General features: G+C 33.0%; 6 protein-coding genes across 13 annotated transcripts in view; 2 read left to right on the forward strand and 4 right to left on the reverse strand.

Annotated features, from left to right (window-relative positions):
• Positions 1-14,822: 14,822 nt before the first annotated feature.
• Positions 14,823-20,160, reverse strand: LOC139503692 (uncharacterized). Of its 4 annotated transcripts, none has more exons than XM_071293537.1 (2): positions 20,047-20,160; positions 14,823-16,774 (listed from the first exon to the last, which is right to left on the reverse strand). In XM_071293537.1, the coding sequence occupies exon 2, from the start codon at positions 16,770-16,772 to the stop codon at positions 15,510-15,512; it is 1,263 nt and encodes a 420-aa protein (XP_071149638.1). In that variant the 5' UTR covers positions 16,773-16,774; positions 20,047-20,160; the 3' UTR covers positions 14,823-15,509. The 4 variants fall into 4 exon arrangements, with proteins under 4 accessions (XP_071149638.1, XP_071149628.1, XP_071149652.1 ...); XM_071293527.1 differs by lacking the exon at positions 20,047-20,160 and adding an exon at positions 17,492-17,664; XM_071293551.1 differs by lacking the exon at positions 20,047-20,160 and adding an exon at positions 17,355-17,431.
• A 56-nt stretch (positions 20,161-20,216) lies between these two features.
• Positions 20,217-22,246, forward strand: LOC139503726 (uncharacterized). The gene is made up of 2 exons (XM_071293575.1): positions 20,217-20,315; positions 20,439-22,246. The coding sequence occupies exon 2, from the start codon at positions 20,441-20,443 to the stop codon at positions 21,689-21,691; it is 1,251 nt and encodes a 416-aa protein (XP_071149676.1). The 5' UTR covers positions 20,217-20,315; positions 20,439-20,440; the 3' UTR covers positions 21,692-22,246.
• A 3,512-nt stretch (positions 22,247-25,758) lies between these two features.
• Positions 25,759-36,099, reverse strand: LOC139503736 (N-glycosidase YbiA-like). Its single transcript, XM_071293584.1, has 4 exons — positions 35,950-36,099; positions 29,708-30,053; positions 29,037-29,188; positions 25,759-26,116 (listed from the first exon to the last, which is right to left on the reverse strand). The coding sequence occupies exons 2-4, from the start codon at positions 30,051-30,053 to the stop codon at positions 25,892-25,894; spliced, it is 723 nt and encodes a 240-aa protein (XP_071149685.1). The 5' UTR covers positions 35,950-36,099; the 3' UTR covers positions 25,759-25,891.
• Positions 36,100-39,948: 3,849 nt separating this feature from the next.
• On the reverse strand, positions 39,949-51,347 carry LOC139503709 (uncharacterized). 2 transcript variants are annotated; one of them, XM_071293566.1, is made up of 4 exons: positions 51,078-51,347; positions 47,753-48,498; positions 44,129-44,283; positions 39,949-41,141 (listed from the first exon to the last, which is right to left on the reverse strand). In XM_071293566.1, the coding sequence occupies exons 2-4, from the start codon at positions 48,411-48,413 to the stop codon at positions 40,923-40,925; spliced, it is 1,035 nt and encodes a 344-aa protein (XP_071149667.1). In that variant the 5' UTR covers positions 48,414-48,498; positions 51,078-51,347; the 3' UTR covers positions 39,949-40,922. The 2 variants fall into 2 exon arrangements, with proteins under 2 accessions (XP_071149667.1, XP_071149662.1); XM_071293561.1 differs by having other exon boundaries at positions 47,753-48,430; positions 51,082-51,221.
• Positions 51,098-60,721, forward strand: LOC139503685 (uncharacterized protein DDB_G0286299-like). The gene is made up of 4 exons (XM_071293513.1): positions 51,098-51,193; positions 54,517-56,304; positions 58,704-58,855; positions 59,941-60,721. The coding sequence occupies exons 1-4, from the start codon at positions 51,172-51,174 to the stop codon at positions 60,154-60,156; spliced, it is 2,178 nt and encodes a 725-aa protein (XP_071149614.1). The 5' UTR covers positions 51,098-51,171; the 3' UTR covers positions 60,157-60,721.
• Positions 60,722-62,829: 2,108 nt separating this feature from the next.
• Positions 62,830-65,551, reverse strand: part of LOC139503746 (myb-like protein X) — an 8,648-nt gene continuing 5,926 nt past the window's right edge. For all 4 annotated transcript variants that reach the window (XM_071293595.1, XM_071293612.1, XM_071293604.1 and 1 more), the window contains exon 4: positions 62,830-63,809. In XM_071293595.1, coding sequence (XP_071149696.1) covers positions 63,369-63,809 — 441 coding nt within the window. In that variant the 3' untranslated portion in view covers positions 62,830-63,368. The remainder of the gene's footprint in view (positions 63,810-65,551) is intronic.

The following is a 65,551-nucleotide window of genomic DNA, read 5'->3' on the forward strand; positions in this document are numbered from 1 at the left end:
TTAAAACATGTACACCTTTCCTGAAATGGTGTCCAATTTTTAAGATAGATAAAATATATATAAAAGATCATGTATTTATTATATGTATAGTTATTATTATCATGTTAAATATACTGTTGTTCTTAATATATATATATATTTTCTTTACTATGCATGTTATTGTTGTTGTATACATGTATGTTTGTCAAATGTATTTAGTTTTAAAATACTCGCTTTAAGCTACAAAAAATATAAGAATAATGAATAAAACTTTACATATCTGTTCCTTAAATTGTCAAGGACTAGGCCAAAAAGAAAAAAGAAATAGGCTTTATACATGGTTAAAATATCAAAAAACAGATATACTTTTTATCCAAGAAACTCATTTTGTTAAAGAAATAGAAAATAAAGTAAGTAATGAATATGACGCAGATATTTTTCACAGTTTTGGCACAACACAATCAAAAGGAGTAGCTATATTTATTAAAAAAACAATAAACCCAAAGATAATTGATACTTTTACTGATCAAGAAGGTCGCATAATTCTTGTAAATGTTGAAATAAACAACAACATATTTTCTTTAATAAATTTATATGCACCTAATGAGAAAAAAAAGCGAAACATCTTCTTTAAAAATGTAAATAAAATAATTGAAGAACATAGTCTCGGAATTTTAGTAGTAGGGGGAGATATGAATGAAACATTGAGTAGTACAGATAGAAAGAATAATAATAAAAAAAGAGAACAAAAAATTACAAATAGTTTGAAAACTTTAATAAAAACAAACAAACTAGAAGATATTTGGAGACAATTACATCCGAAACTATATCAATATACATGGAAACGTAAAAATAAAGACGATGAGGCAAGTAGAATAGATTATTTTCTAACGGGTAAGGAATTGAGAACTATGATAAAGTCTACAGATATAAGACCAGCCCTAATTTCTAGTACAGACCATCAGGCAATTTCATTGAAAATTAACATGTCCAATGATAATAAGGGTAAAGGGTTCTTTAAAATAAACAACAGCATACTAACTGACAAATCTTATAAAGATAAAATAGAAAAAGTTATAGACTATTTTATACTTAAAAGCAATTACACTGAAAATTTATCACAACTATGGGACCTGTTTAAAATTGAAGTAAGAGAATCAACGATACAGTTTTGCAAAAATAAATCTAGGCAAAGGAAAAATGAAATTCAAAATTTGGAAAAAAAACTTCAAACATTACAGAAAAGAAAGGATAATAATAAACCAAGTGAAGTAGAAAAGAACGAAATCAATTTATTAGAAAGTGAGATAGAATCTCTTTATAGTTATAAAGCAAAAGGTGCACAAATACGTTCAAGAATAAAATGGATAGAAGAAGGGGAAAAGAATTCTAAATTTTTTCTAGGATTAGAGAAAAGTAGACAAACAAGAAAAAATATAATAAATTTAAAAAACGATAAAGGGGAGATAATTACAAAACAATCAGAAATACTAAATTTAGAAAAGAAATATTATGAAAAGCTTTACACAAGCACTAAACCAGATAAAAATTTTATAAACACATATATTAAGGATACAAATATTAAACAATCATTAAGTAAAGAAGAAAGCAATTCTCTAAATGGACTTCTATCAACAGAAGAATGTACAAAATCAATTTTTCAAATGAAATTAAATAAATCCCCAGGCCTAGATGGACTCTCAGTAGAGTTTTATAGAGAATTTTGGGACAAATTAAAGAATTATGCAATTCAAAGCTTTAATTATTGCTATAAAAAAGGAATGTTATCTGAATCACAAAAAATAGGCCTAATTTCTCTAATATTTAAAAAAGGAGACCCCACTGAATTAGGTAATTACAGACCAATTACACTATTAAATGTTGATGTTAAAATTATTGCATATACATTAGCCCAAAGATTAAAACCTGTGATGTCAAAAATTATCCACAGTGACCAAAATGGATACATTAAAAACCGTTATATAGGTTTTAATATACGTCAGATACAAGACATTATAGATCATGCAGAAAAGTTAAAAATAGATGGAGCTATACTTTTTCTAGACTTTTCCAAAGCCTTTGATTCCCTAGAGTGGGAATTCATGTATCAATCACTAACAAAATTTGGTATAGAAAATTCTATGTTAAGATGGGTCAAAACCTTGTATGCAGATATCAAGGCATGTATTTCTAATAATGGATGGATTTCAAGCCCACTGAATATTTTTAGAGGAATTCGACAAGGATGTCCTTTAAGCGCCATTTTATTCGTCTTTGCAGTCGAAATATTAGCCTGTAGAATAAGAAACGACAATAATCTTAAGGGAATAAATATAAAGTTAGATGGAAAAACGCACAGCCTTATAATAAGCCAGTTAGCTGATGATACTACATTGTTTCTCTGCTCTAAAGATGAAATCTCTCAGTCATTTAATATAATTGAAGTATTTGGTTCTCTATCAGGACTTATTTTAAATCGAAGTAAAACTGAAGGATTAGGTTTTGGAAAATTAAAACATATTCAAGACAATTTTGAGAATATTAACTGGAGCAAAGAGACTGTTAAAAGCCTTGGCATTCACTTTGGATATAATAAATCTCAATGTATGAATTTAAACATAGAAAAACAACTTCAAAAATCTGAAAAAATTCTTAACTCATGGAAAAAAAGAAAGCTAACAATGATCGGAAAAGTAACTGTCGTGAAATCTCTAGTTATACCAATATAACATATTTAGCTTCTGTAACTGATATCGACAAAAATTCACTATTTAAGTTTAAAAAAATGATTTATGAATTCATTTGGGACCATAAAAAAGAAAAAAATTAAAAGAAAAACAATTAACATGAAAAAAACTGAGGGAGGACTTGGAATGATAGATATTGACAAGTTTATTAATGCAATAAAAATTAAATGGGTAAAAAGATTAATAGAAGGTGAACAGTCAAATTGGAAAATTATTCCCACATTATACTTTAATCAATATGGATCAAATTTTTTAATATTTCACATGAATCTGGATAATTTAAAATCAATAAATATAAAAAACAACAAAATCCCTAATTTTTACTTTGAAATACTTAAAACCTGGGTAAAATATGGCGGTGGTCAAACTAATAAACCAGAAAACTTTAGAACCATTAGACAACAAATTATATGGGGTAACAAATACATAAAGTTAAATGGGCACAGTTTAGTTTTTAATCATTGGATAAAAGACAACATAATCTATGTAAATGACATAATTGATGACAGAGGAAGAATATCAAAAGAAAAAATACTCAATAAGTTAAAATGTAAAAGAAATTGGATTGCAGAAATAATACAAATAAGAAAGAGCATACCAAATCATTGGAAAGATATATTACAAAAACAAAACTCATTAAAAACTATTGTTAATTGTAAAAAACAACTATGTTTAAAACAAGGCGCAATTATATATGATTTACAAAAAATTAATAATAAAGATATTTATGTCATCTTATCTAATGTAAATAAAGATATTCATATAGGGTTTACAAAATGGCGGAAAGAACTAAATATAGATAAAATTCAACCAAAAATTAAATACACATTAAATTTTATTTTTAATTATTTAGAAGACAATAAATTAAAAATGGTTCGATGGAAATTATTACATTATATACTACCTGTAGGTACACATCTTTTCACATGGAAAATTAAAAACGCCAATCTGTGTTCAGTGTGTGGGATACCAGATACTTATCAACACAATTTCATGGAATGTACTTATTTTAAAGTTTTTTGGAATAAAATTTGTATTTTATTAAATAAGCTTCATATTGGTGAGCATATAGTTACTTTAAAACACTTAGTAGTAGGATATAAAATAGAAGAGGACTCATTAAATGATATTAATTATCTCCTGACAGTCATCCTATTCACTCTACACAAATGCAATTGTATTTCAAATAATAAAATAAATCAAGTTAATGTTTATGAAATATTTAAACAAGAATTTAAATACAGATATCATCTGATGGAGTATAGAAATAAAACAATAAGTAAGATGCTTAAAAATATTCAAAATTATATGTAATTGAAATGTATACAATTGTGTGGTGTGATAATCAATAGCTACATGTATGCTAGATTTTATATTGTACATGTATGTTGTAGTTGTTGGTTTTTCATTTTTTGTATGTAAAAACAAACCAAACAAGACACTTTATTTAATGTAATATATAAAACTAAAATGATTATAATTCAACACTGATTTGTTAAATTTACACCGAATATCATCAAGTAATATATTGTGTGTATGTTCACTTTGTTGGTATCAAATCACATGTTAAAATCCTTATTCTTTCTATTATATTTCCAGAAACATCTAATCTTTTTCACTTTAGATACATTTATTTTGTTTCTATGACAAAATCGTTAACGAATAACACTTACCAAACAAGTTTTATCTAATCCAAAAATTTATTTTCACAACAAACATGTGCTTCCTTTTGCACTAGCTTTCGGACAATGATTTGTAACTAATCCAGCACAAAAGGTCAAAGATGTAAACACGGGACGATGAACACAAATTCGGAAGGCAAAATGATGTTCCGTAAACACGTGATTTATACTATGAAATTTTATTGTTAAATATGTATATACACTGTATTTAAAAGAATGTGTATGTGATATATATAATTAACACTTTAATACTTAAGTATACTTTACTGAACTTTTCCCTGGAAATTCAGTAACTAATTACAGGGATACTCGGGCTAACGCTGTAATCCGAGTAAATTGTTAAAGCAGCAGATATATAATAAAAGATATTTACTTTGAAAAAAAAAAAAAAAAAAAAAAAAACAATTATTAATTAAATTTTATTTAAATAAGAAAGATAATTATTTTGTTAATCAATATGTATATTGTGGGATAATGCCAACAGTTCTCTGGTCATTTAAAGATTATTTATTACCAAAGTCAAAGTGAAAATATTTGTTTTACCTTATTGTTGTTTGTAACTGTTTTGTATTATTTTGTTTTTATTTATTTTATTAAAAAGTTTGAACTACGCCCGGCCTGCCTATACAGCGGCAGCAATGCCATACACCATCGAAGGCAATGTTCCCAGCTTGTTTCCCCCAGCATGTAACAACAAAATACCAACTCTCACAGAGTCCTTCTTCTGTTGAGAGAAAATGGGTCTGCAAAGAACAACTAACTCTGCAGACCAACATACTACTACATAACATCGACAATACGAAGATCAACAACTTCTTGATATAATAATAGTATGACTTAATCTTTGCATTTGATATGTAAACATGAACACTTGGGGACTTTAAAATGGACGAAAGATACCAGAGGGACAGTCTAATTCATAAATCAAAAATGAACTGACAATGCCATGGCTAAAACTGAAAAGGACAAACAATAGTACACATGACACAACATAGAAAACTAAAGAATAAGCATGACTAACCTCATTCCATGCATGCATGGACGAAGGCAACTAACGTTAACTAAGGCCAGACTAGCATGGATTAAGTCTGCTTGAATAATTGAATAATTTCTAATGTCTAACGAAATTGTCGTAACTTATTTTTGAATGTGTACGGAATGACGTTTATCAAATCAATCGATAACATAAGTTTGGAATCAAAACGCATTAAGTGCATAAAAATCTTACTACATATTAACATTCAAAATCGTGTGTAGTTAATATTCATGAAGTCGTTATAACCTGTTTTAAGTATATCCCTCGTGTTCAATTAAAGCAGAAAGAAATGTATATATATAATGATTTGCAATTGGAAACTTGGTCGACTTTAAAGTTACAGTATCTTCAGTTTGACGAGTCTTTGGTTTTTATTACCAAAAGAAATTGACTAAATACCAACTGATTGCAGTGAAAGTGCGCATTAGCTCAACGTCAATGTAATTCATGTCTTCTTAGTATCAAAAATATAATTATATTTTTTTTCAAAATAACTATTTTAAGGTTTTTGAATCCAAATTCAATACTCAATTGATGCATGTTACAGGCTAAAGCTATCTACTGATTATTCAAACGATACCAATTTTTAGTTGTTTTTCAGTAATTTAATCTTTGTATATTCACTTGCATTTTATTCATAACTTGTCTATAATCAATCAGGATTAAATGGAGTATACTTTTAAAATAGTCAAGACTTTCGGCTATTGCTGAAATCCTTGAAATTTGATTTCCTGATTAGTATCGTTTTATCAGGTTTACATATGAGGTAAAAGCAAAGGTCAATATCTAGAACGTCAGATTTACCTATAACCTTGAGCTCAATTTCAAGGTCATAATCTAAGGACCTCAAATCAAAAGAGCCTAGATCTTAATTATATATGATTAAGTTATATCTTTATATGCGTATATTTAAAAACAAGTGGGGAGGAAACTCTAGTTTAATATAAGCTTCCTTTTTAAACCAAAGTTAATGTGTTACAACATGTCGTAACTAACAAATTAGTAAAATTTGTTGTCAATATCTTATGTGGTTTTTGAAAGGAAGTGGTAATAATCCAAAATCCAAAATTTACAATATGACCTTGACCTTAAACCTAGACCGTTAAACTTTTTAACCAAGTACCTCAAATCAAAATAATCTAGGTCTCTATCACTTATGGTTTACCAGTTACAAATACATTTTCTTATTATAATTACAGAACGGGAAATAACTCTCATATGGAGTCAAAATTATTCTTAAGATCCGAAGGATATATCGAGCAAATTGGAGAACTAATTTTGTCGTAATCTTTTACGGTTGCAAAGAAGATGCACACACATGAAAATCCATGTTACAAAAGTCTTACAATAAAAAGTGTTCTGTTAAACAGAGTTAGTTAGAAATTTGCAGTAACTGTTTGATATCATATTTACTTTAATTTCATCAGTTTAATACTTCATATATAATAGAGAGTAACAATCTATGATAAAAACTAGAGGCTCTTAAGAGCCTGTGTCGCTCACCTTGGTCTATGTGCATATTAAACAAAGGACACAGATGATTTCTTGACAAAATTTTGTTTTGGTGATGGTGATGTGTTTGAAGTTCTTACTTTTCTGAACGTTCTTGCTACTTACAATTATCTCTATCTATAATAAACTTTGCCCATTAGTAACAGAGGAACTTATTTGTAAACATTTATAAAAATTTACCAAATTAATGAAAATTGTTAAAAAAATGACTATAAAGGGCAATAACTCCTTAAGAGGTCAACTGACCATTTTGGTCATATTGACTTATTTGTAGATCTTACTTTGTTGAACATAATTGCTGTTTACAGTTTATCTCTATCTATAATAATATTTAGGATAATAAACAAAAGCTGCAAAATATTCTTAAAATTACTAATTGAGGTGCAGCAACCCAACAACAGGTTGCCTGATTGGTCTGAAAAAGCAGATAGATCTTGACCTAATGAACAATTTTATCTCTATCTATAATAGTATTCAAGATAATTACCAAAAACGGCAAAAATTCTTTAAAAATTAGCAATGGGGAGGGCAGCAATTCAAGAACCGGTTGTCCAATTCATCTGAAAATTTCAGGGCAGATAGATATTGACTTGATAAACAATTCAACTCCTTGTCGGATTTGCTCTAAATGCTTTGGTTTCAAAAGTTATAAACCAAAATCTACATTTTACCCCTATGTTTCATTTTTAGCCATGGCGGCCATCTTGTATGGTTGGCTGGGTCACCGGACACATTTTTTAAACTAAATACCCTAATGATGATTGTGGCCAAGTTCGGTTAAATTTGGCCCAGTAGTTTCAGAGAAAAAGATTTTTGCAAAAGTTAACGACGACGGACGACGAACGCCAAATGATGAGAGTAGCTCACTTAGCCCTTTGGGCCAGGTGAGCTAAAAAATGAATCTGTCTACAATTAGTACACAAAATTACAATACTTTATTGCAATATTTTAATATAAAGAATGGATGTTGCTTTTCATATATAAGAATTCAGTGAGAGTTAATATAGGTGAAGGTGCACACTTCAAAAGTTATAAATAGAATGTTGACTTTGCATGCTTCCTGGAATTATACTGTTTTCGTATCGTGTAGCTAATCAAATATGTAGAATGCTGCTGCCTAGTATTGATCGCAACACAAAAACGAAACAGTCACAGTGCCAAATTCTTTTGACGTTGAATTATTCTTAGAGAGTTTTTGATTGATTTAGCAAATTGTTTTCCTAAACAAGCAACGTACTTTAAATTTGTAGAAGTAAGTGAACATATTATAATTGTTGATGTTGCACAACTCATACTGAATACTTGTATGTAGATTAACGACACATTTTCGGTTTTGGACGTAAGAGAGGAATGTAAACTTAACTCATAATGCTTCTGTATTTGTGAAATTAACGTGTTAATATTAGTAGACAATTATCTTACTTTAATCAGGTAAGTTTTTTCTCATTATCTCATTAGTAAACCTTTGGAATGACATTAGGTAAATGTTTGTTTAAGAATAATTAATCCTAAAAGTTAGAAAAAGTAAATATAATTTGATAGATTCTTTTTTGTGCTTCTTTGTTAAATAGTTGTTTGTTTTTGTTCTAATTGAGATTATGACACGGTGATGACTGCTGTACCCATATTTTGACTATTTTATTTATTATGTCTGTTTTGTTCACGCATCGTTGTAAATGTAAAGGAATTTGATGCGAGTGTCATACATGTGAGAGGTTAAGCGCTATAAAACAAGGCTCAATCCACCATTTTCTACATTTAAAAATGCCTGTTCCTAGTCGAAAATATGACAGTTGTTGTCCATTCGTTTGATGAGTTTTATCATTTGATTTTGCCATTTGATTAAGTACTTTCCGTTTTAAATTTTCCTCGGAGTTCAGTATTTTTGTTATTTTACTCTTTTTTTTAATATCAATTATTTAATTTTTTGATTTTACAAGATGTATTGTAGACAGAAATTTAAGACCAAAGTGTTTTAAGTAGTAAATGAAAGGCAGTTATATATAATCATTTATTCTTCACGCGTGCAAAAAGCGGGCGTTTTTCTAAGTAATTTTTTGATATTGCAATGATTGATGAAATGGGGTGGACTGAGTATTCACAAGCTATTTAATCAAGAAAACAATTCACCTTGCCTTCACATATACAGGAACAAGGTCATAATTTGTCTGTGTTTAAATGATACAGCTGTTTGGTACAATAATGAATTTTATGTTCAAAGAACATTTTGGTCATTGTTTTGCTACATTTATTTTCAAATTGTCTGTTTTCTCGATCGCTTGCTATTTGAAAACGTATGATTTTGAATTTCCACATCTAACTAACGTAAAGATCTCCGTATAATTGGCACCTCTTCTTCGTGATACTTGAAGATAAATAAGTCACTAGTTTGCTTTTATGTGTGTATATAAACCAAATCAATACTACTGAAAAACTGAATACAAAGAAATTATGTTTCCATTTCGGATAATGAAAGTGAATCCTAAATCAATGTCAAACCCTGTTAGCGATTTTTCTCTATTTATTTGATATTCCAGAGTATATTAAACATGTTTAATTCTGTCATTTTATATTCTTAACGTTTAATGATAAATCAGAACACTAGTAGTGCTCGTTATACTCCGGAAAAGGCTGTCTAATTGGAAAAAGTTCAAGTTGTAAGTTAAAAAGTATCGACATAGAGAGTAAGCTATAAACATTTGACATATGTTTAAAGTTGATACTAATAATCTATTCAGACAAAAATGTCATTCTGGAAAATGTATTATAGGACAAATCTGAATATTCTGCGTATTAATAATTGACGATGTATTGATTAAAGTGAATTCTTTTTTTATTTTGTTTTCGTTGACTAGTATATAAAGAAATTATCTTTAATAAGGTTTTACACATTTAAAACAGTCCTAGTTTACTATGAATATGTGAAATAGACAGTATTAACCTCAAACAAGAAAATATGCAGGGACGCTAGTAAAAGGATAAAACCGTTGTCGGTATACATGTAACAAAATTTCGAAATTTTGTTAAATTTTGTAGGACATTAGTTAATCTCTAATCGCTACTAAGTGGATGAAAGATAATGAGATGTTAGGTGACAGTCAAAAACACAAGTAGAAATCTACTGATTTTTGCCACATTGCAAATTCAGAAACAATAGCGTAAGGACAACTCCACAAGTTTGACTATCATGATGCAACCACTTAACCTCAATCATTTTTCTGAAAGAAAGCATTTCTGACTCCAGCTTGTGTATGCATATATATTAACATGCATCATGACTTGATAACACTCATAATTGTATATCAGGATTAACACATTCCATTTTGTATGGTTGTACTCTGTTGAGCACAGACATGTCGGCATTCACCTCGTAAATTAACCAAAACATTAAACTGCGGTCAAGTTATTCAAGATGGCATTTTTTGGGACTTACATTGATTTTTTCATAGTGTCTTTGCATCGAAAATAAACACATTGATTCTAAAAACCAGTTGTTTGCATGATACATGTATAATATATAAAGCATTATACTTAACCCCTAACGGGAGTGATTGTGGTTTGAACTTTATGTGATGAAATGATTTTTGGTTCTGATTAGTTGAGATCTGGAGCTGGCATGTCTATATCTACTAATAGTCCTTTGTTAATTTATGTTGATCTGGAGCTAGCATGTCTATATCTACTAATAGTCCTTTGTTAATTTATGTTGATCTGGAGCTGGCATGTCTATATCTACTAATAGTCCTTTGTTAATTTATGTTGATCTGGAGCTGGCATGTCTATATCTCCTAATAGTCCTTTGTTAATTTATGTTGATCTGGAGCTGGCATGCCTATATCTACTAATAGTCCTTTGTTAATTTATGTTGATCTGGAGCTGGCATGTCTATATCTACTAATATTCCTTTTTAATTTATGTTGATCTGGAGCTGGCATGTCTATATCTACTAATAGTCCTTTGTTAATTTATGTTGATCTGGAGCTGGCATGTCTATATCTACTAATAGTCCTTTGTTAATTTATGTTGATCTGGAGCTGGCATGTCTATATCTACTAATATTCCTTTTTAATTTATGTTGATCTGGAGCTGGCATGTCTATATTTACTAATAGTCCTTTGTAAATTTATGTTAATCATTGTTATTTTACTTAGTTTCTTCGATTACTTATTTTAACATCTGACTTGAAATTTTTTAAACGGATTTTTACTGTGCAAATTGCTGTTTGTTTGTTTATTTCACATTTGCTAGAGGTAAAGGGGTTTAAATTTCCCAAAACAGGTTAAACACCGCTGCATCTTTGCGCCTGTCCTAATTTTTGATTCAATTTTTGATTCTTTATCCTTTGTAAGTCCTACGAATTTTTTTGATTTTTTTTTTTTCATTTGTTTGTTTTGGGGTTTAGTGTGGCATTCATTCCGCAAATATCTCGACCTTTTAGTTGGAACACATTTGTTCATCTTTGAATATATTTTCAAATGCGACTAATCTTTGAGACATGTGTTTTTATAAGTCATTCGTGTCTTTCAACTAGCAAGAAAGCAATAAAACACATAATAATTTAAATGACGGGACCATTTCTTCTGAAAAGTATTGTGGTTTTTAACGGCATGTTTGTCATATATCATATAATCATGTTAGGTAAACTTTTTAAAGTTTAATCCATCTATTCTTTCATTTTTTGCTTATGTGTCTTGTCTATATGTCAAATTGTTTTTATTTGTTAACATATTAGTTTGTTGTTATAGTGATAAAGATTATAACACAGTGTTGACGATTTTGTCTCTATTTTTGACATTTTTACATATCATGTCTGTTTGTTATGTTCAAACAGTGTTGTCAATATAATGGTACTTCATCCGACTGACATACAAGTTGGAGGTTTAAATAGCTGTAAAACCAGGTTTCATCTGATATTTCTTACATAAGGAAATGTCTGAACGAAGTCAATTTTGTCATGTGGTAAGGACATTGCGTTTTCATTTTTCCTTTGAGTTCGTTTTTTGTTGTTGTCATTTTACTTTCTTCTATTGTATGTTGTAAAATAATGATATTTACTTATCACTATTATAAAAAAAAACATTGATAATTTACAAGTATACGAGTACGTTACAACACTGTATCGTTCACCGCACTATATGATTATGTAAATTAAATATAACTTAGTTTTAAATACAGCATGGAGAATTTAACAAGCAAGACTATCACTGTATACAGATGTATATTGCAATTAATATATGAACCAAACACAATCCTATATACCTTACTAAAAAAAGCAACAGTAGTACACCGGTGTTTGAATTTCATAAATTGAGAGAAAACAAATCCGGGTTACAAACTAAAACCGAGAGAAACATAAGATTGGCAGAAATTACGTAAATAAAGGGCTGTTGGGTTCTACTTTCGGTTTAGGAAACGGACATATTTCATTTAAGCATCACTTCTTCTGATATTGTAAAATGTCTTGAAAGCTAAATACACATATATTACATATTTACCCTGTGTTAACATTACTGTTCACAAAGGTAAACAAGTGTTGTCTTAATATTTATCTTTCGGCATTTGTCAGTGCTATCGAAGAATGATAATTGACTCATAAACTTCTAGCATGGCTAAATTTCTCATAATAATATTTATATGATAACTTTCTTCATCATCCAAAGTAGTTGTATATGATCCGATAACTACAACCCTTCCCATCAGTAGAATATTAGAGCAAGTAGTATTCTCGAATACACATGATACATTTCGGAGAATAACCGATTTTCGAGAAATTATCATTGTTATATGCACTTGCAACAATTTCTTATTCCTACAACGAGTTAACACTAATTCAGTCTATTTTACACAGTTAGCTCAAATTGTAAAATTCATATAAATGATTTATTTTAAAGATAAGGATAATGTATTGACAGGACTGAACCACCTTGATGATATTTACGATGTTATACAATCATTTATAGATCATTAATATTCATGTCATACACAGAAACATCTATTTGTATCACATCTATGTGATGTATAAAATGTAACGTTATATTATTTATATATAATGTTCACCATTAGCAACATCCAAACAAACACACAAGTTTAGCCAGTTTAAATCTTTCATAAACATATTTCAGTTAAGATATACGATATGTCTACAATCAATCAATAACAATAACAATCCTTAACTAAATCCCTGAACCAGTGTATTACACAATTGAATTGTTTCGATACTTTTGACTTACTATAATTAATTAAATATTTATTTATATCTTAAAGCTATAAAGCTAAAATATGTTTAATTTGTCACATATTAATGTGTCCAAGTCAGGAAGAACTCTAGTCCTGTAGATGTGTTTTTTTTTAACTGTTTTGATAAACGATGTTTATTTAATGTTAAAGCATAAAGCAGGCTGTTATTTATCTCTATTGAGCTTTTTATCATTTGATTATTCTATGACCTTTTACAGACTTGAAATAATCAGTCGTAGGTACAGTGCATATTAAAAAGATATAGGTAAATGTGGTATGGGTGCCAATGAGACAACTCTCCATCCAAGATACATTTTTTTTTAAAGTATACCATTGTAGGTCAAGGTACGGTCATCAACAGAGAGCCTTGGCTAACAACGAACACCAATCCTATTATTAAGGATTTTTAAAGTCTTGAGCATTATTTTGACCTCAAATATTCCACGATAGTGTTAATGGTTATAAACATTAGGTATCTATTAGAACAGTGCAACCGATTTGTTCATGAAGGAACTTATCAGAGATTATATTAACACTAAATGTAGCATTCATAAACTTTTATATTCTCTCATAAGTTGTTTGTTTTCTCCATTTTTCTAAAAACCTTTACTTCGGAAGGTGAATGGAAACGCATTTGATAAAAGTAAGTCAATACAATGTGACCAGGTAGCTATAAAATTAACAAAATATATTCATCGTGCTCAATAAAAGCAGAAATTAATATAATGATTTGTAATTGGAAGCTTGGTCGACTTTTAAGTCGCAGTATCTTCAGTTTAACGAGTCTTTGGTTTTTATTACCAAAAACAGTTATCAAAATTGACTATAAACCAACTGCAATGTTTGGATGAAACTGCCAAATAGCTCAATGGCAATGTTGTTCATTATTTAATTCATATGTTCTTAGTATTAATAATACCTTTGTCTTCTTTATTTAAAAAAACCTGGTTTAAGGTTTTTGAATCTATTTATAATATTCAATTGATGTATGTTGCCGGTTAAAGCCTTTCTCTAATTACTGATGATTCTAACGATACAACTTTCGTTTCAGCAATTTAATCTTTGTATAATCACTATCATGTTATTTATAACTTGTCTATAATCAGGACTATATGAATGATTACTTCGATAGTCACGACGTTCGTCTATTTTTGAAAATCGAATTTAATTCTTCAAATTTGTTTTCCGCTTTGTAACGTTTTTATGACTGGCTTTGTATTTATAGTAAAATATAAAGAAGCATATACAAGATTTTCCGCGTAAAAGAAGCCATCTAAAAGATTCACCACAATAACTGATTGTCGCAATATGCAGGAATAACGAAAAGTGAACAAAACGAGCAAAGTCAAATTTGTTGTTGTAAAAAAAAACAATAACCATAAGGTAGCGACTGCATCTTATGTATCAAAGCAATAAAGTATATTCCGATACTATTCAATTTGAAAAAAAAATGTCTTTTGTTCTTTTTCTGGTATTCAAGCATCATATAAAGAAGCAAAAAAAAAGATTTACACAGCTTCGGATTCTCGAAAACAATTCAGCGAATAGTTTGATGTTAAGTGAAACGAACAAGCCACATAAACCAAATGTACCTACCTTCATTAAGACAGCAATTATTAGGATGCAACATATTTGGATTAATTTTTAATCAAAAGTAATATATAAATACTCCATTTTCTATAATGAATCGTAAAATGTACAGAAAAAGGACCTCAATACATTTTTAATACAATATTTGGTTGATACACACATTGAATAAATAAAAACAAAATAGACAATACAAAAAAACTAAACAAATAATTAATAATAATAATCATAATGGTAATAAAAATAACAGAGATAATATATAAACAAATGAAAGACTTTGGAAGTGTAATAGGACTGACTTTTTTATTTATCACTCTCAATTTAAATGTGGAAATCCTATTTCAATTAAGCAGAGTGTGAAATTGAGATCGAAGTATGGACAAAAGTGTTATAGGGAAGATGGCATAAATATTTCATATAAATATGATATGTTAATTGATCATTTACACACAAGAGTGTGATATAGCAATTCCATTCATTTGTCAATTTCAAATTTCTTTAAAATTGTACTAATCTGTACTTGTGTACCTTGAAATAATCTATATTAATTCCCATATTTTATAGACGATTATCGTTTGTATGACAGACGTTGTGATATGATATAGTCATATATTATATTTGCATATGTTATATTTACTTTACTGCTTAATTTCTATAAATGACAACCTAAGCAATTTAAAATAAGTTAATTTTAGAATCGCTGTAACAATATTCAAAAATATTTTTTGGTTATTTCGTACCTAACTTTTCGATGTTATAAAGTTTAACATGGTTGCCATCGATTTCCGCTGCAAGAATTTTCAACTCTGGTTGGTAGGCAATATATCTCGGTCTTTTAACTCTGCTGTCCTCGTCAAGGAGATGGTAAATCAATCCATCAGTTGTATTCATCTGATATATTCTGTTGACTTCACTGCTTGCCACGAACAGAATATTATTGAACATAACGATGCCCCGTGGACTCCTGACCTTCACTGACCAACATAAATTCCCCTTAAAATCAACACTGTGAATGGATTCATTTACAATATCTACAACGAATACGGTCTTTTTCACAAAGTCTAGTGCGAGACGTATAGTATTGCCAGTGAATTGCCCAAAGCTTCTTGTATTTCCGGGTATGACAAACAACTCCTTTCCACCCAATTCATAAATACGAATGGCACCATCTTCCCCTTCTCCACTCTCTACGGCAAAATGTTCCTTATGATATGCAATACTGTATGGTTTTTCTTTTACTTTGAATGTTTTATAAGTACGTATCTTATTATCAATTCTAAAAATTCTTATCTCCTTTTTATCAGCAATAGTAACCGCTATTAGATCATTTGGTGTGCTTGCAATACCTCTAGGATCGTCTTTCAGTTCTCTTGCCATTTCAAATTTTAGATCACGTTTGAATAGCTTCAAACTTCGATTTTTGTAATCAGCAACGACAATTTTACCGTCAGACAGAATTGCTATTCCTCGGACTCGTGTAACTTCTTTATCAGCCGGAGCAGAGCTCATTAATTCATTCGCAAATTGTCCCCTAAATGGCCCGTTATCTTGTACTTGTGCTTGAAATGAGTCATCACGATGTTGAGTAAATGCCAGTGACCTGCGATTGTCGCTAACACTTTGACGATCGGAAACTACTGATATGGTTTCATCTATTGGTAGTTGTTTAGCCGCGATTGCGATATGATGTTTCGTTGCTTTAAGTGACGAATGTTTGTTCGTACAGTTGGTACAAAGTAACTGTTTGCAGTCGATACACAGACTTACTGCTGGTTCACCACAGTCATTACCACAATTGGCATTCACTGAGCTTAGATTTAAGTCGGTTATGTCGTGTGATGCATCTACCAGGATATGTATGCGAGTAGACTTCAGTTTTCTGTGGTACAACGTGCAATCGTGACAAAATGCTTGGTCACAATTTGCACAATATACTTCTAAGGTTTCCGTAACTTCATCACATCCATCGCAGACTTTTGAAACTGTTGCCATATCTAAATGATAAACAAAAACCACACTAGAATGGTTTAGATAACTTACTATTTCTATTGGACGATTTGCAGCTTTTTTAAAGCAGCATGTTTATCAGAGTCATAATGACGCTGATCGTCAACATTGTAAATAAAAAACAAAACGACGAAACTCAAAGCTAACTAACGATATCAAAATCTAAGAGAAATAATGGAGACATATCATCAAAATGGGGAAATTAAACATTACTTCCAAATATATTTGAATTGAATGGAGAAACATGGCCTTTTCACAGTTCTATCGTTCAAAGCCTCGTATGTCTAACGTGATTTGAACTAACTTTTGCATACCATTAGGTATTAGCAATAAAAAAAAATGATATAAGGTACCATTAAATTATATCTGAATATCACAATTGAATAATAGATCGACTCAATTATTCTATGTAACAGCAATAATAGCGTCTGGTGTATATACAAGGTTTAGTAGTGGTATCTATGATATATGTTTAAATAAAAATTAATAAATCGAAACATCTCACTGGCTGCATCCGTTATTTTAAATAATATATTAAATAAAAGAGAAGTGTACCTATCTGCTTACCTTTTTAAATCAGTTATAACATACCATTTGTGTTTGGTTAGATTTTAAATGTATATGTATCAATAAATATATTATATGCATTCATCTATTTAAAAATACATAGGGTTAGAAGAGAAAACGATATTTTAAAAGTTTACCTTTCTCAGAATCTGAGGTTTACCAAATCAAAAACATTCCAGTAATGGATGAAAATATTGTCAGTTTAAAATATGATGAACCTCCCACTAACAATTTTAACCTAACAATCATCCTTTACAAATAGTGTATGCATTTTGGTGCTTGATCGCACATGAATGATCTTCTTAGAGCATGGATCGTGTAACCTGATATAACAGTTGTTTGCATTAATCTTCACTAAGAACATGCAAACCCCATGCAATATTTAAAACCAAAGTGTGTAATAATATTGAAGGCCCGACGACCTATATGACCGTACAGACCTACAAATAATAGACGGGTCCATCTAAAGTCTAAAACTTTCAGTAAATATCAGGTTTTTCTTTTTCAAAAGTCAATATAACCATATATGGTTGCTGCTCATAATTAAGCTATGGTGTTTGTGTTGTTTAAATTTGTGTTATCTTGTGTTTGTTTGTTTGTGTTTTTAGGATTTTTATATTTTGTATAGCTTTTTATGCCCCACCTACGATAGTAGAGGGGCATTATGTTTTCTGGTGTGTGCGTCCGTTCGTCCGTCCGTTCGTCCGTCCGTTCGTTCGTCCGTTCGTTCGTCCGTCCGTCTGTTCGTTCGTCCGTCTGTCCCGCTTCAGGTTAAAGTTTTTGGTCAAGGTAGTTTTTGATGAAGTTGAAGTCCAATCAACTTGAAACTTAGTACACATGTTCCTTATGATATGATCTTTCTAATTTTAAAGCCAAATTAAACTTTTGACCCCAATTTCACGGTCCACTGAACATAGAAAATGAAAGTGCATGTTTCAGGTTTTGGTCAAGGTAGTTTTTGATGAAGTTGAAGTCCAATCAACTTGAAACTTAGTACACATGTTCCTTATGATATGATCTTTCTAATGTTAATGCCTAATGATATTTTTTATCCAATTTTGCGGTCCATTGAACATGGAAAATGATAGTGCGAGTGGGGCATCCGTGTACTTTGGACACATTCTTGTTCCTTTTTTTTGATCATTTTTTTGCTTGTTTTCTCTGGGTTTTTTTATAACCTTTTTGTATCGCATTCTTTCTTTTTATAAAGTGGTCTTTTTTATGTGTTTTTTTTACAATATAAAATGTCTATATTTTTTTGTATTCTATATATTGAGTTTTGATGTAGCTTATCGAGGTTTCATATTAACTAAACCAGCTCAACTGAATCAATTTTTTTTCATGTTTATTTTAATTTTGGTAATGCGGTCGAGTAGTTGATCGACTGTGTTGAATATATTTACAATTGTATCCACTCGTAGTGTTTATGATTTTTTCGCATAGAAAAAGGCTGCGCCTAATGTCGTCATTTTAACAGACATCTTTCTTATTGTTTGAATTATCAAAATTGACTCTTCAAATTTGAAAGCAATGCAGAATATAATGGGAAGAATTGTTTTACAGAGGAAATCAAAATTTCGCAGAGGAACAGAATATTAAAGAAAGAATTAATCAGACATAATTCATCACACTATAAAAATAAGGAGATGTGTTAAAAAATGCAAATCACGTGGGTGTAAATAATTATGGGCAACCGTACGGCCTTCAACAATGAGAAAAACACATACCGTAAAGTCGACTATAAATCGCACCGACATAAAAATATGAAACAATTCAATTGGGAAAACTAACAGCATAATTTATAAAAAAAATATATACTATTTACGAAAACAAAATGATTGACAATCACTAAACTACAGGTTCCTAACTTGGACTAGGCACATACACTATGTTGCGGGATTAACCATGTTTTTGAACGCTCAATCCTCATCTAACATGTTCCAGAGCTTTTAAAGCACACCATATGAACAAACTATTACAATCAGTTAAAAATGACATAACTCATCAGATCGAATCATAAATGGGTAAATTGTCAGAGTTAAGCCAAATTTGAAATGTTTCAGCTATTCTGACGTAAAAGACTAATTTGAACATGATACTGATGTTAAGAAAGCAAAATTGTGTGAATAGTTATCAAATGTACCAGGATTTTAATTTAGTACGCCAGACGCGCGTTTCGTCTACATAAAGACTCATCAGTGACGCTCAGATCCAAATAGTTGTACAGCCAAACAAGAAGAAAGTTGAAGAGCATTGAGGACTCAAAATTCCAAAAAGTTGTGCCAAATACGGCTATGGTAATCTATTCCTGGGAAAAGAACATCCTTAGTTTTTAAAATTCAAAGTTTTGTAACAGGAAATTATGAAAAATGACCATAAAATTGATATTCATATCAACACCGAAGTGCTGACTACTGGGCTGATGATACCCTCGGGTACGAAACGTCCACCAGCAGTGGCATCGACCCAGTGGTGTAAATAGATATCAAAGGTACCAGGATTATAATTTAGTACACCAAACGCGCGTTTCGTCTACATAAAGACTCATCAGTGACGCTCAGATCCAAATAGTTATAAAGCCAAACAAGTAGAAGGTCGAAGAGCATTCAGGACCCAAAATTCCCAAAAGTTGAAATCATATTATTAACTCTTAATATCTATTAGTGTAAATATAAAGACTCGTTGTACTCACTGTATGTATAATTTACCTTCGACCATGCGCTGGTATTCGGGTTACAAACCCGAAAATGATCAATATATTGATAGTAAATATGATTTAACGTAAATGTTTGTTACAAGGAAAAACAGATTTTCCAGTTTTATTTTTAAAATTTACCTGTGAAAAACGAACCTCAATTTCAATACAAGAAATTTATACAGGTGACGCCATATTGTTAAACGTAAAAGTAAACAACTCTCTGTGTTGCAACCTACATGTAAGTCCAGTAGTACCTATAAGCGGTAAGTTTATTCGGGAATCAATTATCAACATTACCATAGACTTTAATCAAAATATTAATGAAATTCAATGCTCAAACTTTGTTTTATCAAAATTTATTAAATCATTTTTTATTTTTACTGTAGGAATGGAAGCTGCATCAACAGCTTGTGATGGCTGCGAAAAGGATGAAAAGGTAGAATCATTTTGCGTCAATTGTGAGCAGCTTTATTGCCCTGAGTGCACCGCTTATCATATGAAATGTAAAGCGACACGTTCCCACGTCTTATTAGATGCATCACATCTTGATACAGATATAACTCACGCTTCAACTGATGTCCAGTGTGGCAATGAATGCGGAGAGCAGGCAGTAGTTCTTTGTCTAGACTGTAAACAGTTACTTTGTGACAACTGTACACAGAAACATGCAAGGCTTAAAGCAACCAAAGAACATTATGCAATAACCGCGAAACAACTCGCGAGAGACGAAACAGCATCTTTAACTTCCTTTGGTGCTTACTCTGAAAGAACTTCTATAGTTTCACGTCCAAAGGAACTAGTGCATGCACAGGTTCAAGTTGAGAAAGGTCCACACTCGGGTATATTTGCACATGAGTTCATGAGTTCCGCTCCAGGAGACAAAGAAGTAACAAGAGTTCGTGGAATAGTAATTCTTTCCGATGGCAGAATTATTGTTGCCGATTATAAAAATCGGAGTTTGAAATTATATAGCAGTGAATTGAAATTTGAAATGGCAAAGGATATAAAAGAGGATCCAAGAGGAATGGCTGCTTCTGCTAACGATTTTGTAGTAGTCACTATTGCTGATAAAAAGGAAATAAAAATATATAAAGTCGAACATAATAAGATACGTACTCACAAAACGATTAAAGTGAAAGAAAAACCTTACAGTATTGGTTATAATAAAGACCACTTTGCTGTTGAACACGGTGAGGGAGAAGATGGCACAATTCGTATTTATGATCAAAACATTAGAGAAATGTGTGTCATACCGGGTAATACCAGACACTTTGGACAATTCACTGGCAATACAATACGCCTTGCCTTAGATTATACAAAACAGGTCATATTTGTAATCGATATAGTAAAGGAGTCGGTTCACTGTGTCGATTTTAAAGGTGGTCTGATCTGGACAGTGAAAGTCGGAAGTCCTAGAGGAATTGTGTTCCACAACAATATTCTGTTTGTTGCCAGCAGTACAGAAAACAAGATAATCCAGATGAATGCTGTCGATGGATTAGTTTACTCTATGTTAGACGAAGACAATAGAATTAAGCGTCCTCGTTACATTTCCTACAATCCTGATTTGAGGAAACTTGCTGTTGAAATCGACGGCAACCATATAAAGCTTTACAACATTATCAAATGTGACAAATGAAATGTGCAAGTCTTTCAATATTTTGAAATGTTAGTTTGATAACTATTAACTAGCTGCTTTGTTTGCAATCAACTACATACATCATGACAAAACTTAAACAATACTCAAAGATACAAGGATTATCATTTAATTATGCAAGACGCACGGTTTGTCTAAACAAGAGTCATTTGTCACTCTTGAATTGAAACAGCTGCAAGGCAACACCAATAACGAAGTTGGAGCGCATTGAAAACCTAAAACTATAGTTTATTATGTAATTTATAAGTCAGAAAAAGGATTTTTTTTGGTAAAAATACAACTGAAATACAAGCATGTCGTATAGCTTGAACTATTTTACGCTTTACTTTTTCAGTATAATTGACGTTAGAGATTTTTGTTCAGGCATTTTACATTATTTTCAACATTTTAATCATGTGTTACTTATTGAATTCTTCCAGTTAAAGATAAATTCTCTATAGAAATCGTACTGCCTGCCACAATTTATATCTAGTCTGTATTTTCTGTATGTTGTCAATTTTAGGGATTACATTTATATAAAGGTAAGAAATTTTCATATATTACGGTTCAATTCGATTTGTGTATATTTTTAACCTAAAATTCAACCTATGTAGTTAATATTGATAAGTTCTTAGATGACTTCGTGACTGAAGTGTAAAATATACCTGAAGGAAACCCCTCTGATGTGTGTTTGTATGGGTATTTTGGCGGATCCGGTATGGTTGTTGCCAATTTTCTTGCAAGAACCTTAAACTTTCAATGTAATAGTAATGGAAATGTCTTTGTGATTTTTTTACCGATGAGAGCTGTTGTATTTTGAATGGAAGAAAAACGCTAGAAAAGAATACACTTATGTATCAGCTCGCGGGTTAATTGTCTCTGATTACTACGTCACATTATCTTCGCTCCCTTCCTCTCTACCCTTGACAGATTAAGCCAACAATAGTGATAACAATGTTGCCCCAAATATTGGTTGATCAAAGTCACGCTCATTCCAAATACATTATTCTTGACCAAAGGTAGCACTTGAACTCTCTCCAGAGTGGAGATGAAAATACGGTAGCGTTTGGTTTAAAAAACTGGGTGAAGCAGGAATCGAAAATGTACGTTGACATTCCAACATTTGTGCAAGAAACAACTTACACAAGAACTTCTATTAGTTGATTGAGAACATTTAAATTATCACTAAATATCGTCGTATGTTTGGGGGGATAAAAACGTTATGCTTAATCAACAAGCTGAAATGTTTCGCCTCCTTTAATAACTATTGATATTATGTTGATGGTCCTAAATATAAAGCTTTACAAATTACAATTATCACGCAAACTCAACATGTACACACAAACTTTCATGCACTTAATATAGTTGAACTATTGCTTATAGTTTATAAGAAACAGATTTATCCAAGAAAACTTAACATTGATCAATTAACCCTAAAAATGAAGTCAAGGTCAGATGACCCATGCCAGACAGACATGTACAACTTACAACTATACCATACAACAAATACATTTGACCTCGTGCTTAAAGTTAGTAAAAACTTGTCAAAACACAAAAACTTAACACACAGCAATGACCCGTAAAAATAACGTCAATTTCAAATAAAACCTCGGAGACTGACATGTACATCATAAATTATTTCCATACACAAAACATAGAATCATATTCAAAACTGTAGCTGTGGCCATTGATTGACGACCTTAATTTATCCCATTGACAGGGGCAGATTATGTGAACGTTTGTCTGTAACGACCGCTGCTCACTGTGTACTTGTTAAAGACACTTAAACTGTGGGGTCACAAAAGGTTCTCAACACCCAAATAAAGTAATTAGAAAAACTAATCAGGAATAACACGATGTTTTGATTTGTATCAGTAATATAAATCAAAACATAGTTATTCCTGATTAATTTTTCGAATTATTTTAATATTAAAGGCGTTAAGAACCTTTGGTGACCAACAGCTTAAATTCTATAATAAGTAAGTAGTGAGCAGTGGTCGTTATAGACAAACGTTCACATAATCTGCCCAGGTCAATGGGATAATTTAAGGTCGTCAATTAATGGCCACAGCTACACTGTTTTGAATATGATTATAATTGATCTATTGCATATAGTACTGGAAAGAAAGAAAAAAACTCCTCAACTTTGACCACTGAACTATTAAAATGAGATAAATCAGATGACACCTATCAATAAATGTACACCTTACAATCATTTAATACATCAAATAGTGTAAACCTAAGAACAACAGACTAAAACACAAAAACTATAACCACTGAACGATGAAAATAAGGTCATGGTTAAATGACACCTGCCAGTTGGACATGTACACCTTACAATCCTTCCATACATCAAATAGTGTAAACCTATTGCATACAGTATAAGAACAACAGACCAAAACACAAAAACTATAACCACTGAACGATGAAAATTAGGTCATGGTTAGATGACACCTGCCAGTTGGACATGTATACCTTACAATCCTTCCATACATCAAATAGTGTAAACCTATTGCATACAGTATAAGAACAACAGACCAAAACACAAAAAATATAACCACTGAACGATGAAAATTAGGTCATGGTTAGATGACACCTGCCAGTTGGACATGTACACCTTACAATCCTTCCATACATCAAATAGTGTAAACCTATTGCATACAGTATAAGAACAACAGACCAAAACACAAAAACTATAACCACTGAACGATGAAAATAAGGTCATGGTTAGATGACACCTGTCAGTTGGACTTGTACACCTTACAATCCTTCCATACATCAAATAGTGTAAACCTATTGCATACAGTATAAGAACAACAGACCAAAACACAAAAAATATAACCACTGAACGATGAAAATTAGGTCATGGTTAGATGACACCTGCCAGTTGGACATGTACACCTTACAATCCTTCCATACATCAAATAGTGTAAACCTATTGCATACAGTATAAGAACAACAGACCAAAACACAAAAACTATAACCACTGAACGATGAAAATAAGGTCATGGTTAGATGACACCTGCCAGTTGGACATGTACAACCTACAATCCTTCCATACACCAAGTATACAAGTCCTATTGCTTAAAGTACCTGAGATATTGACTTGAGCAACAAACCTTAACCTTGTTCACTGATCCACGAAATGAGGTCGAGGTCAAGTGAAAACTGTCTGATGGGCATAAGGATCCTCCAAGGTATGCACATACCAAATATAGTTATCCAATCATAATAAGACAAATTAACATCACAAAAATTCTTAACTTTTTTTTCAAGTAGTCACTGTTCCATAAATAATGAAGTCAAGGACAATCGAAATATGACAAATGGAGACTTTGTAACACAAGGCTTCTATATATATATACAAAGTATGAATCATCAAGGCCTTCACCTCTTTAAATATAAAGCTTTTAAGAAGTTAGTTAACACCGCCAAATCAAAATTCCTATGTCGACCTTTCTGCGACTTAAATCGCAGGCTCAACAAAATAATTTTCAATGTTCAGTGGACCGTGAAATTGGGGGTCAAAACTTTAATTTTGTATTCAAATTAAAAAGGTCATACAAAAGGGAACATTTCAACTCCGTTTCAAGTTCAGACTTCAACTTCATCAAAAATTACCATGACTAAATTTTAGTCTGAAGCGAAACATACAGAGGGAAGAACGGACAGACAAACGAACGGACACACAAACACCGTAAAACATAATGACTCTAGCTAGGGCATAAAAATACATTGGTTTTGCGCATGACGAGTTTAAGTGTGTTTATCATGATATACAAAATATGATTATAAGTACAGTGCATACTTTTTTAAATGCAAGCATCATAATGTTTATTTTAGCAGATGCTGTACTGTGAGAAAGATTGATTATCAAATAAAATAGATGTGGTGTACTGAAATCATACGGTCCTCCTACCAAGTGATCGTTCAATAACTTTTAACACGGCATTTATACTATTTAACTCACACTTTCACCTAAAAGCTTCAAGACAAATCAAATACTGTTGTATTGACTGTTCAAACATTTTTATATTTCAAATACAAAATAGATTAAATTCAAATACCTATTTCAAAATATGTCCAAGTTTATTATCTCATAAACTTTGAATGTTACAAAATTAGTTCACTGAAAAAATAATGAAAAAGATGTTCATGAGGATGAGTTAATCTATTCTTTCTAAAAACGTTCATAGCGATGAGTTAATCTATTCTTTCGAAGAATCCTGCTTCCTTTAACAACTCGTCTCTCACTTCTGTCAGTATTTTTCCCAGTAGATTTTTTCCATTCCATGTTTCCTGGTTTAGAGCCTCTGGGTCATCTGATCGAAGTCCTATTCCCCAAATCTTATCATTTTTACTGGCCAATATCAAAGTCTTTGGGTATGTCTTAATCAGGTGTTCTTTTAACTCCTTATTCTGGGAATACTGTAAAAATAATTAAGTACAATTCATATTTATGAAATTATTACAAATTGGTATGCTAGTACTACAGTATTCAATTTTGTTTTTGTTGCTTCCTTGAAATATTCAAAGTCATCTAAACACAGCTACTTCAATGTTCCCATGTAAGTGTGCTTTTTTAGTGATGTTCGTGGGTTCGACCCCAGTCAGGTCTAAACAAAGACTTAAAAAGACGAGTGTGGGGCTCCTATGCTCAGCAATCACTCGATATCAGGTTAATTTTTCCGTTTATGACCAGTTAAATTGTAATAAATGGACAGTAAGTAGATCTCACCAATGGAACATTTTTCTATTCATTGCTGTTTTCAAATAATAGTCGAAACTCGCTCATCGGACACATTTTTAAAACTATATACCCTAATTTAAAAGCTCAGTAGTTTGATTGAAGCTTTTTGTAAGTTTCCGGACGACGCTGTGAGAAACGCTCACTTGATTCTTTTGGCCAGGTGAGCTAAACGTCTACATGCTGTCCAAATTGTTTTGAATGATTCTAATCTAATTAGGAAATTAACCCTTTTGTAGTTTGTTTGCCTATATACTGTTTATATGTCACCTCGAGTTTACTTTTAGGTCATTGAGTTCAGTCAAATATTTTTCATCATGAGAAGGAAGTTTTCCATGCATTTTTTAACTGCAGTTGTCGTTTATACACTTGAAAACTTAAAAAGCTTCCCCAATCAAAACTTCCTTACCAGCTAAATGATATAAGTGTCATACATAATGTACAAACACTTGCGCCATCCAAAAGCTAAGAATATTCTTTTCGGAATCATGTGGTGTAAATTACCATGTTTATTACACACCTTTGAACTGTAAACAAGCTAAGTATTTAGACAAGATTTTTAGAAAGCTTAAACAGATTGAAGACAGACTGATGGTAGATACCAAATAAAATAAATGCGGTGCAAACACCGGCGTGATGGACCTATGATCTATGACCTATTAAATCAATATGAATGCGTAATACTTACTACATTTTAGAAGAAGACAAGCCTGACTCTGGTGTTGTTTTCGTATTACCACTACAACTAGCGACATAAAAATGCAGAAAAAAACTCTTAAAAGTATTTCTTTCATGGTTACAGTGATAAGTTTTTATATTCTGACAACGACAATAGAGACGGACATATGTCGGATGAAAACTGCAGATCAAAAGTCATCTGTAAACAAGACATGGATTAGCCAGTTCATTCCCCATCTGATTTATTAATTTTGTTGTAGATCTTGACATCCTTAGCATATCTTTTATGTCACATTTCCATTATCTATAACAGCTTTTAAGATGTTAGACAACACTTGCATTTACTTCTGTGTTCTATTTTCAGCAATGTCGACCAGGTTAGTTAAAAGGAGGGATAATATGATGTAAATTTCCAATTTGAGAACCCAATTGTGATGGTGGCCAACTTTTATTCCATTTGTCCGAGTAGTTTCAGAGATTATTTTCAAATCAACGGACGACGACAGACGATGGATACAGATAAAACTGTGGCTTTGGACCAGGTGAGCTAAACAGGAGCCATGTTAGAAGACATCACACAGATATTATTTCAGCAGATCGTCAGAAAGCTGACACATCATTCAAAATCAAGAAAACAAATTGTACAATTGTGTCCAGAGCTATTTGATTAGTACCGGACTCAAGCGTTCAATTTCCAAATGCACTTAACTTCTCAACCACCTGTGTGGTGATAGTGCCACTTACAACAACTATTTAGAGTCTGAAGATGATGGAATCGAAATGACAAATGTAAAACAATTCAAATGGCCTGATTTATGTATTATGTATAAAAGAATAAAAGAATAAACAGCTGCACCATGAGCCTACGATACACTCGTCACTATTTCAACGAATAAAGTTCCACAACTTCTATGTCATCGAAAACTGGAAAATCGCCCCCCCCCCCCCCCCCCACCCTCTTCCTTTTTTTAATGAAAATAATCCCATAACTCGGACACGTGAAATCTAAAAATATGATTTTTTAAGGAAGCTTACGTCAATAGATATAAACAATTCCCCAGTTTCATGGTAATTGATTAAAGCGATTTTGATTTATTGTGAGTCATGTTGACGACGGATGGACACAGGTAAACCATAATACGTCCTGTAAACGAACGTATTAAAACGTAGGGAATCTTATAATGTCTGACTACCCTCTTTATACATCTTCACGTACAGTATTCTAAACATTTCTGAAATAAATTGCCTTACAAATGGTGACATCCTTTATTTTCTTTCCATGTAGGGAATTCCAATATATCTGGAATACTTTATCTTGGCCATGGTGGTCGCTCTTAACTATTTCCTCAAATGTAGAATCCAACAAAATACCTTAGCAAAGGTGGCATTCTTCATTATTTCATCACGTGCAAAATCTACAACCTCGAATTAATTTACCTTACACATGGTGGCGCACTTTACTATAGGTCTGCGCGCGTAGAATCCCACAACCTCAGGAATAATTTTCCATACAATGATGGCGCTCTTTACTATAGGTCTGCAGTACAGAAGCCCAGGCCATGTTGGCGCTCTTTACCATTTCTTCACGTACAGAAGCCAACAACTTCTGGAATAACTTACCGTGACTTTTTTGGTGTTCTTTTCAGTTTTTTTTATGCAGAATGCAACAGGTGTGCAGGTACAGAACCCCACAACTCTTAAATAACTTACATTGGCAATGCATGATTGTGGCGTTCTTTACTATAGGCCTTCATGTACAGAGACCCACAACTCCTGGAATAATTCATCGTGGCAATGGAGGCGCTCTTTATCATTACCTCACGTGCAGAAGCTCACAGCTTTTGGAATAACTTACCTTAGACATAGTGGCGCTCTTTACTATTTTTTCAATTACAGAGTCCCACAACTTGTAGAAATACTCACCTTGGCCATGGTGGCGCTCTTCACAATTTCCTCACGTACAGAATCCCATAACTTCTGATCAAACTTTGGAATTAACCTTCCAAGTCTTTTCTGTTCTGCAGGATTCTTTTCTGACATTATTGCTTCAGATATCCAGTCACATTTTAGTATTTCTAAAACAAAAGTTTATATTGTTCATTATTTTTCTTTTTTTCAGAAGCCAATCAATCGATGTTTTTTTTCAAAAATGACTTTGTCAAGGAGGCAACCAGAGCAACAGCATAGGTTTAAAAATTTCGAACCATTCATTCAGCTTGAGCCAAATCATGTCAGACAGTTCACATATTGGTATCAGTGGCGGATCTAGAACTTTTCCTAAAGGGGGGGGGGGGGGGGGGGGGGGCGCTGACTGACCTAAGATGGGCCCTCTCCAGTCATGCTCCAATGATTCCCTGTATAATCAACCAAATTTTTTCACGAAAGGGGAGCCTGCCCCCCCCCCTGTATCCGCCTATGGACCATATCAAATACAATCATTCGTTTACCTTCTACTAGTAATAACATGGCCTATAAGAAGTATAAAGTATATCAATATTCATAAGAATATAAGAATATAAATGGGATAGCTGCAGGAAAAATTAATGGAATACATTCAATTGTTATAAACCAAGGACGAAAATTCACATACTTACTGGCTTTTCTAAACATCATGTATTGTTCTGCACAATTAAATTTGCGACCATCAACTGAGAACTCTGATGGATACCATTGACTAAATGGCGAACTTTGTCTAAAGAAATACACAAAGCTATCTGTTTCTTTGTGCCCAAAGTCCCCACGTGGTTTGTTCATGACTGATTTGTGTCCACTTCCTGTACGTTTATTGTAAGTTGGTGAAGAACTCCATCGGTCCCAGTCTCTGTATCCCCAGTTCATATTAGAGTAACCCCAGTTACCATAACAACCAGGAAACATATACGCGTTATATCCACCAGTCTGGAGTCTGTTATTACGTCGTTTGTCTGTATATGCCGTCATCTGCAAATTAAAGTATTTTATACTAATAAATTATATAAGATTTTAGATTGAAAGAACGACTTACCGTTTAGTCTGAGAGGAGACATTACGTCTTATGTTCTGTGTAGGGTGATAGACACTATTCACACTTGCAACAATTAACTGAATAGGCCGTAGCTATCCCTTATTGAAAGCAATTTTTCGACATGTAACATGCATTTCAAAGAGGGAGACGAGAGCAACGTATAATTAATTTTTTAAACATAGATAAAGGCCGGGAAATAAGAAAGTCGTCAGGTAAAATGGTAGTGTTTAAGAATAGAGGAGAAATGTTTTATAGCAATGGTTAAGCTTCTGACCGACCCTCAAAAAATTGTTGCAAGGATTTTAAAGACATGAAAAAAGAGGGGGACTCAATTTGCCCCTCTCCGACAGGACTTAACTATTTACAAAATCTGAGACTACTATAACACATGTGTCATAGACAAAATGGAAAGTAAGACATTTATCATGCATCCCATACACCTACTTAAATGACTATCACTTCGACCCTTTATCAGTTTATGGAAACGTTCACTAGACCATATTTGTATATCCAAGTCAAAATTCGTGGTCTCTTGCTGGTGTTACAGTGTACATGATATATCAAATTGTTTGATTGATTGCCATTGACCAATAGTCCAGATTGGTTTGCTCTTTTACCATCAATATTTTAATTGCAAGGCGACTCCGTTTTTAATATTACTTCAGATGTCATGTTTTCGGATTCTTGATATACGTCTTTATAGTAGCTACGATTTGGTCAAAATTTTAAAGCTGCTAAAATAAAAGATAATTATGAACTAAAAATAAGCAATAACATCGCTAGAATGTTTTCATAAACTACAGAAGTGTTTAAAATTGATAATTCATATCGTCATACGCAACTATTATCAGCACTCGCAGTGCGCATGCGCTAAATTTGATCGCAATCGATATCGATAAATTTACTATAGATTATTAAAGGAAATATTGAATTTTGGTTAGCTGACAGTAAACAAAAATAAATATCTTTTTCATTGGCATCACATTAGAAAATACATTTTCTTAGCTTTCTAATGACATATTTTATAATTGAATCGGGATAGCAGAAGTTACGGCCATTTTCATTTTAAAAAAAGTGGTTCATTCCCTATTACTTCATACAATTCAAAATCAAAAATGTTTGCAAAGGAGTTTTCATATATGATTACATCTTTCACTATTTTTAGAAATAAATTCATTGGCATAAATATATATTCTTTGCTTTATAATCTTTCCAATGATATATATTTGATATTTTAGAAAATTTAATGAATCGGGGCCTTTTTTATCCAAAACTGGAGTTATTGTCATTGTTTGAAGATTGCGAGAAAAATTCTAAGTCCATGGAAGTATTATATTGATATAGTACTTCCATGGTCCTACCAAGTAAATTGCTCGATCACAAGTCACAAAACAAAGTTTAATCTATTTGCATATAAAATATTTATACATTTAATACAAAGTTTTATATCATGAATTTAAAAATTCAGTAAATAAAGTAAAAGAAGTGTAACTTTTAATTTAAAAGAATTTCTTTTGTCCAGCCGTCAGTTTTCTTTATTTTTGATAATATAAAATCTTTCACTACTACATTAACTCAGACTTTTGGATGTTTTTCGTGAAGCGTATTAAAAAAATTGAAATCCCATCTAAAATGATTTTTTTTTGTTGCAATTTTTTTACATATCTTTTTAAAAGTTTTTTTTTAAATAATTAGGCGGCCGTAACTAAACAATTTTGATACTTAAACATGCTCATCTGATTTACATAGAAGTAATAGATACATATTTTATATATATTATTTTCATGTTCTAAAAAGACCAATTAGTTTTGAAGAAACAGGAAAAGTGTCATTATCTTAAATTTTTCAGATGCAGTAACACTTTCAGAAGATCATTTGTAGTAGATGGATTTGGAATGAAATCTTAAACGTCAAATTTTCTTTCATCAATTTTATATATATATATATATATATAATTAATTTTAATTTGTCTCTCTCCTTTTAGAAGTTTCTATCGGGAAATATATTTAATTTTATACTTGAACATTTATGTAAAATTTGTATTAAAAAGGAAACTTATTTTAATTTTTGTATTGTTAAGGTAAAGTTTACGGAGAGCTGTCTCATTGGAACTCATACCAACTCATCCCCGGAAATCTTCTTGCATTTATATTGTACATGTATTTGCAGATTTTTTTATTTTTTTCATTTATCGAATGAATGAGATAGTTGGAATCGTTAAAATTTAGTATTGTACATGCTAACAGATGCCTGCGACCCCTGTTGTTTCGATTAGCATGTTTTCTAAAGATATCCGTGTGAAGTTCACAAATTTCATCATTCATTTGATCACCTGTTGTGAATTTCAGATAACACTGTCAAGTTCAGTCAGTTCCGTGGTTTAAACTTTCCTATACATATCAGTAATATTATTTTCTGGGTAGGGTATTCCCCCCCCCCTTTTTTATATATTATACTCGGAACATTATTGTAAACACTTTTTCTGCGGGACTTTCTTTACGGTTTTAGGAAAATTTGAGAATATCAGTATATAAATTCATTAGTATGTGCTTCGATTGGCTTATATCTATATAAAAAAAAGTAATCTAAGACTATATCATTATTGTAAGTGAGAGACCTTTCCATCCATCAACGAACATGTGAAGCGTGCATAAATATTGTTGAAACTGAGAAATATGTATTGGTATACTGTCCATTCTAAGATCACCCGCAAACTGATCTTTTATAGAAAAACTTTGTCACTTCGGAACATCCAAACTTTAAAAAAACAATCCAATTTGAAAAATTGTCTATTGTTTTATAGGTAGGCAGTGAATGTGATAGAAGTGCCAAAATCTGCAATCTTATTTTACATAGAAGACGCTGCTTTTCAAATCGTTAAACAGTTTGTCTTAACTGAAGACATTTTTAAAGAAATTAGAATTATTAATACGACATTTGTCTTTTTTTCACATAGCAAAATTAATGCTATTTAAAGGACAATACGGTGATGTACTGTAGCGTGTTTTCCATTGTGATTTATAAACAAACTGCATCGTCGCGGGCAAAAGTATTATTAAACTGCATCGTCGCGGGCAAACGTACTATTAAGCATTTAGTGTTGAAGGCCAATTTTTCTCTCAGAAATCGTGGCTGAAAAGTTAGAGCAAATATTGATAAACAAACAATTCTGGGAGGTAACTGAAAATAAGAGTAAAATCAGTGAATTTATTCTTTTAATAAAAAAGCAAAATGTTGCAATGAGTTTGTGTTTGTGTATGTATATTCAAATTCTACGCTGTCTCATATTCGGGTTTATACGTCGAAAGATATATATATATATATATATATATATGTTTGGTAATCATGATCTCATATTTGTCCTTTTTCAACTTTTTATTTTGTATGCATGGTTTGATATTCGGTAAAATCGAATTGTATATCTTTCGGGAAATAAAGTCAGTTTATAATCTTTATACAACTCGTATTCATGCCGCGGAACCTAGCATGCTACAGTGTCATATATTTATAATATTGTTTACTTAGGTTAGTCAAATTATTTACGAGTGTCAACATTGTCTTTACAAACTCAGCATGTTGTCTTGATAAGATATTATCACACACAGAAAAGACTGATCAGACGGATAAGAAATCAAAATCATGCGCGATAACTCGTACTGGCTTACACTGAGGACAATAGTTGGCCATGGTTGCGCATCGGGTTTACTTTCCGAACTTTGCCGACACAGCGAGTGAGATAACCAAGATATAAATAGATGTATACACGTGTTCGTGTGTTGAATCGGGGCCTTCGTGAAGGATACACTTGAAGAATAATATTAAATTGTAGGAATTTGATTTCTAATTTCTTCTAAGGTGGGAGATCACTTACCGTTAATTTATAAACATAATTTGGACAATAATGAACACGTCGCGATTTATTTTCATGTGATCTGGAACATTTTAGAAATGTATACATTACGTAAACCGTCGGCTACTTCTGTTTTACTTTGCCTGTGTGGCAGGTGTTTTAAGTAATTTTAATGACCGATCTCATCGCCGTTTTTTTTTTTTTTTTCAATTTACAATAACTTGTCTGAACCTCATGTTTGTTTCTTTTCTAGCGAAAACTGTAAATTCATATTCCATTTCCGCGATAACATTCCTCCGTTCGACAGTTTTCCCTTCGAGGCACAATGTGCGATTGCGCATTGGGAACTATGGAGTTAAGATCAACATAGGTCATATGAATAAGGGTTGGCTTAACATCGAATTATTGTCTAGAAGACAAAAAATAATTCAGGTTTTGCACGTTGAAATAGTGGTTATCATACTTACTAAACTTTTTGTACAAATCCGGCATGCAGATTAAAAAAAAATTAATGAAAATCGTAGCTACTTTCCGTTTACATTTTACAATAAAATTCAGACAGTACAATACACTGGTACCGGCTTCTGTTGATTATCAGTAATTGACATATATCATGGTACAGAGTCCGGTGCGGAGCAATGAAAAAGAAAGACGCGTTCACGAGTATAGAATTATGGACGATTTGAGTTATATATGCCGATTTCTCGACTTTAGACACAATAATTACGTTTGACATAATTAAGGTACTCGTTTTATATACCATTGTTTAGATAAATCAATTAAGATTTACGGCATAACAAGTTTTATAGGGGTTGACTACCGAGAAATCGGCATATAACGGAATTCGCGACCTTGTGTGTAATATATTCATTGTGTTCTATAAGGAAAACAAATTCTGAGACACGTGCCAGTGCTTTGATCACAACGCTAAATATCTGCTTTTGTCACGGCTGATTGATTATCAGAGGCGGATTTAGGGGGGCTCTATATTATATATATGGACACTATTTTCTTCCAATTGCCAATATTTTTATACTATTGACAGAACGTCTAGTGCCTGTGGGTCGGGTTGTAGTCTCTGGCTCATTCCCCATTTCCATTCTCAATTTTATTCTTCTTTTCATCTTTTTTTCTCTCTTTAAATATAGAGGTTTTAAAAGTTAGTAGCAGTACCAACAATGATCAACAATCTACGACCACAACGAATCTTGTCCGCTGTCGTTGTTCCTGTGCCATATTAGAGGGGGAGGACAGGGGTAAGGGAGACAGGGAGAAAGGGGGTAGGAGAAAGGGGAGGAAGGCTGGGAGAAAGGAGAAAAAGTTGAAGAAAGGAGAAAAAATAAAATATCTCTCCTTTTAAAAAAAATTCTAATATTTCAAGAAAAAGTATCTCAAAAGGAGATGTTTTATTCTAATGGGAGAAAGGAGAACGGGATAGGAGAAGGGAGAAGGGTACCCCCTGTCCTCCCCCTCATATTAACCTATGACATGGTTCATACAAAATGAAACTGAAGACATGCTACATCTCCCCAGGGGGAGGGCACTTCCTACATACAAGGTGACAGGACGTGTCGCTGGAAAATGTTACATTTTACTTACGCATTACATAGGTATTCATTTTTAAAATCTAAATTATATGAAAACTAAGGGTGGGGTAACAGAACTCCAGCGGCAACCCCTATCAAATAAGTAATGAGGTAGCAACCCCCCCCCCCCCCCCCCCGTCACTTGAAATGCCTGTGCTTCCCCTCCCCCTTGAGAGATCAGTTTTGAACATACAAAATAACGGGTCAATATACACATGTCAACTTAAGTCTTCAGTAAAGATGAAAGTCATTTTTGAGATTTGTAATAGGTGCTTTAGAACTGGTGTTTGACCGCTGGAAATAATCTGGAAGGGATGTTTTATTTTTAAATCAATCTTTACAATGTCATAATGATGTATGACCTTTCAAATTTAAATTAAATTCGGTCTTAATTACCTTTGTGGTAGTTTTGTCCTTTCGTTCTCATGCACGATGCTGTGAAGGGGAGTTTTAGAAAGGGGAGTGGAACTGATATTGTGACTTCAAGAACGTCTCATGGTGGAAGCTGAAAACAACACGTCGTGTGAAACTATCAGGTTCCGATAATCAGATCTCGATAATTAGATATGAGTAAATGTATGATATTTTACTGTCGATTACAAGTATTTGTAACTACAAAAGTGAATTAAAAAGAAGGACGACCGTTGACATTAAGAATTATGCGAAATATCTTTTATTTTCCAAGATATGCACGGCTTTGCTTTGCTTTTGTTTTTGTGTTCCTTTGGTTTTTTTTATTTTGTTTTTCTAAGTTTTTTGTCTTTCTGTTTGTTTTTATTTTGGGGTTGGGTGGTATTTTTTTTATTATTTTTTTTAGATTTTTAGGGGATGTAAAGAGTTGCTTTGAAAATGGTGGAAAGTGTAGCTGATTTTTTTTTTAATAATGAATTAGATCACATGTCATCATTAGAAACATATCATGTGGAATTGTGTCAGTATCCAATATGTGTATAATTTTTGACAAACGATAATATAGTTCATTTATAGATTTTTTTAAGTAACCCCCCCCCCCCCCCCCACACACACACACTAATGCGAAAAAAGGAGCTTGTCGTCGTTTCCCAAACACGAAATGCATTCTTCGATGAATATTTAAAACATTTATTTCAGTATGTATACTAAAGAAATGTATCCTGTTGAACTTACTTTAAATAAAGCTAATACTAACAATGACCACTGCCCTTTCCTCGATCTTGATATCTATATCACTAACGGAAAGCTTAATACTAAAATTTATGATAAAAGAGATGATTTTTCATTTCCTATAGTTAACTATCCATTTTTAGATGGTGACGTTCCATTGTCACCATCTTACGGTGTTTATATATCTCAACTTGTACGATTCGCTCGTGTATGTAACAATGTTTTAGATTTTAACGAGAGAAATTTATGTATTACTGAAAAATTATTACACCAGGGTTTTCGATATCACAAACTAGTCAAAACATTTACTAAATTTTATCATCGGTATAAGGACATCATTCGTAAATATAGCTCAACATGCAGACTTCTTATACGTTCAGGTATTTCACATCCAATTTTTTATGGAAATATTCTTTATAAAGCACAAAAATGTCAGTATTCACCTCAGAAACTAACAAAACCTTAAAATAGACTTATCAAGAAGGGATATAGTTACGATACTGTTGTCAGGTCACTAAATATTGCTTATTTTTGCGTTAATATTGATTCACTTATAGGGTCTTTGCATCGGAACTAAACACATTTATTAAAAAAACAGTTGTTGGCATGACACGGGTTATGTTCTTCTCATATATGTTATGATGGTATGATACTAAACCCCTAACGGGAAGGATTGTGCCTGATATTCATATGATGAAATCATAATCTTTCAATCAGTTTAAATGAGGTCTGGAGCTGGCATGTCAGTTTACTGCTAGTAGTCTGTTGTTATTTATGTATTATTGTCATTTTGTTTATTTTCTTTGGTTACATCTTCTGACATCAGACTCGGACTTCTCTTGAATTGAATTTTAAATGTGCGTATTGTTATGCATTTACTTTTCTACATTGGCTAGAGGTATAGGGGGAGGGTTGAGATCTCATAAACATGTTTAACCCCGCCGCATTTTTGCGCCTGTCCCAAGTCAGGAGCCTCTGGCCTTTGTTAGTCTTGTGTTTTTTTAATTCTAGTTTCTTGTGTACAATTAGGAAATTAGTATGGCGTTCATTATCACTGAACTAGTATATATTTGTTTAGGGGCCAGCTCCGGGTGCGGGAATGTCTCGCTACATTGAAGACCTGTTAGTGACCTTCTGCTGTTGTTTTTTCTATGGTCGGGTTGTTGTCTCTTTGACACATTCCCCATTTCCATTCTCAATTTTATTGCATGCATTGTTTTCCTTCAACGTCTTCAACAGATTTTGTCGAAAAGTCAACCAGATTTAATTCCAATATTTAACTCCAATGTTTATACTGGATTTTTTTTTTACATAACCTCACGAGTTATTATACAATATTTGAATTTATTCGTACATTTGTATATTATTATCACAGGGATATTTTACCTTCAAATACAATTATCTGAAATCATTACAACTTATTTTATAACAGTTTCACACACCCTCATACATCCTTTTCAATAACGCCTTTGTCTACCAGCTCTTACCGAGTCCAGCGACTTCCGAAACAAATTCACAAACCAATATAACTGCCGAAAAATCATAACCGCGACAAACTGTTATAGATACTATATAGACATTACAAATGTCTTGTCTCCCTGAATGGAGGAATTTAGTTTTAATTCATTGGATGTTGGATGCGCACTGATTGATAATTAAGTCTTAAATGCATGATTTTTGTTATTAGTTGTGAGTGGCTTTGAACTAGCTGTCAGTACAATGTAACTGCGAGTAATGTCATATTAAAGGGGGGGGCAATACCTTTTTGTGTTAACCTGCAATGGCCCTTTTCAAGGTGTTGTTAACTGTTATCTGAGATCAATTTAAGCTGTTAACTGTTATCAGCATTTTTGCATTTTTTTAACTGTTTTTGTCAAAATCGAGGTGTTGTTAACATGTTAATGGACCCCCTATTGCCCCCCCCCCCCCCCCCTCATATAAGTACTTGGTGTCTTTTCGTTGTTGGGATATACAAGTACCTGGCCATGTCCACTCTGTGTTTCTGTTATATGTTTTTCTATTTGTATCGATCAGATGAGTTAAGCCTTTTTTCAACTGATTTGTATAGTTCGTTCTGAAGTTTTACTGTTACACCCCTGTCCCAAGTAAGGGGAGGGTTGAGATCCCGCTAACAGGTTTAACCCCGCCATATTCTGTATGTATGTGCCTGTCCCAAGTCAGGAGCCAGTAATTCAGTGGTTGTCGTTTGTTGATGTGTTATAACTTGTTTTTCGTTCAATTTTTGTTCTTTTCGGCCGCAAGTTTTCTCGTTTGAATTGTTTTACGTTCGTCATTTCGGGATCTTTTATAGCTGACTATGCAGCATGGGCTTTATTTATTGTTTAAGGCCGTATGATGACCTATAGTTGTTAATATCTGTGTCAGTTGGTCTCTTGTGGAGAGTTGTCTCATTGGCAACCATACCACATCTTCTTTTTTTTTATATTAGAAGGATTTCTCATATTTTTTTGCATAGACTAAGGATATGTGAGTGAAAGCCACGATGTTCTGCGACCACAGGATGTCGTAACAATGGCCGTCAGACATCCAGCAATTTCGGACAACATACTATGAAGATGAATACCAATTGGTACCTACCGTTTAGTTTCAAAAATAAATCAGGATCAGAACATGTTAAAGTGATAGGAATATGATGACCCCTGCCATACTAAATCGACATGATGCCTACATGCATATTACTGTGACCTTCATTTGAGATTGACATTTTACCTTAGTATACAATGAGTTTGTCTCCTGTTTAACAATGGCAGATACATACGACCTTCACCGTTGGCCTCAAGTCATAATCATTTTGCTTATTAACAAAGGTTTTTGAGATATGGAAAAGTGGGATCATCTTCTTCATAGCTTTATCCGGGTTTTTTTTCCATGAACAAACTTCAACTCATATTTCCAAGTTATGAACCTACAACGTCCGGAAGGTAAATACACCAAACTAGGGAAGTACATAAAACCTGACAAAACCTCGACTATATCAACAAACTGAAGACAACTGTCATATTCCTGTTTTGTTACATGGATTTCCCGGGGAAAGATGAATCAAACCTGGTTTTACAGCTAGATAAACCTCCCACTTGTATGACAGTTGTGTATAGTTCCGTTATATTGACAAAACACGGGCTGTGGAGCTTTCTTTTCTCATCCTTAAGCTTTACACACGAAATGTATATTGTTGACACTTCTTCGTTATGCTTTCAGCAACATTTCTCGTATGCAGAACAAAACACAACATATTTTTTGTATCTATTTCAATGCATATATCATTAACAAGTTTACAAGTGTTAACAAGTTGTATTGGATTAACAATCTTATTCAGTAATAAAAAAAATATTTTCTCACAGAAGTACCTGTAAATCTTACCATATTTCAAATTAAAAATTTACATAAATAGAATAATCTAATAAAATGATAATCAAATTATCACGCAAAATTTACTCATGCTATTTCTATGATTGTCACTCTGTATCTTTCTATGCCCAACTTGTAATAGTAAAGGGGTTGTGCATTGTGTTTTTGGTCTGTGCGTCGGTCCGTCAATTCGTCCGTTGATCCATACCATGCCAGCTTAAAGTTCTGATTGTGGTCGTTTTCCTTGAAGTGGTCTCATCGTGAAATTTAGTTCACCGGTTCATTATGATGTGAATTATATACATTGTAACCAGTATGACCGCGATTTCACGTTACATTGGACCCATAAATGATGTGATTTTTTTTCTTTCTAATATATACATTGTAATCAGCCGTATGACCGCGATTTCACGTTACATTGGACCAATAAATTTGATGATAGTGTGTGAAATTTAAACATTTTCATGTTAAAGTTTTTGTTAAAGTAATGCCCTAAAGATGTGGTCACATCACTCTGAAACTTAATACAAGTGTTCATTGTGAGGCCAACTCTTTTTATTTAATGCCAAATAAAAAGTTTGAACCAAATTTACCGGTAAACTTAACATGGACATTATAGATAGTGCAAGCAGGGCCCGGGGTCATGATGTTCTATGGACACATATTCTTGTTTAAAATATTTAAGAAGAAAAAAGAAATATAAGGAATATATTTACATTTAAAAATAATGATAAATGTCCAAAGAATAAACCTATAGTTTAAACAGCATTTTACAAAGTACTTAATGATGGTGATCACAGATAAGCTCTATTTAAAAAAAAAAAGTAAAAGTTCTTCTTCAAAATCAACAAAAAGTTCTATATTGATGGCTTCAGAAAATCCTTTAATAGTTCATCTCTGACGTCTGTTATAATTTTCCCTAATAGATTGAATCCTCTCCAGTTATTCACATCGAATATTTTAGGGTCGTCTGCTGCCAAACCTATTCCCCAAACCTGATCATGTGGACTTGCTTCTACTAAAAGCTTTGGATACGTGTTTACCAGTTCCTCTCTCAATTTTTCATTTTGGGAAAACTGAAATTAAAATCAAGTTGAATATTAATTACATCAAATAATTCTGTTTGTAAAGATGCATTTTGCTTACTTTTCCTCATTCAATAAATTGTACATGTATAAATCAAATTAATGAGTAAAAATAAATATTAGCAATGAGATGATAAACAGAAAACATATGAATACAAATTCAAAGTACTCTTTATAAGAATGAAAACAAATATGCAAAATTGGCAATATTAATATAGCACAGAAAGAAGTAAAAGTAAGTACATTTGTACTAGTATATGAAAGGAATTACTTTTCTAATGACATACACCTTTGCTATAGGTCATGACAAACATCTGTGTCAAAATTGAGTGACCAGTGAGTTGTATGGAAAGTATATAAGAGACATTTGTGATTTACTATTCTGTAGTGTGAAGCAATGTGATAAAGAAAACGCTTCTCAGAACTCGTAGTGTGAACAAGTAGCAAGGTTATATGACTAAAGCTAGTCTGAACTCGTACTGCGAACAAGTAGAAAGGTTATATGGCTAAAGCTACTCACAACTCGTAGTGTGAACAGGTAGCAAGGTTATATGGATAAAGCTAGTCAGAACTCGTACTGCGAACAAGAAGCAAGATTATGTTGCTAAAGCTAGTCAGAACTCGTACTGCGAACAAGTAGCAAGGTTATATGGCTAAAGCTAGTCAAAACTCGTAGTGCGAACAAGTATCAAGGTTATATGGCTAAAGTTAGTCAGACCTCGTAGTGCGAACAAGTGGCAGGGTAATAAGGCTAAAGTAAGTCAGAACTCGTAATTCGAACCAGTAGCAAGGTTATATGGCTAAAGATAGTCAGAACTCGTACTGTGAACAAGTAGCAAGGTTATATGGCTAAAGTTAGTCAGAACTCGAAGTGTGAACAAGGAGAAAAATTATATAACTAAAGCTAGTCAGAACTCGTACTGTGAACAAGTACTAAGGTTATATGGCTAAAGATAGTCAGAACTCGTAGTGGGAGTTAGTAGCAAGGTAATATGGCTAAAGCTAGTCAGAACTCGTAGTCAGTGGGAGTAAGTAGCAAGGTTATATGGCTAAAGCTAGTCAGAACTCGTAGTCAGTGGGAGTAAGTAGCAAGGTTATATGGCTAAAGCTAGTCAGAACTCGTAGTGGGAACAAGTACTAAGGTTATATGGCTAAAGCTAGTCAGAACTCGTAGTGGGAGTTAGTAGCAAGGTAATATGGCTAAAGCTAGTCAGAACTCGTAGTCATTGGGAGTAAGTAGCAAGGTTATATGGCTAAAGTAAGTCAGGCCTCATAATGGTAGTAAGAAGCAAGGTTATATAGCTAAATCTAGTCAGAACTCGTACTGCGAACAAGTGTCAAGGTGAAATGGCTAAAGTTAGTCAGACCTCGTAGTGCGAACAAGTGGCAGGGTAATAGGTCTAAAGTAAGTCAGAACTCGTAATTCGAACCAGTAGCAAGGTAAGATGGCTAAAGATAGTCAGAACTCGTACTGTGAACAAGTAGCAAGGTTATATGGCTAAGATAGTCAGAACTCGTACTGTGAACAAGTAGCAAGGTTATATGGCTAAAGTTAGTTAGAACTCGTAGTGCGAACAAGGAGCAAGATTATATGGCTAAAGCTAGTCAGAACTCGTAGTGGGAGTAAGTAGCAAGGTTATATGGCTAAAGCTAGTCAGAACTCGTCGTGGGAACAAGTAGCAAGGTTGTATAGCTAAAGCTAGTCAAAACTAGAACTGTGAACAGGTAGCAATGTTATATGGCTAAAGCTAGTCAGAACTCGTAGTGGGAACAAGTAGCAAGGTTATATGGCTAAAGTAAATCAGGCCTCCTAGTGGGAGTAACTAGCAAGGATATAGTTAAATCTAGTCAGAACTCGAACTGTGAACAAGTAGCAATGTTAAATGGCTAAAGTTAGTCAGACCACGTAGTGCGAACAAGTGTCAAGGTGAAATGGCTTAAGTAAGTCAGACCTCGTAGTGCGAACAAGTGGCAGGGTAATAGGTCTAAAGTAAGTCAGAACTCGTAATTCGAACCAGTAGCAAGGTAAGATGGCTAAAGATAGTCAGAACTCGTACTGTGAACAAGTAGCAAGGTTATATGGCTAAGATAGTCAGAACTCGTACTGTGAACAAGTAGCAAGGTTATATGGCTAAAGTTAGTTAGAACTCGTAGTGCGAACAAGGAGCAAGATTATATGGCTTAAGCTAGTCAGAACTCGAAGTGGGAGTAAGTAGCAAGGTTATATGGCTAAAGCTAGTCAGAACTCGTCGTGGGAACAAGTAGCAAGGTTATATAGCTAAAGCTAGTCAGAACTAGAACTGTGAACAAGTAGCAATGTTATATGTCTAAAGCTAGTCAGAACTCGTAGTGGGAACAAGTAGCAAGGTTATATGGCTAAAGTAAGTCAGGCCTCCTAGTGGGAGTAACTAGCAAGGATATAGATAAATCTAGTCAGAACTCGAACTATGAACAAGTAGCAATGTTAAATGTATAAAGCTAGTCAGAACTCGTAGTGGGAACAAGTAGCAAGGTTGTACGACTAAAGCTAGTCAGAACTCGTAGTGGGAACAAGTAGCAAGGTTGTGCGACTAAAGCTAGTCAGAACTCGTAGTGTAAACAAGTAGCAATGTGATATATATAAAGCTAGTCAAAATTCGTAGTGTTAAGAAGTAGCAATGTGATATTGCTAAAGCTAGTCAGATCTTGTAGTGGGAACAAGTGCTTTAGCTATTTAACCTTGCTACTTGTTCACACTACGAATTCTGACTAGCTTCAGTAAAACCACTTTGTCACTTGTTCACACTATTGACTTATACGTAAAAATGTTGTATTACCTTCCTACTGATCCATATATATTTATATGTATTCCTATCTTAGCGGTAATGACTTGTATTGCTGTTTGTATACACTGTAGATCAAACTTAGTCTTTTTTTATTTAAATTTAAAATTATACTTACTTTTGCTGTATTGTCTACCTAAATACATCACGACTTACTTTTGCCATATTGCCTTTCTTAACTATCTCTTCACGTTTTTCCTCCCATGCTACATAATCAAGATCACAGATGCTTCTTCCATAGCTCTTCATATCGCTAGGATCGTCCAGTGACAATATAACTTTGTCTAGTTTTGCTTCATTTTTAGAAAATTCTAAAATGACATTAAGATAAGATACTTCTTTCAGGCAAAATAATCTAAGCTGACAAAGTATTTTGTTAACATGAAATTACCTATATATAATGTGTGTGTGTACTTTTACCTAAAATATGCACCCCAATGGACTTTTTCCTTTTGAAACCAACTTTCAAACAGTTTGACAAGAATTTATTGCATTAAAATATATTTTAGGCGCATTAGACATATTATAGCTTAAATACCGTAGAACAGTTTGTACATACGACTTGAGAATTGCTGTGGACAAGTTCATGTGCGAGAAACAAGAAGTCTCCAAATTTGGTGTTAGGGACTTAAAACTTCACAATCTGATTATAAAAAAGAAGATGTGGTATGATTACCAATGACAGTCAGAGACAACTTTCCACAAGAGACCAAAATGACACAGACATTAACAACTATAGCTCACAGTATGGCCTTCAACAATGAGCAAAGCCCATACCGCATAGTCAGCTATAAAAGACCCCGAAATGACAATGTAAAACAATCCAAACGAGAAAACTTACGGCCATTTTTATAAAATAAACCAGATGCTCCGCAGGGCGTAGCTTTATACGACCGCAGAGGTTGAACCCTGAACGGTTGGGGCAAGTATGGACACAACATTCAAGCTGGATTCAGCTCTAAATTTGGATTGTGATTAAATAGATGACACAGCATAAGTTTCTGACACAGAATGAATGTGTTCTAATGAACTTAAAATTTTTGTTTTCTCTTAGAGCAATTCACTATGCTGTTGAATATTAATCCTCTCAAAAAAATGTTTGAAGAAATTTTCTTTTTTATTTATGAAATTTCAAATGAGAAAAATTGAACCCAATTTTTTTAATCACATCCCCCTTTCCCTTATTCCCAAAACTAATCTCAATTAAAATTTCTAATGGAGTTTGCAACAATAACTACTCATTTAAATACATCTTAAAATATTATGATGTAAAAAAAACTGCTTGTTATCACTGAATGGTAAAGATTATTTTAATTTATCAGTTGGTAGTAAAAAGTGAATATACATTGTATATTGTATATAACAAAGATTTAAGTTGATTCTGGACAAAGAAAGATAACTCCAATTAAAAAAAAATCTTGCTATTGCACAATATTTTGCAATTAGATATTTCTTGCTTACTATTCTGGACAAAGAAAGATAACTCTAATTAAAAAAAAATTTGCTATTTCACAATATTGTGCAATTAGATATTTCTTGCCATTGCGCAATACTGTGCAATTGAAAAGACTTGCTATTGCACAATACTTAATATAATAATTTTAGATCCTGATTTGGACCAACTTGAAAACTGGGCCCATAATAAAAAATCTAAGTACATTTTTGGATTCAGCATATCAAAGAACCCCAAGATTTCAATTTTTGTTAAAATCAGACTAAGTTTAATTTTGGACCCTTTGGACTTTAGTGTAGACCAATTTGAAAACAGGACCAAAAATGAAGAATCTACATACACAGTTAGATTTGGTATATCAAAGAACCTCATTTATTCAATTTTTGATGAAATCAAACAAAGTTTAATTTTGGACCCCGATTTGGACCGACTTGAAAACTGGGCCAATAATCAAGAATCTAAGTACATTTTTAGATTCAGCATATCAAAGAACCTAACTGATTCATTTTTTGTCAAAATCAAACTAAGTTTAATTTTGGACCCTTTGGACCTTAATGTAGACCAATTTGAAAACGGGACCAAAAGTTAAGAATCTACATACACAGTCATGACAGTTAGATTCGGCATATCAAAGAACCCAAATTATTCAACTTTGATGAAATCAAACAAAGTTTAATTTTGGACCCTTTGGGCCCCTTATTATGTTGGGACCAAAACTCCCAAAATCAATACCAACCTTCCTTTTATGGTCATAAACCCTGTGTTTAAATTTCATAGATTTCTATTTACTTATACTAACGTTATGGTGCGAAAACCAAAAAAAATGCTTATTTGGGTCCCTTTTTGGCCCCTAATTCCTAAACTGTTGGGACCTAAACTCCCAAAATCAATACCAACCTTCCTTTTGTAGTCATTAACATTGTGTTTAAATTTCATTGATTTCTATTTACTTAAACTAAAGTTATTGTGCGAAAACCAAGAATAATGCTTATTTGGGCCCTTTTTTGGCCCCTAATTCCTAAACTGTTGAAACCAAAACTCCCAAAATCAATCCCAACCGTTCTTTTGTGGTCATAAACCTTGTGTCAAAATTTCATAGATTTCTATTAACTTAAACTTAAGTTATAGTGCGAAAACCAAGAAAATGCTTATTTGGGCCCTTTTTGGCCCCTAATTCCTAAAATGTTGGGATCAAAACTCCCAAAATCAATACCAACCTTCCTTTTGTGGTCATAAACCTTGTGTTAAAATTTCATAGATTTCCATTCACTTTTACTAAAGTTAGAGTGCGAAAAGTAAAAGTATTCGGACGACGACGCAGACGACGACGCCAACGTGATAGCAATATACGACGAAATTTTTTTCAAATTTTGCGGTCGTATAAAAATGAACGAAAAACAAATATGTAACACATAAACAAACGACAACCACTGCATTACAGGCTCCTGACTTGGGACAGGCGCATACCTAAATAGTGTGGCGGGGTTAAATATGTTAGCGGGATCCCAACCCTCCCCCTAAACTGGGACAGTGGTATAACAGTACAACATAAAAACGAACTATAAAAATCAGTTGAAAAAGGCTGAACTCATCAGATGGACAAAAATACAAGTGGACGTGGCCGGGTACTTGTACATCCTGACAACAAAAAGACACTAGGAACAGATCTGGGAGTACTCGCAGTTATCTGACAGTTAGTTCAAAGCCACTAACAACTAATTAAAAAAAATCATGCATCTAAAACTAAACTATCAATCCGTACACGTCCAATATCCAATGGATTTAGTGTAAAGACGTCATAAACAGTCAGAGAAAAACATGACCTAGTGCAATGCCAAGTTACAGGTATCGATAGATTGCAGATCCATGAATGTGTATATGAATATAACATTCTAGTAATATTTAGTTTGCTTTTAATTTACTTATAACAAAATCAATACTTATACCAATAAAACAATATTCAATGATTTTATTACAATGTTGAATTGGTATCCTTTTAGAATAAGTTTACAAGGATCATTTCTAAATTTCCGGGCACGGTTAACAACATTTCCGTAAAAATGAGGATGTGCTATCCCGTTTGAAATAAGTTTAAACTGATTAAACTAAATATCGTAATAATACGTTAGTAGGAAGAAATTTGCAACTTGAGTTTTGAATACCCTAGCCAACTTGAAGCCCATCAGAAGTGGCAGAAACAACATACATGCAGTAAATGGATCTCATAAATAATAAATGCATCCGTATAAAAATCTCGTATCAATAAAGAGCGATTTCAGTTTTTTTTGTTTTTTTGTATGAAATGCCAATTTATATTTTCTACATACTTGCTTTATTATACATCATATACTGTTCAGCACAATTGAAAGTTAGACCATCAATAGTAAACTTAGCTGGATGCCACTGACTGAATGGCGATTCTTTTCGCCAGAAGAATAAAAAATTCTCAGTCTCTTTTTGTATTCTGTCTCTCCCTTGTCGAGCATGTTCGCTCGATTGTCCTCCAGCTCCATGGTCTCGAGATTTGTAATCTGATGAACTGTTCCCAGTAGATCCACTGTTTATGTTGTCACATGGTTTGTCACATGGTTGAGGTTTTAGTCTTTCTGCATTTGCTTTATTATGTCCACCAGGGAATCTATGAGCATTATGGTATTTATCGGTTCCTGCTCCACTCTGAAGCCTGATGTTGCGTCGTCTTTCTTGGTTTGTGTTGTTTTCCCTTTTATTGTCGTCTTTAGTAGAATTATTTGAAGAAGGCGTGTCATTTGTGAAATCCAATGTGTCTGGGGTAGAAAAAGGTATGGGTTGCGAATTCCATGTTCCTCCTGTCCCACTTTCTAAACTGTATGAGGGTATATACTTATCATTGTTGGCTTGTTCCGCTTCTACTGCTGATACATAGTCTACATTTGCGGTAACAGACAAATCAGAAATATCAGGGTACAAGTTCGACCGTCCATTTGAGATGTCTGAAGATTCTGCCATATGTGATTACAAGTGTTCTACAAAATATGAAATGATTTCACTTAGCATCGAGATTATCTTGTAGTGGGTTTCTTACTTTAGTTCCCTGTTTGTTTTTTTCATATTGTAAGTAGACAACTTTAAATAAAGATCTGTTAAAGTGGACTCCATGTATAAATGAAATTTTGCATACATCGGTAATACATATTTAATACAGTTTATACCAAGCCAAATGACTTGTAAAATCGGGTTAGCTTCACACTAGTTGTAAAATCTTATTTAAAAATTTTAAATGTTCATACAATTCCAGCAATCCAACGATGCTTCACTGCTTCACGACAGAAATCCGTATGATAACATTTTTGTAGACCGGTGCTATCAAATTGGTACCTTTCATTATCATTTTTAATTTCAGTATTTCTGTTGAAAACGTAAGCATCAGATATTAGAATAGAAGGTTCTTAATATATATTGAATACTTCCAATTTATGCTGGTAATTTGTGTAATCATTGCTACATGATGATGGATAACATTCTACAGGTGCAAGTAAAGAATAGAAAATTACGAGGATTAATAACAGGTCTCCTCTATCAATAAGCTCTACTTTATTTTATTTTCTACCCTTAAACTTAATACATCACATCAAATATTGAGATGGAGACATGAAATATGAACTACATTTGTATGTCTTAATTCAACAAGAGTGCACGCGCTGAAATGTCTCGCCTTCTTCAATAACCATTGATATTATGTTGATGTCAATAATCCTAAATATTTTAGCTTTCCTACAACTATCACATAAACTAAACATGATCCAAGAAAATGAGGTCAAGGTCAAATAAACCTAAGGAGAAATACATATATATACACCTTACAATCATCCAGTACACTAAATATAGTTGACCTATAATTGCTTATAGTTTCTTAGAAATAGACTAAACCAAGAAAACTAAACATTGATCAGTGAATCATGAAAATTAGGTCGCGGTCAGATGTTAACTGCCAGACAGACATATACAGCTAACAGTCCTTCCATACAACAAATATAGTTGACCTATTGCTTATAGTTAAAGAAAAACAAACCAAAACACAAAAACTTAACACTGAGCAATGAACCATGAAAATGAGGTCAAGGTCAAACAAAACCTGCGAGACTGACGTGTACATCATAAAATATTTCTATACACCAACTATAGTTAACCTGTTGCATATATAGTATTAGAAAAAATTACCAGACCTCCAAAACTTAACTTTGACCACTGAACCACGAATATGCGGTTAAGGTCAAATGATACCGGCAAGATGGACATGTACACCTTACAATTTAAGCAACTTGGTATCAATAGAAGCAGAATTGTCACAGGTTTATTTGTTTATTTGGATATATTTATTTTGTATATCAATTTCATTTTTTCACAAGATAAACACAAATATTTTTTTCTGTTCAGAAATTCGCTATCTATTCAACCAAATTAAATTACAAAAAACTATTTTACGAGTTCACATCGAGAGAAAACAAAAACACCTGAAGATAAAACTATTACAAAATAAACAAACATTCCTTAGACAAGTCTACATCTTTGAAGGCCTTGTTGATCAAAATCCAACCATAAATGCCCTCAAAATATTTTTTGGAAAAAAATGTATTTTTATATGAATTAATATATGGCAAAACATGCAGGTGACGAATACTTTTGGCCATGCAGTTATATTGATGACTGAAAAACTTTATATTAAACCTTAGACCGAATCTAAACTGTAAACAAAAGTGAGTCCATTTTTCAATGAAAAGAAATATTTTCTAAATGTTGATCATAAAGTTCCTAAATTCTATAAATGTGTGATAGATGCTCAGACTGAACCTATATGTCTGCTGTCGATGCCGACGACGGAATCTAGTCTCCTAGGATCGCTTTGTCTTGCTGTCGCAGGCTCGACATAAAGTGATCAGTGACAATTACATCCTTTTTGTAAATTAATTCAAATAATATGGTTCCACTTCAGCTGCCAAAACCTTCCTAAACATATTTTAAGTACCATTAAAATCTAGATTGTTTGCCTATATATACTAAATTTACCATTGTATATGCGACTTATATTGTTTTTCATTATTTAGATTATTTAAATATATGCTGTCTAACTCTTGGAAAATCCATAGTTGTTCTCTATCCGGCTATACAAGGGATCATACAAATAATTATAATCATACTTTGGTGGTAAATATCCAAGTTGTGTGTCCTCAGTGGGGATTGTTGTGTCATTTTGTCGGTCTAGTTACTGACTAGTCTTGGTAAAACCCATACCTTTGTAGGTTATCCATTTATTACAGCTCTAGACGGCATGTGTGTTAAGGCCAAACAACATACTGGTGTTTGACTCGACATTCCTACCTTACATTGTAATTTGTATGGACACTTTTAGAATCATTGCAAATTGATTGCGTGTATTATACACTTCATATAAAATAAATAAGAAAACAATACCACAGACCGATTTTTCTGAATATAAAGTTAAACACATTTTTGTATTGTGGCCTGCTGAAAATGAAAGTGAAACCGAAAGTAGAATTCAAATGGTTATTGTCAATTTACAAATATGTCCAACTTACACTCTTTCCTTAACATATTTTTTTATAATTATTAAAGTCAAATTTTATAATAATCAAAATCTAACAATAAGTGTACCTACCTTTTCCCTTTATGAACTGAGCTTGATTTGTTTACTTCCGTTTTAGTATTTCACAAGGCGACTTTCTGAATGTGCAGGCGTTAGCAAACTATGGGAACAAAGAGGCAAAGAGGTACAATAAAATTAACGATAGTAATAGAATACTGTAATATGTATCACTAATAAATTGTTATTCAAAACAAAACAAACTGAACAAACTGTTTCGTTTCATTATTTCACATTCCTGCGGATCGGAGTTCAATGAAAAAACAGTTACGGATCGACTTAAAAAATCCGTAATGCAATAATTAATATTTGTTGTGGAAATACCCATTGAAATTTGTTTCTGCACACATATTTAAAACGTCCAAGTAATATTTTGTAAATTTATTTTTATCTCTGATTTTAGGGGGAACATTGAGTCCCACATTACAAAAAGTGTCCAAAAATTCGAAATGAACATGAAAAAGGTTGAAAAGGCCAAACTTAGTTTGTGTTTCGAGTTCACTCTTTTCAGTGACAAAACAAGGAAATTGGGTATTTTTATTAATTTTTTTACTCCTGTTAACCTCAAATTTATGGGGACGCTCTATGTGGGTTTTTTTTTATACACAACCAAATGGGCCAATGAAACTGAGTTTAGAAAAATGAAAGTGGGACAGATTTATATATATATCTATAAGTTTTTATGTTTCCGAATCCCTATCTTTCTGTTGGAAATTTGTGACATTTTAAGGCAAGTATTTGAGTACATTCAGGTCATTTGGTTTAAGGTGGATTGTTACCTCATTTTCAATTATACAGAACATAACCTTATTTTACTCACTGGTAGGAAAATCCTTTGTTATTGTGGCCAATTTAAAAGACACAAAATTAAATAATACAAAGACATTTCTGACAAAACTACAACAACTAAAATCTTACTAGAAATAACTTAATTGTTTGCCTACACGTTTTGAATACGTATACAATGGGTATATACTAGTAGTTATCCAAGATAACTTCTCCTACAGTTTGAATGTTAGGAAGTTTTCACTTTAGTGTTTAGTGAGATTTTGTGCAAATATATTGCCGGTGTGCATGTGGCCAGGGTTTTGATGATTTTGTTGATTTTTTTACTCATTTTGGAGATAGTTGAACTTTGTCATTTCTGGAGTATATACTTGCATAAGAGGTGCATAGCGTTTTCGGAAAACTCCTTCTTCATTGAACCATTGACTTGTGTGCTCCCATGCTTAACTTAGTGTATTTTACAATAACACTTTGCATCTGTGGGGGCCATCATTTATGTCTCCCAGACAATTGACTTTGTTGTAATACAGTTACTTCAGAGGGGAGTGCAGGGGCATCGTTTGTCTAGTTTTTGTCTCGCCTTGACGAAGTCAAAAAGCGAGACATAGGTATGCTGTTTCTTCTTCGGCGATGGTGATTGCGGCGACTGCGGCAGCGGAGTCACTGACAATGTATTAGTTTGTGATTAGGTCTAGTTAATGGTAAACGATAAGTGATAGGTCAATGATTTTTGGTATGCAGTTGTATAAGCATTAGCATATCTCTGGCATTTCCATTGAGATCATTTGGTCCTGCCCCCTCAGTAATGGTCTATTGACTTTGAAAAGTATACATTTTGCTAAATACGATCTTTTTTCTTTCCTTGAAACCTATGTAAATGAGGATTACATACCAGAAAAAGTGCTGTGGTCGAAAATTGTCCGTCAGTCTATTTAAATTTATGAAGTGAACGGATGGAAAAGTAATTTAGAAAATAGAAATGAACTCAAACGGTATTCCCAAATTCATCCTACCCTCTGTGAACATAGATTAATTCGGTTGACAGTTTTATATCCCGATGCAAAACTCGAACTGTTCAGTAGTACTTGTAGCTTTAGGATCGGCAGCCATTAAGAAAGCTACATGTACTCTATGTAACAAACAGTCTTTTGATATCGTTAAACATTTAATTATAGAGTGTCATGTTCTATTAACGGAAAAAAATGTTATGTTATGTTTTATAAAATTGTAGATGCACTTCCCATTCAAAAGTTCGTGGACATTTTCAATTTAGACGACGATGACCTTGTTGAAGTACTATTAGGAGCTGTTGATGATACAGTATACGATTTCGATCCTTTAGATTGGTATAGAATGGTGTATTACATAGCAAAACATGTTTACCCCATGTTTAAAAAATTCAGACATGTATTATTTGAAAACAGGTTTAATTTTGAATTTTGAATAGACTTTGATTGAAAAAAATTGTGTTTTTGTTGTGTATACTAGAATATATGTGTATTGTGTGTTTAGGAATATCTAAATGTTTTTTTTTTTCATTGGGTATTTATCTCAAAATGTATGATATTTTGTTTATTGTGTAAATAATTACTTATTTTTTTTTTTATGCAAAATCTTCATATACATGGAGGAAATAAAGATTCATTCATTCATTCATGCATTAGTTTGTGATTAGGTCAATTCAAGGTGAATCATTAGTGGTAGGCCAATGTTAATTGGCATTTAGTTGTATAAGCATTAGCATATCTAGTTTCCATGGAGATTATTTGGCCCCGCTCCCTCGATCATGGTCTATTGACTTTGAAACATTTGCTTAGTTTATATGTTTTAGTTTGTGATTAGATCAGTTTAAGGAAGCTGACTTGTCGTGTTTTAGATTTTTTTGTCAGATTTTCGGAATCCTCTGGTGTTATCCATTTGAATACCTTGAAAAAAATTGCTCGGTGACCACCATTTTTCTTTTTGTAAATCTTTTACATGTATAATGATAAGCCATCTGTAAAAATCTGAATATAAAATTTTAATCACTTTTTTTTGAGAACTTCAACTTGTCAATGGTAAAGCTATGAAGAGTCAAGAGAGAATATGTTCCCGCCAAAATTTCAATGGCTAATATATCGAAAACAAGCACGGTGACCTATATATTTTTTTTGCTCTTTGGATTCCTTTATTAATCCCCTATCTATATAAACTAGTTTTTTGAAAAGTTAATTACTTTGAAACTGAGAAGCGAACTCCCTTAAGATGAACTGCTGTTAAAAGCCTAGAATGTTAAGTCAATGATATTTGATATGCAAATTTATTGGCATTTGCAAGTCTTGTTTCTATTGCCGGAGATTATAAAGCACCATTCCCACATCATGGTTCATTGACATTGAAACTTTTACATAGTTTACCAATTTAATGTTTGGGTTTAGGTTTGTTTTCAGGGAACGACTTATGATAAGTCAATGATATTATTCGATATTTCTGCGTTTGTATTAAAATTGGCACATCTCATTTCCACGGAGATTGTTGTACCTTCAATAATAGTTCATTGACTTTGAATATTTGCATAACTTACATGTTAAAGTATTTCTATTTTAATATCAACATTTTCATTATCAAAATTACAAAAAGGCGAGACTTATTTTTGTGATAACAGTTTATTAATAATTTTTTCAGACTCGAATGAAGATGATGTCATCAAAGAAAGTCAGAGAACAGAAAGCAAACAACAAAGAAAAATGGATCATTATTTGACAAAGAAAGACAGTACTCAAATAAATCGAGAAAAATCTCAAGTTCACAGTGGAGAAGAAACAGACAAAACAAAGGAGAAATATTCAAAGAATGATTTATCAACCCCTGATGTGAAAGACTCAGACAAGAGGGGGAAAGAGAAAAGTGAAACTGAAAGAAAATCCAAACACAAGAATCCACTTGATACAGAGAGTACAGAAATACCTTCAAAGCGAATGAAAATAGACGAATGCAGCACTGTCAAAGACAAAAACCTAATGACGAATTATGTTGAATATGGACCAAAGGAAAAAGATCTAACAAATGAAGAAAATAGAAAGACTTCAACAAATGATTTCTCTGTAGGTCATAAAGAATTATCAAAGAAACACAAGAAACGTAAAAAGGAAAAAAAGTCAAAATATTCACATAAGGATAAACATTCACATAAAGATAAACATTCACGCAAACACTCAAGTGAATCTGACAAGAGGTCAAAGAACTCGGACAGTAAGAAAAGAAATTCCCACAGAGTTGGCAGTGAACATGAAAATGAGTCAAATCAACAACGACTTGATAAGGAAAAGAAGTCAAAACACACGGACAGTACTGAATCAGAAGATAATTCATCATATCCGCGTAGAGACTCAGAAAAGAAGTCCAAACATTCACACAAGGACAGCACTGAATCAGAAGATAATTCACCATATCCCCGTAGAGACTCAGAAAAGAAGTTCAAACATTCACACAAGGACAGCACTGAATCAGAAGATAATTCACTATATCAGCGTAGAGACTCGGAAAAGAAGGCTAGAGATTCACATAATATACCTGAAACAAATGCAACTTATCCACAAAGAGACCCCGAAATACACTCAGAGCAGTCCCACAGAAGTTTTTATAGTAGTGATTCAGAACCTTCGCCATCACAAGAAAGTCATTCATATAAAGATATAACAGAAAAAACGAGCAACCGTTCAGACAAGAAAACGGAGAAAGGATACGATTTTACAAATAGTGATAGAAAGGAAAGTGGAGGGACACCCAAAAAATCCAGTCATTGCTCTAAAAATGATGATTATGCATCAAGTAGTAAACGTTATGAAGATAGTAGTAAATGCTCAAGTAGAAGTTACAGCGGAGCAGAGGGTTCCAGTAAAGACGAAAAATACAGCAAAGAAGACGAGGTGCAGTCACGGAAGCGTAATAGTGAACACCTTGATACAAGCCCATCTATTGATAAAAAATATTCAAGTGAGAAAAAGGCACGGCATTCGCTTGGATGTAAAAGTACGCCAGAAACCCCAGAACGACATTTAAAAAAAGAAAAATCAATGTCTCCTAAGAAATCCGAACAACATGTGAAAAAAGAAAAATCAAAATCTCCTAAGAAATCCGAACAACATGTGAAAAAAGAAAAATCAAAATCTCCTAAGAAATCCGAAAGGAAGTTCGAAGAAACATTTGAGTCCAGCAATACTGATTTAAAAGAGAGACATATAAAGAACATTGATATACTTATAGAAAGTATGAAGGGAGAAAATAGAATCAAGGATTCAGCAGAAAGAATACGGTATTTAGTGGGTACTGGTACACTTATAACAACCAGATATGATTTCGTCTATTTCTTTGGTATGGTGTCACCATTTAGTCAGTTCCATTCTGCAAACTTCAAAGTCCAGAATATTATGTATACATGTGCTGAACAGTATATGATGCACCAGAAAGCAGGTTTGTGGAAATTTTCTTATTTTAGTGCGACGGTATCTGTGCAAAACTCAATCTTTATCATCGAAACATTTATTTTACATAGCATTATAAAAAAACATATGCCTCTCACTTATGATATATCATGAAATACAAGTAACATATTGGTAGTAGCGTTAGATCTCTGTATAAAGCTTCTTATTTTAGAAGGTAGAAGATCTGAACAATCAGTTTTAATACAGATACCAAATAGTCTGTGGTACATGGCATAAAAGAGGGACGAAAGATACCAGAGGGACAGTCAAACTCATAAATCGAAAATAAACTGACAACGCCATGGCTAAAAATGAAAAGGACAAACAGACAAACAATAGTACACATGACACAACATAGAAAAGTAAAGAATAAAAAACACAAACCCCACCAAAAACTAGGGGTGGTCTCAGATGCTCCGGAATAGTAAGCAGATCCTGCTCCACATGTGGCACCCGTCGTGTTGTTTATGAGATAAAAAATCCGGTAAATAGTCTAATTCGGTAGGTCACATTCATGAAAGGAAAGGGGCATAAGTCTCGTGTTATTTTTATGATGCATCTGACAACAACTTAAATCTAGACCTTTTTCAGGTGATTGTTTCAGTTAATGAGTATTAGACTATTGGTTTACTAGTATATTATGTTAAGGGAAATTTTATTGTCCCTCCGTCAGGGTTCATTTGACCTAGACATTTCTCATGATTTATGCATTGATCGACATTAAGCAGTCTGTTAGTCGGATGTTGTTAGAAATTTAGGTTAGCTATATTGGATATCTAGAATAGTTGTACGGTGTACATGTTCGTCTGACAGGCTTCTGAGACAAGTGCCTGTGATTGGATATCTAGAATAGTTGTACGGTGTACATGTTCGTCTGACAGGCTTCTGAGACAAGTGCCTGTGATTGGATATCTAGAATAGTTGTACGGTGTACATGTTCGTCTGACAGGCTTCTGAGACAAGTGCCTGTGATTGGATATCTAGAATAGTTGTACGGTGTACATGTTCGTCTGACAGGCTTCTGAGACAAGTGCCTGTGATTGGATATCTAGAATAGTTGTACGGTGAACATGCTCGTCTGACAGGCTTCTGAGACAAGTGCCTGTGATTGGATATCTAGAATAGTTGTACGGTGAACATGCTCGTCTGACAGGCTTCTGAGACAAGTGCCTGTGATTGGATATCTAGAATAGTTGTACGGTGTACATGTTCGTCTGACAGGCTTCTGAGACAAGTGCCTGTGATTGGATATCTAGAATAGTTGTACGGTGAACATGCTCGTCTGACAGGCTTCTGAGACAAGTGCCTGTGATTGGATATCTAGAATAGTTGTACGGTGTACATGTTCGTCTGACAGGCTTCTGAGACAAGTGCCTGTGATTGGATATCTAGAATAGTTGTACGGTGAACATGTTCGTCTGACAGGCTTCTGAGACAAGTGCCTGTGATTGGATATCTAGAATAGTTGTACGGTGTACATGCTCGTCTGACAGACTTCTGAGACAAGTGCATGTGATTGGATATCTAGAATAGTTGTACGGTGTACATGCTCGTCTGACAGGCTTCTGAGACAAGTGCCTGTGATTGGATATCTAGAATAGTTGTACGGTGAACATGTTCGTCTGACAGGCTTCTGAGACAAGTGCCTGTGATTGGATATCTAGAATAGTTGTACGGTGTACATGCTCGTCTGACAGACTTCTGAGACAAGTGCATGTGATTGGATATCTAGAATAGTTGTACGGTGTACATGCTCGTCTGACAGGCTTCTGAGACAAGTGCCTGTGATTGGATATCTAGAATAGTTGTACGGAGTACATGTTCGTCTGACACGCTTCTGAGACAAGTGCCTGTGATTGGATATCTAGAATAGTTGTACGGTGAACATGCTCGTCTGACAGGCTTCTGAGACAAGTGCCTGTGATTGGATATCTAGAATAGTTGTACGGTGAACATGCTCGTCTGACAGGCTTCTGAGACAAGTGCCTGTGATTGGATATCTAGAATAGTTGTACGGTGTACATGTTCGTTTGACAGGATTCTGAGACAAGTGCCTGTGATTGGATATCCATCTTCCATTCTACAGGTGAAATGTGTTCGGTGTTTAGAATGATTGCAAGATGTACATGAACACTTTGAAACATTGCACTTTAAAGAATCATCTGGAGGCTGTTTGTTCTCTTATTCAATATTTGGGTTTTTTTCAAAATTTAACAAAAAATTCCAAACTCAATTGGGCAACATTTTTTCTTATTGGAGCAAAACAAAATGAAATTGATTGTCAAAGTTCGTATTCTGTGTAGATATAGATCTAAATTTTTTAAATAGTTTATTTGTACCAGAGATAAGTAAGTATAACTCAAGTGGACTATATTTTTTTATTTTCAGTGCTGTTTGGTGACGAGGAAATAGCAAAGCAGATCATGGAAGAAACGAAACCTTTGAAAATGAAACGTCTTGGAAGAAAAGTGAAAAATTTTGATGCAGAAAAATGGGGAAATAAATGTATAGAGGTGGTAACAAATGGAAATATGGCAAAAGTGAGTGTTTCATGTTTGTACAAAGTAAACAAAACAAAAAAGGGGTAACTAAACTACATAACACTGTCTAGATAAATAGAAAAAAAGACCAACACTTATCAACAGAAACAAAATACAGGAAACTTAACACCATTGAAAATTAGTTGAACTCGGGTTCTTAAGAAAGGAAGACTTATGCACCCACGGTAGTGGCATTCGTGGTATGACAAGAAATTAAAATGTATTATCGATGTTATTTAAACAGCATTCAACAATAGATTAAATCGTATTTCAGCTTTAATTGGATATATGGTCACATTGATAAGTGGAAGGAAGAAGCCCTATTGATTTTGAGGTTACCATGTAAAACATCAAATCATGGGTACTTAAGAAAAGACCAAAATGTTTGCTGAAAAGTGTTTTCCGAATACAAAATCAAATACAACATATTTGACTGCAACCTTACTGGAATAGATGGTCATATATAATAAATGAATACAGATCCATTAATTATCAAGTTATTTTGGGGTTGTTAAATCAAAATTGGCATATGGGATTGCAACCTTTCTTTTATAAATGGTCCTATATTATGAGAAGAAGCTTCTTTGTCATTTTGTTTTCAATACCTTAGTGGTTAAGGTAAAATTTTACTAGAATTAGACCATCATTTGTTAAGAACAAAAACTGATTTCAGTTGCTAAATCAAATACTAGTAATATGGATGGGGTTGAAATAACACGACATGTGACACATGTGGAGCAGGATCTGTTTTCCCTTCCGGAGCACCTGAGAGCACCCAAGTTTTTGGAGGGGTTTTGTTGCTTATTCTTTAGTTTTCTGTGTTGTGTTTTGTGTACTATTGTGTGTTTGTCTGTTGGTTTTGTTCCTTTTTAGCCATAGTGTTGTCAGTTTGTTTTTTCGACTTTGAATTTGAATGTCCCTCTAGTATCTTCCGTCTCTCTTGAATAAGAATGAAAACATATACTTACATATAATGAAAGTTCAAAACTAGTATATAATGAGTAATAGTGAGTGTTAGTGGTACTGATTGACAAAACATTGTAAATGAATTAATGACATCATTTCCATAAAATTTTATATTTCAGTTCTCTCAGAATTATCTTCTGGAAAAAAGCCTATTTGATACACATCCCAAAATAATGGCGGAAGCTAGTCCACGTGATTGTTTGTGGGGTATAGGACTTGGTGCTGGTAATGAAAAGGCTTGGAATGTCAGGTCATGGAGAGGAAGGAACCTTCTAGGCTTTACTCTAATGGATGTAAGGGAAACGCTAATGAGGCAAAAAGGACATATTAAATAAGATCGTTTATACATGGAAAAGAAGTTAAATGGAAACTTAAAAGACTTGTTTACAGCATATGAAACCTAAATTATGTAGATTATGGAATTGTCTTTTTGTTGAAACAAAGTTATTGTCTATTTCTTTGATAATCAGTAAAGATTCGATGTTTACTTGACAGATTAAGGATTAATTCATCATAAATTATTTTGTGTATTTAGTATGAAAGTATCTGCTGTCATTATAGATTATTATTTGTTCAAAGACTGGTAAAATCTGTTAAAATTGTCTGTGTACAAACATTGCTGTTGAATATATTGTTACATGTTGGGGTTTTTTTTGGTTTTTTTTTTTACAAATCCTTGAATAATAATGTTTCGTTTAAAAAAAACTTAGATAAAAGTCTAAACGTTGTTGTTTACTTACCATTTCTATAAATATTGACTATTGTTACATTTCTTTTACAAATTATTATTAAAAAAAAATGTTTTACAAATCCTTAGATAAGAGTCTATGCTAAGTTGTTTACCAAGGTGTCACATGTCTATGTATTTGTTTTCTTTATCATTAAAACATCTTGATCACATTTGTTGAGTTTGTTCTAACAGTGACCTTCTTCAGTAATTTATTTTTAAAAAAATGATGTTAATTGAATTGAATAAATCCTATAATTTTAAGTCAGGAATATAGTTGCTAACATCTACGTCATTTGGTCTCTTGTGGATAGGTTTCCAATTACAATCCTTCCAATTCTCCTTATTTTATATTTTTAACCAAACCACATTTTGTGTGTGCATGTGTAAGTGATAAATTTGTCCTGGTAAAATATGTCTGGGCGGACAAATATTACCAGTATAAAAAGTCTATGGTTACAGAATTTACTAGTATATTTAGTCTGGTGTTAGTAATATATGTCCCCAGACTTATTTTCCTAGATAATCATGTCCTATAAAATCCTATAATAAATTCAATTATATTTAAACAATGGATTTTAAATGTTATGTTTTAATAATGTTTAAGAGTTGCATAGTTATATTTTTGATAAAATTTATGTTCCCAGACTAATTTCCCTAGGAAATCATGTCCATGTCATTAATAGTCCTATGTTAAAATGGTCATGCCCTTAGTTTTAAAAGATGAAAATGAATGCGTTTTAATATTCATATTGTTAAAGCAGAACAAAAGAGTTGTGCATCAATATTTTCAATAAAATTTGTCTCCAGACTAATTTTCCTAGGAAATCATGTCCATATGTCATTAATAGTTCTAGGTTAAAATGTCCATGCCCTTAATTTTAAAAGGTAAGTGTAAATGATTGGTTATATTGCGGGAATTTCTCGCTACATTGAAGACCTGTTGGAGACCTTCTGCTGTTGTTTTTTCTATGGTCGGGTTGTTGTCTCTTTGACACATTCCCCGTTTCCATTCTCAATTTTATAATATTGTTGAAGAGTTGTGCATCAATTTTTTAAATAAAATTTATGTCCCCAGACTAATTTCCCTAGGAAATCATGTCCATGTCATTAGTAATAGTATTCCTAGGTAAAAATGTCCATGGCCTTAGTTTTTAAAGATGATTATGAATGCAATATGTTTAAGACAGAACAAAAGAGTTGTGCATCAATTTTTTTGATAAAATTTGTATCCAGACTAATTTTCCTAGGAAATCATGTCCATGTCATTAGTATTTCTAGGTAAAAATGTCCATGTCTTTTATTATAAAAGGAAAATGTTATAAGCAATGGAAACTCAATATTCATGTTTTAATTAGGTTATAAATAAATAAAGGAAATGTCCAATCTTAACTAAGATTTATTTTCCTACTATTTAGAATATTTTTATGATATAATAAAACTTTTAGAAAAACAAATCTTTGGACAATTTTTCCTAGGAAAACAAGTACCAGACAAATTTTACTAGCTATGGACTAAGTTTCCTAGGAACATTTGTCCTAGGACTTATATTCCTAGTAAAATCATGAACATGGACTCTATTAACTAGGAAAAAAGTCTTGCAGACAAATTTTACTACCGGACCAAATTTACTGTTACACTTGTCCCAAGTGTCGATCTTGTAAATCATTGGTTGCTGTTTGTCATTTTTGTGTCTAGGAAGTTAACAGACAATATTGAGGTATTGTATTTTTCATTTTGTCTGGCCTGCCACAGTATGCGATACTGAGGTTTTTTTCTCACTTGTTATGAGTAATGTATAAGTTACTATATTTGGTCTACAGGTTCCATGCAAAGTTTAAAAGTCCGTCAGACTGGTTTCAATTGACCTCGACCTCATTTCAAGGATCAGTAATCAAGGTAAAAGTTGTGCGATTAGGTTCATTTCTCTACACTGTGCATTATGTTTAATAGGGCCGTTTAATAGATTAGAAAAAATAGATATGGGGGTATTCATCCATGACATAAAATCAGTACATGCACAGCAAAAAAACGCAAAAAAATCAATTTAATTGCTTTTCTTCATCTCAAAGTCACAGCGAGGCCTTCAACACGCACTTGTCTTTGAAACTGTTTAACATATAGACATAATTAAACATTAACATTAAAGTATATAGATGGATTTGTGAACTGGTAAACGTGTGCTTCACCACGGAGCAAAAAAAGCTATCACCTCAATGTAAGTTTAAGACGGCTCCTAGAACCGGAGCAGATTTCTTATCAAACTGAAACAATTCGGGTAGACTTTGGCGTAAACAATATTTTATTATGAATTATACAAGTACATTTTATATACACATTCACGATGAGGATCTAGAAACAATCAACAAGTGCTTTAAGTTATGTTAATTTGTCTTCCGGGTAGACTTTGTTTGATGTAATACCACACAATCGGTTCCGGTTAAAAAGAACATACTGAAAAGAGTCAAAATCGTTCCTACGCATAGCCTGGCGTTATACCACACTATGTAGAATATGTTTATTGGTAATTTAGGATCAACTGAACTGGTGATCATTGTAAAACACCTTTTCGACTGATAATTTTGATTTATACAAAAATGTATGAATTAATCTAAAAAGGAGGCCATTTTAATCCTTTACGCGGAATGCATCAATGTCTTGACAGTGTAAGATCCCTCAAGTTCACATAGAACAATTTAAAAAATATGATGAGTTAAGATCTAGCTCCCTCGCTCTCTTCCTCTATTATCTCATGAATCTCTCGCTCCCTCGTTCTCGTCTATTATCTCATCTCTCGCTCGCTTGTTCTCGACTATTATCTCATCTCTCGCTCGCTCCCTCGTTCTCTTTTTCTATTCTCTTATCTCTCGCTCCCTCGTTCTCTTTTTCTATTCTCTCATCTCTCGCTCCCTCGTTCTCTTCCTCTTTAATCTCATCTCTCACTCCCTCGTTATCTTCCTCTTTAATCTCATCTATCGCTCCCTCGTTCTCTTCCTCTTTAATCTCATCTATCGCTCCCTCGTTCTCTTCCTCTTTAATCTCATCTCTCGCTCCCTCGTTCTCTTCCTTTATTATCTCATCTCTCACTTTCGTCAAAGCTTGTCCAAGTAAATTCAGTCCTTTCCATGTTGACCTGTCCCAAGCCAAGGGGTCATTTTTATGAAGTCCAATACCCCATATCTTGTCATGTGGACTGGTCTCCACAATAGTTTTAGGATGAGTCTCAACAATATTTGCCTTAAGTACTGCATTCTGAGAGAACTGAAACACAAACAAACTAGAGGCTTTAAAGAGCCTGTGTCGCTCACCTTGGTCTATGAAGGACACATATGGATTCATGACAAAACTGTGTTTGTAGATCTTACTTAACTGAACATTCTTGCTACTTACAATTTTCTCTATCTATAATAAACTTGGCCCTTTAGATACAGAGGAAATTATTTTGTAAAAATTTACAAAACTTTACAAAATTAATGAAAATTGTTAAATATTGACTATAAAGGCCAATAACTCCTTCAGGGTCAACTGACCATTTTGGTTATGTTGACTTATTTTAGATCTTACTTTGCTGAACATTATTGCTGTTTACAGTTTATCTCTATCTAGAACAGTATTCAAAATAATGACCAAAAACTTTCTTTAAAAATTACCAATTTGAGGGGCAGCAACCCAACAACCAGTTGTCCCATTCATCTGAAAATTTCAGGATAGATAGTTATTGACTTGACAAACAGGTGAACTTCTTGTCAGATTTGCTCTAAATGCTTCGGTTTCAGAGTTATAAGCCAAAATCTACATTTTACCCCTATGTTATATTTTTAGCCATGGCGGCCAACTTGGTTGGTTGGCCGGGTCATCGGGCACCTTTTTAAAACTAGATACCCAAATGATTATTGTGGCCAAGTTTGGTTAAATTTGGCCCAGTAGTTTCAGAGGAGAACATTTTTGTAAAAGTTAACGACGACGACGACGACGACGACGACGGACGACGGACGCCAAGTGATGAGGAAATCTCACTTGGCCCTGTGGGCCAGGTGAGCTAAAAAGGTGCACACAAAAGTTTCATTTATGGTAAACATTCAATTAATATATTCATTTTCTTTCGAAAGAAATAAAACATGCTGTTTGTCAGTATATATAATATATTTAACTAAACCTTTTCTATAGATATTTTTTATCTACATCTACAAACGTTTTTATAATAACAGAGAATATATACAGAATTACATTTAACCAAATGAAGATATGCATCTCATTTTAATTTTGTGTTGATTTTGATTGATTGCGCGAGCGAGTTGGTTTTCCCTCTTTCTGTGGGAGGGATCGGAACATAGAAAAAAATATTTAAATCTTTTCCACATATCTTTTATCAACGAATCTAGTTTGAGGTTCAACATATGTAAACGATTGTAATGAGGTTATATTAACTCCTACACAAGTTCCGTTATAGCATGTGTATTTGGGTACCCCTGAAATTTCTCCGGATGAAATATTGTTCACTCCTTGAAATTTAGAATCACGTAGACGGTATAGGGAAAACGGTAGTATTTAATTTTCCCAGCATTAGGTTGGCCTTTTGTGTACCCAAGGCAGGTGAAGGAAGTCAAATTAGGAGCGCTGTGATTGGATGTAAGGGTACAATATATTTTTTATTTATCTATGAATAACTGCAGTGTGTATATTTATAATATAAATTTTAAAACCTATTGAAATATTTTCTAGAGAATTATTCGAAAAGACTTGCAAAATTTCATAAATTTGGTGCAAAATGACGGTGGGCATGGATAACATAAACAAGCTCCGTTGGAAGTTGGTCATGATACTATTTGGCTTTAATTTTTAAAACAGAGTAATAAAGTACTAACACAACATATAACTGTTTTATCCAGGTTTTTATCTTAAAAAGTGGTAAATTTAGAAAATGTTAACATTGTCGCCAATGGCAGAATAAATAGTACCGTTTTCCCTATAGAAACATGGTTATCTCTGAACTTTTTTTACTG

This window comes from Mytilus edulis, chromosome 1, assembly GCF_963676685.1.
Source record: "Mytilus edulis chromosome 1, xbMytEdul2.2, whole genome shotgun sequence".
Classification (NCBI taxonomy): domain Eukaryota; kingdom Metazoa; phylum Mollusca; class Bivalvia; order Mytilida; family Mytilidae; genus Mytilus; species Mytilus edulis.

Bases quoted from the DNA above. Each gene is read 5' to 3' on its own strand.
- LOC139503726 (XM_071293575.1), top strand. From the start codon at position 20,441: ATGGAAGCTGCATCAACAGCTTGTGATGGCTGCGAAAAGGATGAAAAG.
- LOC139503692 (XM_071293537.1), bottom strand. From the start codon at position 16,772: ATGGCAACAGTTTCAAAAGTCTGCGATGGATGTGATGAAGTTACGGAA.
- LOC139503685 (XM_071293513.1), top strand. From the start codon at position 51,172: ATGGGAACAAAGAGGCAAAGAG. The intron at 56,305-58,703 runs GTTTGTGGAAAT...TTTTATTTTCAG, and splicing joins TATGATGCACCAGAAAGCAG to TGCTGTTTGGTGACGAGGAA. The intron at 58,856-59,940 runs GTGAGTGTTTCA...TTTATATTTCAG, and splicing joins CAAATGGAAATATGGCAAAA to TTCTCTCAGAATTATCTTCT.
- LOC139503709 (XM_071293566.1), bottom strand. From the start codon at position 48,413: ATGGCAGAATCTTCAGACATCTCAAATGGACGGTCGAACTTGTACCCT. The intron at 44,284-47,752 runs GTATGTAGAAAA...ATGTCATTTTAG, and splicing joins TATGATGTATAATAAAGCAA to AATTTTCTAAAAATGAAGCA. The intron at 41,142-44,128 runs GTAAGTCGTGAT...TTTTAATTTCAG, and splicing joins AGAAAGGCAATATGGCAAAA to TTTTCCCAAAATGAAAAATT.
- LOC139503736 (XM_071293584.1), bottom strand. From the start codon at position 30,053: ATGACGGCATATACAGACAAACGACGTAATAACAGACTCCAGACTGGT. The intron at 29,189-29,707 runs GTAAGTATGTGA...CTTTTGTTTTAG, and splicing joins CATGATGTTTAGAAAAGCCA to AAATACTAAAATGTGACTGG. The intron at 26,117-29,036 runs GTGAGTATTTCT...TTATTTTTACAG, and splicing joins AGAGCGCCACCATGGCCAAG to TATTCCCAGAATAAGGAGTT.